The sequence below is a fragment of the Neoarius graeffei genome, chromosome 14 (genome assembly GCF_027579695.1).
Source record: "Neoarius graeffei isolate fNeoGra1 chromosome 14, fNeoGra1.pri, whole genome shotgun sequence".
Lineage (NCBI taxonomy): Eukaryota > Metazoa > Chordata > Actinopteri > Siluriformes > Ariidae > Neoarius > Neoarius graeffei.
In genome coordinates, this window is record NC_083582.1 from 15,012,806 (window position 1) to 15,084,894 (window position 72,089).

Below are 72,089 nucleotides of genomic sequence, written 5' to 3' on the forward strand. Positions count from 1 at the left end.
GTATGATAACTGATGAACATTTTATTAAACTTGACTTTGTTGTGCCTGCAGGATGTCATGTAGATACACCCCTTATTTTGTACTAAATTATCAATTAGCATAATAGTAATACACAGACAAAAGTTTGAAACTGTCACACAATATCCCATTGATTTATTCAATTATTTGCTTTTTTCATCACTAACGTAACATGGAAACATGTTTCTTTAAAAGAAAGTTTCTTATTACAGTGAAGATGTCATTACTTATATCACATCTGAACAAGTTGCAGATTTACACACTGCAAAATGTAATCATTCTCACAACTTAAAGTTAAATTATATTTTGATTACAATTCAAATGTGTTTGTAAAATTGATTTACATATAAACTACTTCATGAAGAATTAAAGCCCCTCCTTCACAGATGAGTGAAAATATTGAATAAATTTCCTCTTTTTGATTGCTTGGGTTAAAAATGCCAAGTTATGATGACAACTGATTATTCACTTAAATATGAATAATACGATACATTTTGGGTATTTGATATGGCGAAATAGGACTATTTGCAAAATGACAGTGAAATATAAGCAGTTAAAAATGACCCTTTCAATAACGCATACCGTCAAAACGATCCATTTTCTCATCCTGATCAATTACATACAAAGAACTACTGAGATATAGAATAAATGTGATTTTTCCTTGATATGAAATTTCAATCAATTTCGCCTATAGTCTGTGAAAGAAGGGCTTTAAATACAAGGAGGCATAGACAGCCGACCACTTCCGTGTTATGAACGAAAGATAAAATCGTTAATTCCACAGTTGGTCACAATATCAATTCTTCTCAACTAACCTTGTGATTATCATAATTTCTGTGAGGAACTGAAACAGTTAGCGACATATTTAAAAAAAAATTATTCTCATTTACTCTTTATGGTTACAAGTTCACTATCGTAATAAGGAAGCACGATCTCAGACAGCTGACCACTTCGTTATGAACGCGAGATAAAATCATTAATTCCGTTATTTCTCACAAATCACATCAACTTTTCTCAGTTCTGTCCGTTATTATCGCTTCTGAAAAGAAATGAAATGGTCGGCCACCTTATTGTAATAGAATAATTCTTGTTCCCATTTTATGGTTTAAAAGCTTACTATCGTAATAAACGATTACATGTGGCCGTTTCCGTATTACGAAAGTGTGAAAATTTTAAATTCTCCAATTCCTCATAAATATCAATTCTTCACAGCTAGGCCTGATGGTCATCAAAATATTAATGTCAAATAAAAGTTATTCAATATGACATGCCTAGAACTAAGCTGATAATGTGGCCCATTATGACCAAATGTTCAAATCAGTCATCATGGCAAAATGACTGGCCGTAGATTCTATCAAAATTTTGATCTAAATTGACCATGGTTGCAAAATATTGGCCAAAAATACGCAAACACTACGAAATATGAAAGTAAGATGTAAAAGAAAAACAAACATTCTATTGCCTTATGCTGCAAGACTAAAACAAAATAAAACTAAAAACTCACCTTTTCAGTGATAACGTCTGAACAGATCACTTGTGTAACAGAAAGACTGCAAATGGAAGCACGATCAACTTCTAACTGCTGGAGTGGAAAATTCCATTCTACACATGCAATTTGTTAACGTGTGTCCTTCCCCGCACACAAATAACAGGCTACAGTAAAAAATAGACTACAACTCATTTTATAGCTCAGAAATTCATACAGGGCGGCACGGTAGTGTAGTGGTTAGTGCTGCTGCCTCACAGCAAGAAGGTCCGGGTTTGAGCCCTGTGGCCAGCGAGGGCCTTTCTGTGCGGAGTTTGCATGTTCTCCCCATGGGTTTCCTCCGGGTGCTCCGGTTTCCCTCACAGTCCAAAGACATGCAGGTTAGGTTAACTGGCGACTCTAAATTGACCGTAGGTGTGAATGTGAGTATGAATGGTTGTCTGTGTCCATGTGTCAGCCCTGTGATGACCTGGCGACTTGTCCAGGGTGTACCCCGCCTTTCGCCTGTAGTCAGCTGGGATAGGCTCCAGCTTGCTTGCAACCCTGTACAACAGGATAAAGCGGCTAGAGATGAGATGAAAAATTCATACAAGACCAGCTACCGTTGTCACATATTCTGTAAGAAACATTTTCAGCTACTTTCAGCTTTCATTTTAAAAAACAAAATCGCAGATTTATAACTAAATTTTTTATATGGCGTAGTGATTAAGTTACTACTTTTGGTGAGTTAGTGACCTTGACCCGAGGCTTTGCTTTTAGATCAAAACACATGATCATATTGGTTTTGGGTATGCGGAAAATGGAGTTACAATGGTGATCAAATATTTTGCATGATGTTTTATTATGGTTATGATTATCCTGTGAGCGCACCAATCCTTAGGTGTATAAAGTTACAACTTAAAATACAATTAGTGATAACTGTAGACTTTTCAGTGGACTACAACCTTTTTAAGGGAATGCGATGTAGTCAACCATTTATCATGTCCCAGATCAAGCCGCCATTTTTCCATAAATTGGCAGAATTTTTGCCAAATTCTGAATAGAGTATTCACATCAAATATTTAGTTTTATCTGTATTATTTCTTTCATCATTTTATTTCAAATTAAAACCAACATCACCATTCAAAACCATATAGTTTATTGACTGAGTATATTTAGTGGGGTACCCCCACAGTACCCAGTTTCTGAGACAGACCCATATACTGTTCACCCTGAGAACATATTTACAAGAAAAAAAAAAGTCTAAAGACAAGGTTTTGACAAAGCGTCATATGTCGTCATTATGGGATATACACGGGGTCATCATATGTCGTCATTAAGGGGTAGAGTTAAAACACCCCTCCCTCTGTCTCTTTCACTCACACAGGAATTTAAATACCTTCTCCACCATCATGAGCGACACCAGAGGGTCCACCTTGTTGGGGAGGATCTTGTGCAGCGTGTAGCTGTCATTTCGCAGCGCTACCCGGCAGTTCGGGGTCACCTGCAACAACAGTTCATATTTTTATAGACCACAACAACACGGACCAACCACAGAGCAACTTGATCAAATGGTAACACTCACGTCATTAATGTCTATGTTTTTGTCCACATCCACCACAAATTTCCCCTCAGGGTGAACCTACAGACACATGAGGAAAGAATTTCACAACAGGAATGGTTCAATTACAAATTGTACCCAGATTTGAGACTATTAATCAGTGGTCCAAAACATTTCACTGGCACCGTATCTCATTAGCTCAGTGAACTATGGCATTAAACTCACCTTCACCAAGACTTTCTTCTTGTCCATGGCTCGAACCACCTCACCCACGTAAGAGCCCTGTTCCTGCAGCAGCTGCAGCTCCTCACGAAGTAGGCGCACTGCACAAAGACGTAAAAACATCGCATCAACCAGGAACTAGCTGGGTGATGCGGGGTACTACACGTATGATTTTATTCAATATCCACCAAGACTTATCAAATTTATACTCAACAGAAGAGTATGAATGACATGAAGAGCACTACATGTTCAGTATGACAAACTCCACCCCAAGCAGTTCCTAGAACCCAGTGTGTCCAGCACAGTTTAATCAAACATGGCGGCCTGAGTAAAGTAATCAGATGAGCAATGGTGTTAAAGACAGTCATGATTATGGATTCTACCTTTAGCATTAAGCTCGTTCCTCTGGGCCTGCAGACGCCGAAGGTTCTGGCTCTTCTCGTTTACAGTCAGCTACATTAAAAAAAAATCCCAACATGATTTCAAGATTCATAATTTAAGTACACTTAAACTTTCTTGTTCTAATCATAGTCTGAATATTTTCCTGGATGCTGCAGTAGACTTCTAGTAAAAGAGAAAGAATAAGGCATAAGATACAACATAAGACTATGGTTTAAAGAAAATGCAGATCATGCAACAGCTTTTAGTTGCACTGGATAAAGGAGATGGCATGTGACCATTTTAACATTGCATATTGAAGCTGAATGAATTAATCTTTTGATTCAGATAAATCAATCGGCATTTATCTGCCTTGGAAACACGAGATGATCCTGAATCAATTCCTTTGACAATGAAGGGTCTGTTTAATGAACATCACTTAATATGAAAAACTAACGAGAGCAGCTATAATTCAAACAAAGACAGTGGTAGTGATGGGAGCTCCGGCTCTTTTCAGTGAGTCAGATCATTTGGCTCGGCTCACAAATGCGAATCGAGTTTTTCAAACATTCAGGCGAAAGGAAAAGATTTTGATTCAATTACACTCCAACAGTAAGGGAATTGACAACATTCACAAAGGAAGGGCTCTTATGTTTCGAGTCGACTCATAAGGTTCAGAGAAAGGATCCGAGAGAAAAAAAAAAAAAAAAAAGAGTCGACGACTCGTTCGAGAATGACATGCCGCTCCTCTTACCTGTAACTCCTCGATTTTGGACAGGTAATACTGCCGGAGACCTGAACCTCCTTTACTGTCCTCCAACTCCATCTGAGAGAAACACAGAGCAAGATAGCAGAAATCACATCAACAACTCATTCTGCATTTTACCCAGCGTGAAAATCCCTTAAGCTCTAGCTAGCTAGCTAACATAGCTAGATAAAAGAGCGCAAATATTAAAGCTAACAATGACAGTGCAGCTATATTTATGAAAAATACTGTAGCAAAGTACGCACATTATTTGTTTCGTTCTCAAACAATTAAATTAGGAATTAAAGCAACAAACCTAAAGCCAACACCTATGACTAGCATTTTTCTTACGTTAGCAAGCTAACCATTCTATCCTTCCTACCCGTATTATAACAAGTCCCGCTACATGGGCTAGGATTGACCACTTAGGTCATGCACTGGCCAATCAGAGATAGTTATCTGGAAAAACTATCCAATCCTAGTAGAGAAGGCGGGATATGTCAGAATACAAGTGAGGAAAGAACCACTTTCAGCGAGCAATAACAATGAGACAGCAAACTGAACTCTATTTACAGAAAATGATATTAAAAAACACGACTTTTCTCTTTTGACTACACAACACCGAATATCCATCGAAATGTCTTTTGGGTAAATATAACAAAAATACCACATACATCATTACAACGAAACTACGACTTGTTTCATTCGGAGGAGTCAGAACTTACATGATCAACTCCGTCGAGCGCCATCTTGAAAACGTATGATAATTTCCGCTGGATTCTTACGTAGTTCCTGTCTTTGTCGTTATTGTTGTATAGACTTTTCCTTTTCTTCTTAAAAATATATATAAAACCATTAATTACATTAGCAATAATATGTAAATAAAAAAGTTACAAGCGTTCCATTAATCATTAACGAATTAATTAATACTTTTAAAACGTATTTTTTTAATTAAAATAAAGTAGAATTTCTGAAAATTAAATATATCGACATGAAAGAATATAAAATATTTTAAATTTAACTTTATAGTTTGTCACTTTCAGGAAAACATTACAATTTTTTTTTTTTTTACTCATCCTGTACTAGTCTTGTGTTTGTCTAATTAAATGCTCTCTATAACATATGTCCCGCCCACAGGGGCGTGTTTTGATCAACAGTAGCAACTCCTTAGCAATAAACCTTGTTCATCAGTGTGTTTCTGGCTGTCGCTTTGCTACTGTTAGGTATGTTTAGATTCAGAGAGGTGTGTGTTGCATCTACAACTGTTGTGTAAATTATTCATGCACTTTGACATGACATCACGCCAAGTTCCTACTTCAAAAGAAAATACATCACCATACAGAATCAACTCGTTAATTATAATAGAATACTATTGAAATCACAACTGAATGCTTAAACACACTCACCGGTCACTTTAATAGGAACTTGTTCTTGATTCTAAGATTCCTGTTCTTGGCTGGCAGGAGTGGAACCCAATGTGGTCTAATGCTGTTGCATGCTGAGATGCTTTTCTGCTCACCATGGTTATAAAAAGTGATTATATGAGTTACTATCTCCTTCCTGGCAGCTCAAACCAATCTGGCCATTTTCCTCCATCCTCTTATCAACAAGGTGTTTGTTTCCACCCACAGAACTGTTGCTCACTTCATGTTTTTTTGTTTTCTGCACCATTCTGTGTAAACTCTAGAGACTGTTGTGTGTGAAAAGCCCAGGAGATCAGCAGTTTCTGAAGTACTCAAACCAGTCCATCTGGCACCAACACCCATGCCACGGTGAAAGTCACACAGATCACAATTTTTCCCATTCTGATGTTTGAAGTGAACATTGACTGAAGCTCTCGATTTGTAGCTACATGATTTTATACAATGGGCTGCTGTCAAGGGATTGGCTGATTAGATAACTGCATAAAACACCAGGTAGAGGGGTGTTCCTAATAAAGTGGCCAGTGAGTGTATATTGTTAAGTGATCACAATCCTGACTAGTAGTGAATTTTAACACTTAAAAAAATAAATAAATAAACAGCAGTGCTGAGGAATGACACAAGCTCGTAACATCAGGAAAGCGTAAGTCAACACCAAGATTTATGAGTTACACCGGATCAGCTAGACTGGTACCAAAATCCAGAATTGTGACACCCAAAGGCATTTTTGAGACAAAGTCGGCAAACAGTCTTATTTTGTCAATTTGGGTGTGCCGAATTCAAATCTGCAATATGCCGAGCTCTATCTGACCTCTGTTGACCTCTAGAGGTCATTGAACTTTGGGCCTGTAAACGTCTCAGCTGAACCCAGTTTCTCAGCTTTCTAAGGAATGAAATGTACTAAAATGATTAATGAAGTTAGCAAATGGCCTTGTTTGTTAAATGTTTGGGTGCTGAATTCATTTTTCATTTGTAAAACGACATATGACCTCTGATAACCTCAAGGTCATTAAACTTGGCCTATAGGCCTATGCATTTAACGGCATTTTTAAACTGACTTTACTCCCCCAAAAAGAATATGAACAGACAAAAAACAAATAGAAAGGAACAAATACAACATTAAATGCCAGTCCATGTATGTGACTTACTTTTCACAATGAGAATGCCTAGGCGATCACCTTACATAACATTGCATTACATTTAGCGGTTATTGTTTATACAAAGTGACTGAAAAAAGAACAGATTCAGCAGCATACAAAATGTGGGGGCATACAGGGTATACAGGTTAATCAGGGTTAGTATATATGAGAGTTTTTTTCTTTGTTGTTTGTTTTTTGTTTTGAACGGGGTAAAACCTTTACAAAAAACAAACAACAAAGAAAAAAACTCTCATATATACTAACCCTGATTAACCTGTATACCCTGTATGCCCCCACATTTTGTATGCTGCTGAATCTGTCCTTTTTTCAGTAGCTTTGTATAAACAATAACCGCTAACTATAATGCAATGTTATGTAAGGTGATCGCCTAGGCATTCTCATTGTGAAAAGTAAGTCACATGTACATGGACTGGCATTTAATGTTGTATTTGTTCCTTTCTATTTGTTTTTTGTCTGTTCATATTCTTTTTGGGGGAGTAAAGTCAGTTTAAAAATACCGTTAAATGCATAGGCCTATTGAGGTTTTTCACCTGACGTCACAGGGTCACGTGACGCCCCAGTGTCCGCCATTTTGAAGGTCAAGTTACATACTAACGCTGCAGACAGAGAGGGAGAACCAGCTTAAAAAAAAAAACGTGTTACAGACACCGGATCCAGTGTAAATAGCTGCCGGAGCGTGCTCTGACTTGCTCCCCCTCAAATTAAGCAGCGCGCTCCGGCTTGCTCCCGGAGTGCTCCGTCCGAGGTTCCGGAGCGCGCTCCGGCTTGCTCCCCCTCAAATTAAGCAGCGCGCTCCGGCTTACTCCCCCTCAAATTAAGCAGCGCGCTCCGGCTTGCTCCCGGAGTGCTCCGGCCGAGGTTCTGGAGCGCGCTCCGGCTTGCTCCCCCTCAAATTAAGCAGCGCGCTCCGGCTTACTCCCCCTCAAATTAAGCAGCGCGCTCCGGCTTGCTCCCGGAGTGCTCCGGCCGAGGTTCTGGAGCGCGCTCCAGCTTGCTCCCCCTCAAATTAAGCAGCGCGCTCCGGCTTGCTCCCCCTGAAATTAAGCAGCGCGCTCCGGCTTGCTCCCGGAGTGCTCCAGCCGAGGTTCCGGAGCGCGCTCCGGCTTGCTCCCCCTCAAATTAAGCAGCGCGCTCCGGCAGCTATTTACACTGGATCCGGTGTAAATAGCTGCCGGATCATAATTACAGTAAACTAGTAAATACAGTAAAGGAAAAACTTGAGACTGAAAGGTTTTAACAGTCATCCAAATGACTGAACGTAAACATTGCTACAGTAACATACTAGCTATGTTGTTGACATTAGCTAGTGCTAACAGCTAGCTGCTAGTACACTGCTACAACACAGACACCGACCCTAATAATACAGTTCTTGGTCATTGCCTGGTAACAGCAAATTTATAACGGGCCATGTCTCAACAGACTAAGAAGTTATTTCAATGACATTTAATAACATTTTGTTTATCCTGAGGACCGAAAGTAAATGAAAATGTGAACAAACCTTAGCTGTAATAAGATGGCGACCACCGGCTCCAGGGACGACCCACTGATGTAGGCATGTTACCCAGCCTGACACAAAATATTTGTAGGCATACAAACTCTTATACGCTTTCAGATCAATACCTGTGTATTTGATACTATTGATCACAACATACTGCTATATCGACTTGAACACTGGGTTGGATTGACTGGTAAAGTTATCAATTGGTTAAATTCATACTTAAAAGATAGAAGCTTCTCTGTTACCCTGGGAAATTGTTTCTCAACGTCAATGTCCTTGACCTGTGGTGTCCCCCAGGGGTCGATTCTTGGACCATTACTTTTCAACCTTTATATGCTCCCACTTGGGCAAATTATCAATAAAAATTCAATTTTGTATCACTGCTATGCAGATGACACCCAAATTTATTTTGCTCTATCACCTAATGATTATGCCCCCCTTGAATGTCTCTACCAGTGTATCAATCAAATCAATAGCTGGATGTCACAAAATTTTCTTCAGCTGAACACAGATAAAACAGAAGTAATTCTATTTGGAAAAAAAGATGAAATACTCAAGATTACCACTATTCTTGACACAAAATGGATGAAAACTAAAGAAATGGTTAAAAATCTTGGTGTTTTCATTGACAGTGAGCTAAACTTTGACAGTCACATGAAAGCAATCACTAAAACGGCATTTATCACCTAAAAAACATTTCCAAACTAAGAGGACTTATGTCAAAAAATGATCTGGAAAAACTAATACATTCCTTCATCTCTAGTAGGGTTGATTACTGCAATGGCCTTTTCACAGGCCTGCCAAAAAAGACCATCAAACGACTTCAGCTGGTTCAAAATGCAGCGGCTAGGGTTCTCACACGAACAAAAAGAACAGAGCACATTACTCCAATTCTAAGGTCCCTTCACTTGCTTCCAGTAAGCTACAGAATTGACTTTAAAGTATTGCTGCTGGTATACAAATCTCTAAATGGTACAGGGCCCAATTACCTCTCTGATATGTTGCAGCGGCCTAACCCAATCAGATCTACCAGATCAAAACAGAAAAATTTACTATTAAAACCAGTTGTTAAAACAAAGTATGGTGAAGCAGCTTTTAGCTACTATGCAGTACAGCTATGGAACCAACTGCCAGAGGACATTAAAAATGCTCCTGCTGTTGGCAGTTTTAAATCTAGGTTAAAGACCAAGCTGTTTTCAGATGCTTTCTGTTAAATAATTAATATTGTCTTCTTTTTTTATAATCTTTACTTTCTCTGCATGTTTTAAATTTACTTTAATTTTAACTTTATTCTGTTTTATTACAGTCAATGAAAATGTCCAGATGACATTTATGAAAATAATTTTATTCATAAGCTATGAAATCATGTACTAGAAGCTTACAGATCAATATACTGACATTTAACTCGAGATGAATAAACAAAAAATCACAATTGTTGTGAGCTTTGATAATGTACAGTCCGAACAAAATGGATACCCTGTAATTGGAAAGTTGCAGCTTCAGTACCGAGTATTGTCCCCACCAACAGCAATACAAGCCGTCAGTCTGCGACGCATACTGCGTATCAAACGGCGAATCCTGTCTTGTGGAATGGCCTGCCACTCCTCTTGAAGATCCTGGATCAGTTGACCTCTGTTCATGGGACGAGGAACACAGTTCTGGATCTGAACACCAAGGTGATCCCATAAATGCTCAATGGGATTGAGATCAGGTGAATACACAGGCCATGGCAGGGTTTGGACATTCAATCGACGCCCAACTTCTGAAAAACTTAGGCCGGCTTGCACCATGCCGAGGGCCCGCCCTCTGTCATCTTGATTTAATCGTGGCATCTTGGACATAAGGAATACAAAAGTCGGCTTTTTCATGGCCTTAATAAAGGCTATCCAACCCATCCTTTCAACCGTGTACAAATTTTTGTTTTTCTCCAAAACAGCACTTTGAGCTGATTCCTAAAGACCACTCCCTGAAGACTATTGAAAAATGTTTGGATTGAGGAGAACTCATTAATGACTTCTGTGCACGCTATTCAATTTAAACATCTCAAAACAAACATTTCCCCAACTCCGTATTGCATAATATGTTGAATTATTGACCTGGACTTTTTCATTGACTGCCAGTGTAATTTTATTTCTCTATTGTTTACTGTTTTTGTTTTTACTTCTGTAAAGCACATTGAACTGCCATTGTGTATGAAATGTGCTATATAAATAAACTTGCCTTGCCTGTATGGCGATGGGTTTTTAACGACATAGGTATACAGATCATGTGGGCCGAAGTCAGGTAAAGACGAGGGCTTCGTGTACTTCCGTACGTCAGTGAACAATCCTGGTGGAAGTAGGTAAACGTCGTTCTCTAAGCCTGCTAACCTCAATTTTTGCAAATACCTCTCCCTCTGCTCGCCCTGTAAATGCCCTACGTCGCTGGATAGTGAAGGTGTTTTCTGCATCTCGCTCCTTTTTCTTTTATGTTTTTCGTTTGTTGCCTTCCTCGCATTCAAACTGATTCGAGCCGTGACGTCCAAAATGGCAGCATCACATGACTTGGTCACGTGGGTGAAAAACCTCAATAGGCCAAGTTTAATGACCTTGAGGTTATCAGAGGTCATATGTCATTTTATAAATGAAAAATGAATTCAGCACCCAAACATTTAACAAACAAGGCCATTTGCTAACTTCATTAATCATTTTAGTACATTTCATTCCTTAGAAAGCTGAGAAACTGGGTTCAGCTGAGACGTTTACAGGCCCAAAGTTCAATGACCTCTAGAGGTCAACAGAGGTCAGATAGAGCTCGGCATATTGCAGATTTGAATTCGGCACACCCAAATTGACAAAATAAGACTGTTTGCCGACTTTGTCTCAAAAATGCCTTTAACTCCTTAAATAAGCACTTTTTTGAATTTTGGTACCAGTCTAAGCTGGTTTGGCCAGACAGCAGCATCTCCAATCAGGATGATCCATGTAGTGGAGGGAGTGTGTAGGTGTGGGGGAGCACTTTCTCTCCTGTTTGTTACAGTATTGCAGGAATCCCACTGGCCAGATATGATCCTGTCATTTCAAAATGATCCACAAATAACAAAAGGAAGAACACTGATGCCTTTGTTAAGGCGTTTTATTGTAAAAAGAAAAAAAGCTTTTAAAAAAAGTATAAAAAGTACAGATCACAAATCAAAAACTACAAAATAGAACATGCTCTTTAACATTTAAAAATCAAACTTTCATTCAACAGATTATTTAAAAAAAAGTACATAAAAAATGGCACATTTAATACAGGAAGTTGTACTAACTGTAATAAAGTCACAGGCCAGGGTTTAAAAATACTTGTTAAAAAAATAATAATAATGGTGGTTTTGAACTTGTATGGTTCATCCAGGGCAAAATTCAAAATTTATACACATTTTTCCACACAGCTCAAATGTCAGCGATCAACCAGAATCAGCCTGCTTTAGAAGTTACATACAGGTACTAAGATTTCTCATGAGAACAAAATAAAGAGACACTGGACTGCCCACAACCAATAAACAGCAGTCCGTCATGGCCACAAGAGACAAACTACAAGTGTACATGGTGTTCACAGGATGTGTGTGGTTTATGTGACTAATTTATTTATTCTGGAAATCAGTACCAACTAAATTCATGACAAAATATAGCAGGGAGTTACAAATATAAACTGCAGGAAGTAGCACTTTGAGTAAACATGGTTGGCTGTTAATAAAGTCAGTCAAAGTTCCACTTCCTGCAGCTTTCACAAGGTGTATTTCTATGTATTGTTGTTCTCGTCAGGTTTTGGTGCTTTTATTACTCATTTGTTATTCACTCACTTACTGAACATGTAAAGCTTTTTGCCCCAAAGCTTAATTTCCCTCTACTTATTTGTGAAATACTTCAATCTTTCAGAAACAGTGGACACAAATCTCTGAACCTGTAGCTGTCTTTTTTTTTTTGTTTTTTTGGAAATTTGTGAACAAAATTACAAATCATGCCACTTGAATACATCAAGTTACACACAAAAACAAACAAACAAAACATCCACAGCATTTTGGCATGATGATAAATGACTGACAATAAAAGGTGCGCGTTCAAAGTAAATGTAGAAATTTGACTTTAGCCCAAACAATCCCTTTAAGTGTCCATGTTATATAAATCATATCTCCTCCTGAGTCGATCTGACCGCGGAACTTCTATACTTTTATATACAGAATGTAAGAAGCTGAAACCAGAGCAAAAGCACAAACTAAAACACAGTATGGCTTTAATATCGCTGAAGCGCTGTTGTCGGGTTTGTTAACAAGGCAACAAGTTGTTAAACTCAGACCTGCACAGAAGTGCAAGAAATGTAAACAATGTTAAATTATTTGAGTCCTTGAATTAGTTAATCATTTCTATGCTTTGGTTCATAAGAATTAGAATAGAGCCGGGGGGGGGTGTCTGCGCTACGGATGGACGTCTTTAAAGCGTTATCTTTTATGATACCGTGCTGTGCATAAGTTTTCACCCTCTTTCCCCCCTTGTAACTTTTCCACATTATGTAATACTGAAATGTACTTAATTGGCATGTCATGGATTTACACAAAATAGTCCATAATGTTAGTGTGTGTTTTACCAATTTATTTACAAAAAAAAAAAGGTGATTGCAAAAATTGCTCTAAAATCCCTAAATTAGTCCTGGTGAAACCATTAGATCAGTGGAGTTGATTTGTGTGCAATTAAGACATCCCAAGATCTCCATACACACACACACACACACACACCTGGAGGAATCCAGCGTTTTTCCACATAAACACCAAGGAGTTGTCAAAACAGCGCCAGGACAAAGTTCTGGAAAAGTATCAAGGGTGTGGTTTTAAAAATATTACACAAGATCCCAAAACTTCAAAAAACTTTTTGTGAGGAAATGCAGCACTGCTCATCACCCCGAGAACACCATTTTCCATTGTGAAGCATGGTGGTGGGACCATTATGTTGTGGGGATGCTTTTCATGAGCAGGAACGGAGAAACTGGTCATGGCTGAAGGCAAGAGGATGGATCCAAATAAAGGCAACAATTTTTATTGTAGAATATTATGCAAACTATTCTGACTTTCCCCCCTTTTCAATACTATATTTTGTGTATTTAAGGTCCATTTCATTTCCAGATATTAACATAATGTGGAAAAGTTCATTGGAGGGGAGGCACTGCATTTCCTATCACCATCTACAGTATTACTGTAAGATGCACACTTTATTAAATGAGTGAAAATTAACCAAAATTAGGGAACAATTGTATTTGAACTGGACACAACAAGCAATATATACTCAAAGTAGCTGATTTCCTGACTCTCGTTGAGTACCACATTAAAACTAAAGATTGTGCATAAGGGACAGAAAACAAACAAACAAACCTTAAAAAGTCTTCTCCAGGCTTCCATACCGTTCTCTTTACCCAATCACTGATCATGTTTCAAGTCTCAATCTACCTAGTGCTCTTAAGCAAAAATGGGAACATGCAGTTATCTCCGACGCAGAAATCCGGCTAAAGTAATCCAGCTCTCTGGTCGGAATAATCAGGATTAGTAAACCTGGTACGTCATCTGATCTTGGACGTGTTAAGCAACGTCCAGGGAAGAGGAATCAGACTTCCTCTTTACATTTAAGGCTATGTAACATCAGTGAGAAATGGTTTACACTCCTACCTGCTGTTTATAAAATAGACGTTTGTGTTCTCTCACTGTTATGTCTGGCACAGTGATGCTAAACACACACACACACACACACACACACACACACACTGTAAACATGACATTTTGGGTCAAGTCTCCTAATCAGAGACACCTGCATAAAACTCCATCTTCCATTTTGGCAAAAATAAGAAACAAGGCATTTATGGCTTAAAAGCGTGTTTAAAAAAAAAAAAAGGCAGCCTCCCCAACCAACACGCACTCCAAATTTATACCAAAAGAAAGGCAATTACACACTAGGATGTGAAAAATAAGGGGGGGGGAGCTTTAATTCATGAAAATATTCCAATAGTGAGAAATCCATGACCTGAGGAAATCTCACGTCAAACTTTAATTAAAAAAAAAAAAAATGCATAATATGACTCGCAGCACATATTCAATGTGGTGTCTTCAGATACAGACCTCGAAATCGAAGCCTCCATCCAAAATGTTTCCTCTGGGGTTTAGGTGAGGCGGATCCCGAGTACCTGCTCCAGCTCCTGTCTCCTCTGCTGGACCTGAGAACCACCGAAGAGAAGAAATTTGTTTGTTTATTTATTTATGGAAAGAGTCTCCAGTGTGAGCACTTTGTTACAAATCACACAAAGCTGTAACTCTTTCGAAATGGGAATGTCTTCAGGACAGACGAGTTTACACTTTGCGGTTTCTCACACCACACTTTTGTTGATTTAAAAAGTTTCTAATTAAAATGTTTAAAGGAACTGCTTATAATTTTTTTTACACCCTCTGCTGCCTAAAAGGTGAACTGCAATAAAGACATTCACAACCCTGCACTTACTCGGTGCATGATTTGCCTTTTAAGGAAAGGCCTGGAAAAATCAAAACACACCCTTGAAAGTACTGCATTCAACAGCACAGTGAATTGTGAAGCACAGGATTTCTGGGTTATCTCTGAAATAATACAATTATTACAGATCCAGGGACCCTTTTAAACTTTACAGACTGCACCTTTAATTTTAGATTTGAGCTACATTAGTTTACAATCATAAAAAGTCGGACTTATTTTAACACCAGAGATATCCATTCATATTAAAGTTTAAGGTCAAGTTAGCAGCTGTGGCTACATCAGGAAGAGATCACCACTGTCAGAACACGTACCTTGGAGAATATGTAGCGACCCACGGCCTCTTGGATCCAGGGTGCCTGGTAGAACTCACTCTTCCTCTCCTCCTCTGGGTTCCCGGCGGTGTCTGTCATCAGCTGAATAAAACACACACACACACCCTAAAGCAGTGCCAAGTCAGACCAAATGACTTTTTAATGAAAACCAGTCCCAATTTCACGAGCTCAGTGGCTGAATAACTGAGCTCTTGGCTTGACATTTCACATTTTCAAAACCATCTCTATAACACCACGGTTACAGCCCAACACTATGGGACTAATTATCGCCATAGCGACAATATTACAAACTAATCCTATGGATAAGTCATATTTGTTGTCTGAAATTTGTTTCTTTGCTTTTGCACTGAAGGCTAATTTTTCTTCACCATCAGCTTTCTGTTACAATACGTTCTTGGAGGCAGGGTTTAGGTCAATCAATCACAATAAATCTAAATAAATGTCAACATTAATTTTTTAATGATTCTTCAAACTATTCCTTAAAAATATTTCCCAGTCATTGATGTGCAATATCCAAAAAGTATAAAGGGTACAAAACGCGTACATCTCTTTACAAACACATACAAGGTGCAAGGAAATCCATAGTAAAATCGCGAATGCACACCTGCACATAGTCACAAAAACGCATGCAACACAGGTCCCAATGTTCACAGCAGCACATCATGCAGCATACTGTTTAGTCCCAATCCTGTGAGTTCTCATCACATTATGAGTGTGGAAATTACCTTACTTTTACCAGTAAACACAGTCAAGAGTTCTACTGTTGATATTTTTTTTTTTTAATGATTTGTCTTCACCAAGTGTTTAAGTGATCTCTGATCACACTCAGTCAGGATTTTTCCCCAAATACATTTCTTCTCTGAAGTTGACGGTTCATCACTATCCTTCAGGGTTTTTCATAATGATGTGTTGGCCAGTTTTTAAACTCAATTCCAGTACTCTCATTAGTTGTTTTCTTTGCTTGATACAGGCCAATAATTTGACCTTCTGAAACACAGTAATATCTTTTCCACGAACACATATCAGGATACGTCTTCCGACATGTTTGTTTAAGAAAGGAAAAGCTGCTCACTGATTCAGTTAGTTAAAAGAACTGTTGCCAGCTGAAACAATCACTGCAGTAATTATCCAATCAAAAGCTCAAGTATTTGCTTATTTATAGCCAAATGGCAATTTTTTGGGGGGCCAGACAGTGTATTATTTATTATATTAATAGTATAATATTTACCAATATACAATACCAGTATCTCATTCATCTCATTATCTCTAGCCGCTTTATCCTTCTACAGGGTCGCAGGCAAGCTGGAGCCTATCCCAGCTGACTACGGGCGAAAGGCGGGGTACACCCTGGACAAGTCGCCAGGTCATCACAGGGCTGACACAGACACAGACAACCATTCACACTCACATTCACACCTACGGTCAATTTAGAGTCACCAGTTAACCTAACCTGCATGTCTTTGGACTGTAGGGGAAACCGGAGCACCCGGAGGAAACCCACGCGGACACGGGGAGAACATGCAAACTCCACACAGAAAGGCCCTCGCCGGACCCGGGGTTCGAACCCAGGACCTTCTTGCTGTGAGGCGACAGCGCTAACCACTACACCACCGTGCCGCCCCAATACCAGTATATTCCTTAAATAAAAAAAGTTTAGTACATTTAGTAATTTATTCCAATACCATCCAACATGGCCTGGAGTGTGTTATTCCACTTGTAAGTAGAGTTGGGTACTATGCGATCGGTATCTCTCAGACTGAATTGTAAAGCAGATTTCAGTGCCACTTCAATGCACTCTGGTAAAGCTGGCTTTTTACTCAACATTCTCTCCACTCAGCGAAAGTTTTTATTCACACTATATTATACTCCATTCTTTCTAATAAAGAACAACCTAATTTAATAGAACTTTAGCAATTTTAATAAAATACATGTGCTCCGAAACAGATGTTACAGGCAACATAAGCATCACTACACCTCACATACCATCACTAGTTAACATTACACTTGCTCTGATGGCAGCAGATGCCTACTGTTTGCTAGTAGCTACCATAAATATGCTGTGGGTGGTAAAAAAAGAGCAACTGGACCTGTGTTTCAACCTGAGATGTCGACAATCCAACATTATCCCCACTAGCCTACACCTGTATTCAACCGTCAAAGGACACAGGGCTGAAATAATCCTCCAGAAAGTCCAGAAGCAGCTTCTCAACGAGAGAGTGAGACAAGTACATTTCACCATCGATGCTCTCCAGAACAGGACTGAACTGATGTTTGAAGAGTCGACAGTACTTCTTCCCAGTGAAGTTTTGGAACGAGTCTCTGAGTTCGCTGAGAAGGCACATATTTCACAACATACCAAAAGCAAAAACGACAGATGCGCAAATTTCAAACATTGCTGTCTAAAACCACCTCCTCCAGCAAGACAGAAGTGCTGACTTGGAGGAAGAAAGCTGACCAGGCTACACAACCAGACATAGATGAGAAATGGGTGAAAAACTTATCCAACAGGGTACTCACCCAGCCAGAGAAAGATGTTTTATCCAAGGGACTTAACTTTGCAGTTTCACCAGAGCAGATACCAGTGCTAGACCTCATCACAGTCACAGAGTCAGCCATCAGAAACAACAATCTGACCAACACAGAGGCAGAACAACTTAGACTGAAGATATCAGCTGCTCTGTCCAGTGCGAAAGCACCCCCCTCCAACCTCACCAGCCAAGAAAGGAGGGCTCTTACATTGCTTCAAAGAGACTGGAACATCGCCATCCTTCCTGCTGACAAAGGGAGATGCACAGTAGTGCTAAACACAGCGGACTAGCACTCCAGGATGACCGGTCTCCTCAGCGACACAACCACCTATGAAACCTTGAGGCAGGACCCCACCAGTTGTTACAAAAAGAAAAGTTGTTAGCTGCCTGCAACAACTAGAAAAGGACCAAGCCATCAACCGATCTCTGTACTACAGATTATACCCTGGGGAAGCCATTCCGCTCATATACAGACTCCCCAAGATTCACAAGGAAGGAGCTCCACTCAGACCTATCATCAGCAGTATAAACTCTGTCACCTATAACATTGCCAAACACCTAGCCACCATCCTGGCTCCTCTTGTTGGGAATACGCCACAGCACGTCAAAAACTCCCAAGATATAGCTACTAAAGTTGCAGACCTCAAACTAGACTCAGATGAAACCATGGTTTCCTACGATGTCACTTGTCTTTTCACCTGCATTCCCACCACAGAAGCAGTCAAATCTGTTAGAAAACGACTTCTTCAAGACAGCACCTTACTGGATAGAACAAACCTCACCACGGACCAGATTTGCACCCTGCTTGACCTCTGCCTGACTACCACTTATTTCCAGTTTAATGAAAGTTTCTACAGACAGAAGCATGGATGCACCATGGGCTCACCGGTGTCCCCTATTGTGGCCAATCTTTACATGGAGGAAGTGGAACATAAAGCTTTGACCACTTTTTCAGGAGTTACTCCCAGCCACTGGTTCAGATACAGTGGGGCAAAAAAGTATTTAGTCAGCCACCAATTGTGCAAGTTCTCCCACTTAAAAAGATGAGAGAGGCCTGTAATTTTCATCATAGGTACACTTCAACTATGAGAGAGAATGGGGGAAAAGAATCCAGGAAATCACATTGTAGGATTTTTAATGAATTAATTGGTAAATTCCTCGGTAAAATAAGTATTTGGTCACCTACAAGCAAGCAAGATTTCTGGCTCTCACAGACCTGTAACTTCTTTAAGAGGCTCCTCTGTCCTCCACTCGTTACCTGTATTAATGGCACCTGTTTGAACTCGTTATCAGTATAAAAGACACCTGTCCACAACCTCAGTCACACTCCAAACTCCACTATGGCCAAGACCAAAGAGCTGTCAAAGGACACCAGAAACAAAATTGTAGACTGCACCAGGCTGGGAAGACTGAATCTGCAATCGGTAAGCAGCTTGGTGTGAAGAAATCAACTGTGGGAGCAATTATTAGAAAATGGAAGACATACAAGACCACTGATAATCTCCCTCGATCTGGGGCTCCACGCAAGATCTCACCCTGTGAGGTCAAAATGATCACAAGAACGGTGAGCAAAAATCCCAGAACCACACAGGGGGACCTAGTGAATGGCCTGCAGAGAGCTGGGACCAAAGTAACAAAAGGCTACCATCAGTAACACACTACGCCGCCAGGGACTCAAATCCTGCAGTGCCAGACATGTCCCCCTGCTTAAGCCAGTACATGTCCAGGCCCGTCTGAAGTTTGCTAGAGAGCATTTGGATGATCCAGAAGAGGATTGGGAGAATGTCATATGGTCAGATGAAACCAAAATAGAACTTTTTGGTAAAAAGTCAACTTGTCATGTTTGGAGGAGAAAGAATGCTGAGTTGCATCCGAAGAACACCATACCTACTGTGAAGCATGGGGGTGGAAACCATGCTTTGGGACTGTTTTTCTGCAAAGGGACCAGGACGACTAATCCGTGTAAAGGAAAGAATGAATGGAACCATGTATCATGAGATTTTGAGCGAAAACCACCTTCCATCAGCAAGGGCATTGAAGATGAAACGTGGCTGGGTCTTTCAGCATGACAATGATCCCAAACACACCGCCCGGGCAACGAAGGAGTGGCTTCGTAAGAAGCATTTCAAGGTCCTGGAGTGGCCTAGCCAGTCTCCAGATCTCAACCTCAGAAAATCTTTGGAGGGAGTTGAAAGTCCGTGTTGCCCAGTGACAGCCCCAAAACATCATTGCTCTAGAGGAGATCTGCAGGGAGGAATGGGCCAAAATACCAGCAACAGTGTGTGAAAACCTTATGAAGACTTACAGAAAACATTTGACCTCTGTCATTGCCAACAAACGGTATATAACAAAGTATTGAGATGAACTTTTGTTATTGACCAAATACTTATTTTCCACCATAATTTGCAAATAAATTCTTTAAAAATCAGACAGTGAGATTTTCTGGATTTTTTTTTTCTCATTCTGTCTCTCATAGTTGAGGTATACCTATGATGAAAATTACAGGCCTCTCATCTTTTTAAGTGGGAGAACTTGCACAATTGGTGACTGACTAAATACTTTTTTGCCCCACTGTATGTGGATGACACCTGGGTTAAAATCAAAACCCATGAGGTGGAAGCCTTCTCTAAGCACATCAATGCAGTGGATATCAACATCAATTTCACTCGGGAGGACGCCAGTGGGAATAAGCTAGCCTTCTTGGATTGTGATGTACACATTAGACAAGACAGAAGCCTTAGCATCGAGGTCTACCAGAAACCCACCCACACACAGACCAGTACCTACTCTTCAACTCTCACTACCCACTGGAACACAAATTTGGGGTCATTAGGACCTTGCAAAACAGGGCTCAGAACATTCCTACAACGGTAGAGGGAAAAGAGAAGGAGCAGAATCACATCAAGAAAGCACTTCAGAACTGCAGGTATCCCAACTGGTCTTTCTTCAAGAGCAGAAAAAGGAACATAATGGACAAGGAGGATAACAGGAACAAATGCAAGAACATTGTCATTCCCTACATTTCTTGTCTATCTGAGAAACTCAGAAGGATCTTCTACAAACACATCATTCCGGTACATTTCAGACCCAGTAACACCCTGAAGCAGAAACTGATCCACCCTAAGGACAGAATAGCCAGACACAAACAGGACAATGTAGTGTATGCAATTCAGTGCAGTGAGGAATGCACAGACTCATATTGGCGAAACAAAACAACCGCTTCACAGGCGCATGGCTCAACACAGGAGAGCCAGTTACTCAGGCCAGGACTCTGCTGTCTATCTTCATCTTAACAACAAAGGACACTCATTTCAGGATTGCAACATGCGCATTTTAGCCAGAGAGGATTGTTGGTATGAGTGAGGAGTTAAAGAAGCCATTTTTGTCAACCTGGAACGGCCATCACTGAACAGAGATGGGGGTCTAAGACATAATTTATCAGCCACCTACAATGCAGTCCTTGGTACACTTCCCAGACAACTGAGGCTACATCCACACGACAACGGCAATGAGATGTTATTTAAAAAATATCGCGTCCAAATAGGCAACGATCAGTAAAATATCAGGTCCATATGGCAACGCAACGCTTGCTGAAAACAATGCAATACACATGCCACACCTCTAGGGGCACTGTAAGACGGTCCCTTTGGAGACACCAGAACAATAGAAGTAAGGACACATGTGCATAAACTTATGCGCGAGACTTCATATTAGCCACAAAGTCAGGAAAATCTGTTCGTAAAATTACGTTATAATGACCAAATACAAAGAAAAGTATTTTTCCAGTCTCACCTGTGAAAGGTAATCCCATGTGATCTCGTTTGGATGGTAAACCTGTTGGTACAGTTAAACGCAGCACATGAATGAGGCATCTTTATTCTCCGCTTTGACCTATCCAATATGGCGGCGAGGATGATGTATGATTCTACGCGGAAGGCGGCGTCTTTAGGCCGAATCCCATTTCACCCCTTGGACCAACCCCTTGGCCCTTCCCCTCCATTTTGCGCGTTCACGTGAAGGGGTAGGGGTATCCCAATCCCAGTTAACGCGGAGGGGTAGGGGAAGGGGGAGGGCTTCTGTACCCCTCCAAACGGAGATTTTCCTGGAGCAGACTCCGAACGAAGGGGTTTGAGTGATTTCCCACAATGCCATGCGGATTTCAGCGAGATTTCATGCGGATTTCATAAAGATGGCGGTTCCCGCGGCAAAAGATTGTCATAAATGTATTTTCTCCATTATTTACGTGTTTTAAGTTGTTATCCAGAGGAAACACGCCGCTTGATTCGCTTTCGAGCTGAGAATGAGCAGCGATTTCTGAAATCCAAGCTGCTGCTAAAAAGCTTTGGGAGTGAGTATTGTTTTCGGTTGCTTTACTGCGTACGTTTTGTTCTGTTATTCTCGCTTTTATTGTTTACATGAGTGTTCTGACACCTCATTCTGTCGGATGTGGTGCACGAAGCGCCAAAGATCTCCCATTCAGTGGTGTTAGTTAACAAATCACACCCTGCCAGCAGAGATTTCTGGCTCTGACTGTAGCGGCTGGTCGCAGCCAATGACGCATTTGGTTGCGTTTTGCTAACGTAAACGCTGACGGAGGTACGCGATGACGTATGCGATCGTTGAAGGGCTATCCCAATACGTAAGGGTTGAATTTCAAGCCCTATCCCTTGTAGCTCAGTTTCAAGGGGAAGGGCCAAGGGGAAGGCGGAGGGGAAGGGGTAGAAATTAGAATTGGGATTGGGCCTTAATGGTCCGGAATAAATTGAATGCTACACGTTGATGGATTAATTTGTTGTTCTACGCCCTTTTTGAGGAATGTATTGTAGGACTTAAACCAACATCTGAAGAGGTGAGATCGCTCCTTTTTTTCCCTATTTTTGCTGGCGGGATTGACTCTGCCCTAAGGGCTATTTTCTCTCTCTCTCTTTGCACCATTACACAATAAATATTCACAGTGAAAATATTTTGTAAGCGCATTTCATGAACCAAGTTATAGGATTTGTTGACAACTCGCATCGAGTTCGTTACACTTCTACCCGGCGTGAAGCACTGACAGTCATGTGGTTGTGACGTCATCGTAAACAAATCCGTTCTACTCATCCAGACGACTTCGCAATGGCAACATTGCCAGATCTTTCCACTCTGGAACCCGTTCTCAAAAAGATTGTGTTTTGGGCACCCAAAACGCCGGTGCCGTGTGGACGCCAGGCCTAAACGATAAGCAATTGTATCAGAGTCACCTGAATCCGTTGCCGTGTGGACAGGGCCTGAATGCACACCGAAACCCAGCTGTTTTCAGTGACTCTCAGGAGGACAGAGAGGACCAGCAATCCATTGATCACCCTAACAACTCTCGAGGCTGTTCACACCCAGCCCCCAGTGACCCACACCAACAGGATGGCTCAACGACACCTTAGGATTGCTTTTCATCCATGAGAGGATAAATACCTGATACTCCTTATTAGTCAGACAGAACCGAAGAAGCCTTTCGGATGAGAGGTGAAACGTCTTCAAGAATCTTCAAGCAAGTCCAGTTGCTCTCTTTTACCACCCACAGTTTACTATGACTGAGAATCTTCACAGACATACCATAAATATGGTTAAAATGTCTACATATTAGGTATGCAACGATTCACCCAATTCACAGTTTGGTTCTTTCACGATCTTGGGTTCACTATGTGATTTACCCATGATTATTAAAAAAAAAAAACACTAAGGAAATTCATTTATTTAATCACACACAAAAAAAGCAGCTTCATTTTTTAACAATTATTTACAAACGTTTGTAAAGGCTGGAGTAAAATATCCTATTAACTAAAATATTAATTTCATTAACAATAGTTTAAAAAGTTAATAACAAACAGACCTTTTCTTAATAACCATTTATGAACATTTGTGAAGGTTGTAGTCAGGTTTAAACACAACAAGCACCTCCATTTGTTTCCCTTTTCTTTGCCTGTAAAAAGAGAGCTTTTATTTCTTGTTCAATCACACAACAGCTCCTTCACATTTACAGCTTTTTTTGGTGCATTTTTGCAGCATTACAGCTGCGTTACTTCCGCCTGTAGTGACGTTAAGCGCATCCTCTCTATTGTATGTTATTGCACCCTCTGCTGTTTAAACACCACAAATTACAGCTTGGAAAAAACAGATTACACAGCCCAATACTATTCCTACTATCAAGTGGTTTATTTGTTATTTCCACAAAATTTTGAATCATCATAAATTCGTACTGCGATTTATCATCGCACAATACATCATTACATGCCTAGTATCGGAAAAAAAAAAAACCAGTACCAAACCCTACTCCTACCACAGAGATCTGCCAACGATTACAACAACTGTGGGTACCTTGAGGTCTCGGCTCTGAGACTTGAGCCAGTCCTGAATGAAGTCCTGAGGGTTGTTGCTGAAGCTCAGCATGAAGTCCCGCTGTGTCTTCAGCTGGTTTATTGACTCAATGGTTTCATGGATCTGATGAGCAACAAGAACGAATAATAAAAACAAACCTTCTTCGTGAGGAAACCGGGGTCCGATGCAACAGGATAAGCCAAGCTACCATATGGTGACTTGATCACATGATCATTAATGACTGGTTAAAAAACACACACCTTCATTTCCAGGGCTGCGATTTCCTGCTGGTTGGTGGTGGAGGACAAGAAGCTGCTCATCTGGCTCTTCAGCGGATCATCTACTTCTACGTCGATGTCAAAACATGCCATCTTCTTCTGGTCATTCGGGTCCACACTGTGCACAAGAAACAGTTTTTTGTTTTGTTATGACTCTTTGAAAACGTGAGGTGTAGGATTCGAGGTAAAAGCAGTATACATACACACCTGATGACGTGGTTGATGACAATAGGGTCTGGGTGCTGCAGTAGTCCTGCCAGCTTCATGGGGATCTCTGAGAATCTCATTCTGGAGCAGGCGAAGATCTGAAGTGAGACACTTGTGTTAGTCATTTGCTAACCAGTAGTTCTTGGTTACTTGTTACACTACATGTACCTGTCTGAAGTAGCGGTTGCAGTTGATGTATTCTTTCTCATGGCAGTCCTGCAGCTTGTTGTTCTTGATGTAGAGCCAGAGCGCCTGCATGATGCTGGCTCGGGTCTGAGTGTGAACACCCAGAAGACGCGCTAACCGCGGGTCCAGTTTGTACTGTGGTGGCTTTGAGAGGGAAACACAGAGGGAGGAACTGGCATCAACGCGTTACATCAGTACGATAACTGCCCTTATATGTATCAAGTACAGTGTGCCATGACCGTGGTCAAGCACTAGCTTCTCAACTAGATACCGGATGATCACAGCATATGTAATAAATTAAATTTGGATTTGTAAAAGCATTGGCACCATGTACGTGTTACCTGGTGGTCTAGCATGAGCAGCAGCGTGCATTTCACACTCACGTCTCCGGGCCGCTTCACCTGAAAACCATCCGTCTCCTGAGTGGTGGGCATCCTGTGCCACTGACAACCCAAACAGGAACACGTTTAAACAACACACTTCCCTGGTGAGTTTCCTATTATCTCCTAATATTTATTCATTTTTGTTTATTAGGGTCTTGCCCTCTCTGAACTGCCTTATACCTCCACCAGGTGGTTGTCTGGACCATACAGCTCCTTATCCAGCTCAATGACCAGGCTTTTAAAGAAGGAAGAAAACTTTCTCTTCTGTTTCCCGGGCTACGGATAAAGAGAGAGAGAGAGAAAACAGAAATGCAGTTCCTCTATTTTTTTTCCCTTCAGGTGGCTTGTGGCCGTGTGATTTCATGCCCACGTGTTTCACACCAAGTTTCAATTCTTTACTTTTTAACCCCTGTGAAGGCCTTCAAGCCAGGGCGTTGTCATCATGGGAAATTACCACAGAACATCTGGTTCTGAGAGTTGGCTGAGGGTACGGTGAGAGATGAACAGTTCCAAGATGTCACGAGCCGTTGTTTGACATTTCACTGCTATATTTGGATCATGATGCTCCGTGGTGACTCGGCTCTTTCAAACAACGAGCAACACCCGTTTTGAAACAGTCAGTCATTCTCCCTGAAAGTTACCTCACCTTTTATCATTCTTCAAAAGATTATCTAAAATGGTTTTGGTCAAGCAGAAAAAAAAAAAGTTAAAAAAAAAAAAAAGCATAACCATGCTTCGTTTGTAGCAAAGTATAAGCTAGCTAGCACTAGCTTATCAACTAGCAAATCTCACTGGTGTTAGATAGACTTTTACCTGGTTGCAATATGTTAAAATTGGATACATTTAAACAGGGTGTACAACTTGGAACCAACAACCACAACACTTTCACCATTCAAGTTGATAAAATCATGAAAATACTGACATTAGGTAACAGGGATATGTATACTGTACATAAGCTAGCTAATAACATAGGATAATGATTTAGAAAGCGGTCACAAAGGACGGAACGAAGGAAGGAAGGAAGGAAGGAAGGAGATGGTGACTGAAAACGAGGACAACAGTACCCAAAACATCAACATTTAACTCAGATGTAATGTTAAATTACTAAGAAAACACTCAGAACAACCAAAACTACACAGTAATTACTTTTAGCATCAACTATTGGCTGAAGATAGGCCCAACAATTTAGAAAGCTAGTACACAACAATAGAAACACAGTTACTGTGAAAACGAGACAGAAGTATCCAGAACATTAAGATTTACCTCAGATAGGATGTTAAATTTCTAATAACACACTCAAGACTAAAATTACACTAAACTTCTAATTAGCGTTCATGCCAAGTGTAACAGTACAGGTTTATATTAACATGCTCATTTGAATACCTTATTGTTTCTATAGGAACGGCTCTGTAACTTACATCCTCCAGGAGTTTGCCCTCCACTCTGAGCTCCCATGATGCCACTTTCTCGGACTCCTCCCCCTCAGGTTTGGCAGGTGTACAGGTGTTTGAGATGTAGATCCTCAGCTTACGCTTTTGCTTCAGGGACAAAAACAAGACAAAAATGAGACACAGCTCACTCACTGTTCAAACAAATGTTCAAGCTGTCATGTTCATCAAAGTATTGTGTCGTAGAAATGTCTGTGTGTCATTCATATTGCCTTTAAAAAAAACTCAAAATCACATCGGGCAGCACTGTCGCCTCACTGCAGGAAGGTTCTGGGTTTGAGCGCAGCAGTCGACGGGGGCCTTTCTGTGTGGCGTTTACATGTTCTCCCCGTGTCTGTGTGAGTTTCCTCCAGGTGCTCCAGTTTCCCCCCACAGTCCAAAGACGTGCGGTTAGGTTAACATGGGGCGGCCTTGGGCTGACGTGCCCTTGAGCAAGGTACCCAACCCCCAACTGCTCTCTGGGCGCTGCGACATAGCTGCCCACTACAAATATTTTAAGTTCGTTTCTTAGACAAGGATATTTTTTAAGCTTGTTACCTCGTTAACAGTTTCGGCGAGAATCTCCCGCCTTCTTCAGAAACAGTCACCAGATGTCGAGTGGTGACGTGCCTTATCAGCTGATGTTGCGTTACGGAGGCGTGAACGTCCCGCCCAATTTGACAGGTAGTTCACACCTCCTGCTGTCAGGTCGCTCCTCCAGGACGGCACTCCAGGTGTGCGACAGTGCATACGCTCCCTCGTCCCGGTTCATCGTCCTCTGCGCCCGCTTACGTATCTCCACTGCCTCTAAAATCCAACGCTGGAATCTATTTTCTTCAGCGCGAATGACTCTGGCCTCTTCCCAATTCATTATGTGATTTTGCCGTTTGCAGTGGTCTGAAATGGCTGATTTTAGGTTTTCTTGGTTTGCTTTTTCTTTTTCGGATCTTGTGAGTCTTTTTGTTGTTTCTTTTTCACATTCTATTTGGTGTTCTTTCCTTCGAGTATGGAAGCATCTGCCCGTTTCACCAATATAGACTTTATTACATGAACGGCAAGGGATTTCATAGATGACGTTGCATTTATTGTCCAGTTGTATTTTGTCTTTGGGGTGAACTAGCAGCTGTCGGAGGTTCTTGTATGGTTTGACCGGGGTGTTGATGTGGTATTTCCTCATGGATCGTTGGATGCGTTCTGTGACTCCTTTTATGTATGGTAGTGTGACAAAGCCCCAGTTTGTTTTTTCGGTGTTTTTTCTTGTTTGTTTATTTTCTTTTATTTGTGTCTGTAATTTCCCTTTCCGAATTGCCCACGGTGGATATTGGCAGTTTTTTAATGCCTGTTGGATGTGTTGTTCCTCCTCCTGTCTGTCTTTCTCCTCCGTGATGCTCTGTGCTCGGTCGTATAGTGTTCTGATTACTGACATTTTGTGTGCGATGGGATGTTCAGATGTCCAGAGAAGATATTGGTCGGTGTGTGTAGGTTTTCTGTATGTTGTAATTCTAATGTTCCCTTCTTCTGTGTGGTGTATTTTTAAGTCCAAAAAAGCTATTGTCTTGTCCGTTTCCTCTTCGTGTGTGAATTTTATGTTGCCTGTCTTGTCTATGGAGTTTAAATGATCCGTGAGTTGTTGTGTGTGTCCTGTTTTGGTTATTTCGAGAATGTCATCAACATATCTTTTCCAGAAGATAGGTTTGCAGTCATCCGGTGCTGTTTCTATGGCTCGGGTTTCCAGATCCTCCATAAAAAAAAAAAAAGTTACATAGAGTGGCAGATAGCGGGTCCCCCATTGCAAATCCCTCTTTTTGTCTATAGATTATGCCTCTAAATTGGAAAAATGTGGAAGTGGAAATGAAATGTAATAGTTTTGTTATGTCCTGTGCCGTAAGTTTTGTGCGTTTTTTCAGGGTTCTGTCTGCTTTTAACCGGTTTTCTACTATGTTGAGTGTGTTTGTGACCGGTGTTTTTGTAAAGAGGGATATGATGTCATGCGATACAAACATTTCATCCTTTTTTATCTTGATTTCCTTTAATTCTTTCACCAGTTGTTTTGAGTTTTTGCAGTGGTATTCCGTAAGTCCGAGGAGTGGTTTGATTATGTCTGCCAGCGTCTTGGAAAGGTTGTAGGTAACTGATCCTATACTGTCTACTATGGGTCTTAGTGGGGCTCCGGGTTTATGAATTTTCGGTGTGCCGTATATCCGGGGGGTGATGTTTGTTTATCGATTTTGTTGTCATCCAGTAACGGTTTGAGTAATAGCTTTAGTCTTCTTTTCCTCCGTCGGGTCTTTAATACTTCATATGTGTTTGGGTCCGTGAGCATTTCATTCATTTGTTTTTCATATTGATTAGTGTCCAGGATAACCGTGGTCCTCCCTTTATCAGCCGGTAATATTGTTATTTTCTTGTTCTTTGTAAGTGTTCTGATGGCTTCCATTTCCTGTTTGGTTATGTTTCTGGGTGGCGGTTTAGCTGAGGTGAGGATGCCTGCTATTTCGTTCCTTAATGCGGCTTTCTGTCCTTGGTCCTGTATCATATTGCACGCTAGTTCCGTGGCTAATACGAATGCTTCATGCGGGATTTTATTTGGTGTGATGGCATAGTTTAGTCCCCGTGAGAGTATAGTGCGTTCTGCTGTTGTTAGTGTGTGTTTAGACAGGTTGCAAATCCATTTTTCGTTTATTTGCTTGTCCTTGCATTTATTTTGTTTCTTATTGATAAGTTTGTTCAGTTTTTTAATATGGCGTGTTTTTGTTTTTGAAAACTCTTGTTCTTGTATTGCATTCAGATGTTCTTCCATATTTTTTTCCATTTCACTGCTGAATTTGAACCGGCGTTTGAATTCTTGTTTTCTTTGTGCTATTTCTGTTTAAATTGTTGATTTTGTTAGTCGTGCATCTAATTCTTTCTCTTACCAGAGTCATTCGCGATCTTTCGATGGTCCTTTCCGCGTTTCTTGTTGGTATCGGATTTTTTATGTAGAGGCTTGCTGGAATGACGCCTTCGTCTCGGCAGCGGAGATTGAAGCGGAGATGGTTTCTTTGTCGTGCCAATTTTTTTCCTAGCTTTTCCAGGTAGCGTACCTCTTTGGCACAATCTTCTCCATAACTTATTTTTAATACGTAGTGGATGTTCATTATGTCTAGCTATTACAAATATTTTAAGTTCGTTTCTTAGACAAGGATATTTTTTAAGCTTGTTACCTCGTTATCTCGACATCTGGTGACTGTTTCTGAAGAAGGCGGGAGATTCTCGCCGAAACTGTTAACGAGGTAACAAGCTTAACGTCACCACTCGACATCTGGTGACTGTTTCTGAAGAAGGCGGGAGATTCTCGCCGAAACTGTTAACGAGGTAACAAGCTTAAAAAATATCCTTGTCTAAGAAACGAACTTAAAATATTTGTAATAGCTAGACATAATGAACATCCACTACGTATAGCTGCCCACTGCTCTGGGAATGTGTGTATGCTCATGTGTCTGTGCATGCATGTGTTCACTGCTTCAGATGGGTTAAATGCAGAAAGGAATTTCACAAGTGTGTGATAAAGTTGTTCATTTCATGTCGACAAAAATTATTTTTAAGATTTCACAATTTTAAAGACTCAAAACTTATTCAAAAAAAAAACACACACACACAAAGACAGTGCTCCTTCATGTTACCGTTATAGGCTTCTTGATGGCCTCCTGGATTTCCATGCGCTTGCGAGCAATGGTCTGGTCCAGCTTCCTCTCAAACGCCAGAAGGTCCATGTAGGCCTGAGACTCAGGAACCAGATCCCGGATCTGCGTTATACATCACACCGAAAACACTTAAACACAAGCTGATGAACACAAACACAATACAGGCCGTAGCTAAAATCTCACCCTCTGGGGTAGAACTTTGTCAGCCATTTTGCGTCGTTTCAGACTAAAACCACAAGATAAAAGTATCATATCATGTGATAGTTGAGATACGATAAACAATATATAATGAATAAAGGCATGACAGTATGGTGTGACAAAGCAGTCACTGTTGCCAGTCCAAGGTTGATTATTCTCTATAACAGCACATCCCAAAGTGGTTTATTTCTTTTATACAACGCCTTACTTTTTAATCTGTTACAGAAACTTGGAGAAACAACAGGTACTGAAGGTACATTATATAGGAGAACTCTACTACAAGCATGAGGAGTATTGATCAACCTGCTGCTGGTACTCACCCTCTCCGAGGTCCCATCAACCCCCCCACCTGTTGCTGCTGCAGGAGTCTCTTTCGCGCCGGGTCCATCGCGGTTTGGGGCATGCTGGGCCGAACGGTCATGGTGCCACCATACGACGGCCCAGGCATCGGAGAACCCATGGAACCCATCCCGCCCATGGGCATGTTACGGCCAGGAGGGATGCCAGGACGCTGTGCATACACACAAAACACATACACAATGAGCATGTGTAAAAAGGATATACCTGAAGATATAGTTCTAGTGTCCTGAGTGTCTCAAACTCACACCGGATGTGTCTCATCTGCATTTCCACACCAGCTATCAGCAACACCAGCATTCAATTATCAGTTACAAGGAAGTGGATACACTTTTACAGCTTTTTGGAGTGAGACTGTTGGGGGGGGGAGAACCCCCTGACATTTACTGACAACCACACCCCCTCATAATTCCCTCAGTTTCCTGTATAAATATCCAGACAGTGGATCTGTGAACAGAACCATTTCTATTAGAAGATATATAGGCTACTATAAAAGACTGAGAGAAGGAATGGCCGTAGTCAGTGATAACAAAATGGCGTGTGCACTATGGTGTCCTTGTTATCCCATGCAAAGACAGAATTTCCAGTGCCTGAACTTTCTGGGCTAGTTTCAGGTCTTTCGGTGACTGACAACATGGGGGACTTGGTGCTAAAAATATTCTGTGTCAGTTGCATTGAACCAATTTGGATTTTACACAATGGACATAGCAGCACAGAGAATGGTTGTATGCACAATATGCAAAGGCAGGTCTGCCTAGCACTTCAAGGAAATACAACAAACCTGTTTAACTACAAAGAAATCACCACAAAGAGTGTGCTGAAAGTCAGAGAACACAGGGAGCATATGTGAACCATGTCACAGCCAGAAATTATAATATTAAAAATGTTGAAAACACACTGTTGCTGGATCATTTTAATTGGCCAGGGATATAACATCTTAAAAACTGACATGAACAGTAATTCATATTAGTTTTTAACCACTACACTGGGTGGCATGGTGGTATAGTGGCTAGCACTGTTGCCTCACAGCAAGAAGGTTCAAGCCCAGTGGCTGACAGGAGCCTTTCTGTGTGCAGTTTGCGTGTTCTCCCTGTGTTTGCGTGGGTTTCGTCCGGGTGCTCCAGTTTCCCCCACAGTCCAAAGACATGCAGTTAGGTTAACATTGGGCAGCCATGGCCTGAAGTGCCCCCACTGCTCTCCAGGTTCCCCATAGCTGCCCACTGCTCTGGGTATGTATGTATGTATGCATGTGTGTATGTGCACGCATGTGTGTGTTCACTGCTTCAGATGGGTTAAATGCGGAGGAGACAATTCACTGTGGTTAAGTGTACATGTGATAAATAAAGGCTTCTTGTCTTCTTAATTGTGATCATATACTTTAGAGCAGCCACGGCCTAAAGGATAGAGAAGCAGATCCTGGACCAAAAGGCTGCTGGTTTGATTCCCTGGAAAAGCAGGAAAACGTGTGGGGAGTGACCAAACAGCACTTTTCATGGCTACATCTACATCCATCCTGCACCCTGGAACACAGTGTGTGCGTTCACTGTTTCAGATGGGTTAAATGTAGAGAAAGAATTTCACTGTGCCCTAATGTACATGTGACAAATGTTCTTATTTATTTATAAATAAATAAATGTGTGTGTTTTTTTTTTTTTTTTTGGGGGGGGGGGGATCACCCATGAAACTGAATTGAAATGGAAGGTGCTTATGTCAGGTGTGAATTTGTCTGAACAATAATAAACTGAACGGATTTTTTTTTTTTAAATCTACATCAATAGACAAAAGCACATTGTGGGCACGTGCTGATTATTTCTGCTTGATGCTAATTGGTAGCAATTAAATATTTTTATTTGTTAGCGGTGTAGAATTAAACATGCCTGAATCAGGCTGGTCCACTATATTTGAAGTTAAAAGCCTGGATAAATATGAATATTTGGTCTAAATGACTTCTTTAAAGGGCTGATGACACGAACATGACTCTATGCAATTTCTTAAACTATACAACATGGCAAACATGTTAGATTTCTGTTATAATTACGTGAAAAGAAGCTGTTGTTACGCGAATATCCAACTTTTAATTGCACAGCGCAAGAAAACTGGGTCCGTGGCTCGCGGCCATGTTGTGACGTCAGCGGAAGAACACGCTGCGGTTCACTGGCTGTTCTACTCTGGTTCTACTCAATGGAAATGGCGCATGAAAACGCCGGTGAACTCTCTAGTGCTAGCTCTTCCTCTTCTGGGAGTCTAGAATTGTGTTGATCTCTTCCGAATAGAATCTATGATAGCCTACCCTCTTTACCCTTTGCCTCTCGTTGCTAGGCGGCAGTTACATGAAAGCCGCAAGCTTTCACAAGCAAATACATGACTGATATCACGCCGACTTTATGATTACATTTATGATTATCATGTAGAATCTATAGCTCTACGTACCTTTATCTTATGTCATTTCACAACACGTTCTGACAGGAGGACTGTCTTTGGATCCGGCATAGCTACTAGTAGACCCCCTCCGGAATACTGGCAGTGTTGCCAGATTGGGAGGTTTCCCGCCCAGTTGGGCGGTTTCAAGTGCATTTTGAACATATTTTGGGCTGTAAAACTTCAGCAGTATCTGGCAACAGATACTGCTGAAACCTCCCAACAGGGCGGGAAACCTCCCAATCTGGCAACACTGTGTAGGCACTGCTGATGGTAGTAACACACGTTTGTGCTGAACTGAACACCCAAGAGATTCTTTTAAGCTGGGAAGAGTGTCAAAACAATCCAAACCGAAGTGTACAGAGCACAGGACGGATGTTGGTGAGGGCTCCCACTTGTCACGAGTGCGCCTGACTTGCTTCACCCACTTCGCATGCAGCTCGGGATCTCTGGGAAACTTGAATAAACTTACCCCATCCTTGTGGGTTTTGGAGCAAAAGCCGGCAACACAACGCGAAGGCATAATAATTATAATGTATAATAATGTCTAATAAAAATACTAATAATGATAAACTGAACACCTGCCGCAACAACAACAAACTGGTAAGTTAGGAGGTTCTTTCACTGACGTCATATAGCTCCTCCTCCGTCTCCTGGGTGCTGCAGCCCCGTCAAATTTGCCCAGATAGCCGCGTTTTTTTATCATAACTTGTAAAATAGGCGCCTTCGTGAATTAATATATGGATCATCGGGAATTACTTTTTGTGTTATAAAACATCGCCAAAGATGTCAAAAACGTGTCATCAGCACTTTAAGGCGAATTCAAATCCAGTGAGTCTCCAGTGTTGAGCCTTTTTTTTTCGCCCAGACCACGTGACCCAACGGTTATGACACTATGCCAAAAAAAAAAAATTTACACACGAGCACAAGCACGAAGTTTAATTTTACTCATAAAACAACGTAAAATTAATTCCTTATATCGTCTGACATATTAATAAAAAATAAACACACTTCCTGTAATTTGTGCCCCATAGTCGATCAAAGCACTGTTCACCAATGTGCCACATTACAAGGCCGTATTCCAAAAGGCTTCTTTTATGGCCTTATAGGGGACTACGAAGGCTACAGAAAGCATCAATTCACAGCCTATGTAGCGCGCTTGTGTAGGGAACACGGACTCGCTTTGGGATTCGGCCTTAAATCACCTTAAACACGGAAGTTGCAACGAACACTTACAGAGAAGTGTGAGAAAAGTCTGGGGTTTTTTTTTTACACCGACACGACAGTTGGAAAATCACCAGTACGGATTAAAAGTTGTGAAATATGTTACTGTTTAATAACTTTTGCTTGTGTATTGTTTAGTTAACTATTGTGTAGCGTTATCGATTTAGTTTAGTAGTAACTAAGGAAGTTATTTACTTCCTCAACAAAAGCACTACATTGAAAAACTAAACGGAGAATGGCGTTAACGACAAAGATTCATCCCCAAAGTAAAAACTTTAGGGTAATAAACCAATAACAGAGGCGTTTACCGGGTACTGGTTAGCCGGGTTGGACATTGCTCGGTAGGCCGGATTCATCGCTGCCATCCGCGGGTGTCCAGGAGAGTTCATCCCGGGATTCATCACCGGGGTAGCAGGGAACGCCGCTCTGGACGCCATTTTCACAGAAATTTAAAACTTTAAAAAAAAAATCGCCCCAGTGTTAAATTTTCCCCCCAAAATATGTAATTTTCTGATTTCGAGAGCACTCAGCAGTCTCTGAGTGTCATCTCTTCTTTCCATGAAGTGTCTCGATAAGCCGCCTCCCCCTCACTTTCTGTCGCAATGGTTGGTTCGTTAAAACCATTTTCAGAGTTTCAACCAATGGTGGCGCACTGCACTATTGAGAGCGCGAGCGAGGGTGGGCGCGGCTAATTAATCCTCAACTGATTTAAGGATTAATTTAAATAACTCGAGTCAAGTTTTAACGAAACAATACCTTACCGATATACAACATGCCCTCAGTAGCTAAGGGCCATGCTTTGCTCAAGGGCACGTCAGCTATTCCCACTGATCCACAGAATCGAACCGTGAAAGCTGCTTCTCTAACCATTACGCCATAAACTGTGCATGAAGTATAAGAATATGCTGTATACGTTTTCTTTTAAATAATGCGTGGTTATTGTGACCCAAACAGTGCTCCCATTTTCTCATCTCATTATCTCTAGCCGCTTTATTCTGTTCTACAGGGTCGCAGGCAAGCTGGAGCCTATCCCAGCTGACTACGGGCGAAAGGCGGGGCACACCCTGGACAAGTCGCCAGGTTATCACAGGGCTGACACATAGACACAGACAACCATTCACATTCACACCTACGGTCATTAGAGTCACCAGGCTCGAACCCGGACCTTCTTGCTGTGAGGCGACAGCGCTAACCACTACACCACCGTGCCGCCCTGCTCCCATTTTATTAGAGCTAAAAATTATGCAATGATGTGAAGATTATGAGACACTCAAAACACATTATGGCCTTCATATTGGAACTTCATATTGGATAATAAAAACACTCAATATTCAAAAACACTTAATTTTCCGTTTTGTACATAATACTGAGCAACAAGTTTACAACAAGCTGCTGGCTAAAGAGTGTAAGACACATTTTTATATTTTTAAAGGGATATACTATTGTTAATTAGTCTATTATTAATACTTTAACAGTTAAAAATGCACATAGAATTAGCCATAAAATAAATTATTGATCACAAAATGACGCATTAATATTTATGATGTCTCTAAAATTGGGGCTGAATGGCACTATTGCTTTCTTTATGAACTCTGGATGTATTCTGGTCAATATACAGGAGCAGTTAAAAAAAAAACATCCTTACATAATTCCCCTGAGATTAGGGGAACATAATCAGAACCATCACATGTTGGCGAAAGGTTCATTAGACATCCAAGTAATATAAATTTTACAGAAAGTAAAATTCTCTGAATCATAATGCACAGTGAATTACAGTACTGTTTTACAGTAATCACAGTGGAGAGTTCAGTGTTTATAAATCACATAAAGAGAACACTCTGCATTCACCACATCTAATGAGAGGTCTGGGATTCTGCAGCACACTGCATCAGATCAATATCAGGAGGTGTTCTTGAAAGAAGTCACATTTTAATTATTATAAATGAAGTTAATGTTTTGGAATGGCCAAGTCAGAGTCCTGACCTTAATCCGATCTAAATGTTGTGGAAGGACCTGAAGCAAGCAGTTCATGTGAGGAAACCCACCAACATCCCAGAGTTGAAGCTGTTCTGTACGGAGGAATGGGCTAAAATTCCTCCAAGCCAGCATGCAGGACTGATCAACAGTTATCGGAAATGTTTAGTTGCAGTTATTGCTGCACAAGGGGGTCACACCAGATACTGAAAGCAAAGGTTCACATGCTTTTGCCACTCGCAGATATGTAATATTGGATCATTTTCCTCAGTAAATAAATGACCAAGTATAATATTTTTTGGCACGGTGGTGTAGTGGTTAGTGCTGTTGCCTCACAGTAAGAAGGTCTGGGTTTGAGCCCTGTGGCCGGTGAGGGCCTTTCTGTGTGGAGTTTGCATGTTGTCTGTGTGGGTTTGTGCCAGTTTCCCTGAAAGACATGCAGGTTAGGTTAACTGGTGACTCTAAAGTGAATGGTTGTCTATGTGATGACTTGGCCAGAGTGTACCCTGCCTGTAGTCAGCTGGGATAGGCTGCAGCTTGCCTGCAACGCTGTAGAACAGGATAAAGCGGCTAGATAATGAGATGATCACAGAATAACTTTCGATCATATTTTAACAAGTGTGAACAGGAACTAACTTGTCTCTCTTTAATGGTTGTAAGCCATTAAAGGGTCTTGTGTCCCTCATTAATAAATTAAACATTGCAATTTTTGGCAATAACACGCCAGACCATGCTGTTATATGAAAATTGGAACTTTGGGGCACAGCATGCAGCTTGCACATCATGCCGCATCAATCCCACCTTATTTTCATATAAAAGCAGGGATTGTTAGTTTCTATTCTGATAAAACTCTATTCTGATTTATTCTAGTCACATGGTGTCATTCAATATGCAAATGAATATTCAGTAAATATACAAATTAATTAGTGATGTCACCTGATGAATTATAGTGACTTTTTTTGTGCATGCCTGGGTGCGTACATGCGTCTGCTCCTTTCTCCGGAAAAAAGTTACCAATCCAAGGCTGCATCTGAACATATGGATTCTCAGGATGTACTAACAATGGTTAAGTACCTACTACCTGACCGTAACTATGAGTATGCGAGCAAATACACAATTTGGACGTACCCATCCACTGATCCAGATGTTCACAGATGACTGAAGCTCTTGATTTGTATCTGCATGATTTTATGCATTGTGCTGCTATCAAGGGATTGGCTGAATAGATAACTGCATAAAACAGCAGGTGGATGGATGGGTGTTACTAATAAAGTGGCCAGTGAGTGTATAGCCATCCATCCATTATCTATAGCTGCTTATCCTGTACAGGGTCACAGGCAAATTGGAGCCTATTCCAGCTGACTATGGGCAAGAGGCAGGGTACACCCTGGATAAGTCACCAGGTCATCGCAGGGCTGACACATAGACACAAATAACCATTCACACCTACAATCAATTTAGAGCTACCACAAACCTGTATGTCTTTAGACTGTGGGGGAAACTGGAGCACCCAGAGGAAACCCACACAGACACTGGGAGAACATGCAAACTCCACACAGAAAGGCCCCCATCGGCCACTGGGCTCAAACCCAGAGCCTTCTTGCTGTGAGGCAAAAGTGCTAACCACTTGCACTACCATGCCACCTATTAACTCATAGTATAAAAATATACTCAAGTTCTTTTTGCATAGAACTACATCATAAAAAATAACGGGTGGCAAAAACTGAATCCATACCTCTATTCTGAGAAGCTATGACCTACAGTAACTCATACTCACTGTGTCATGGTGTATTTCCCATGATCGGAGTTTAACATTTTTCAGAAAATAATGAATAAATATGTGTTTGCTTGGGAAAAACCCTTCAGATGATGAAATTTTGTCTTGTACTATTTTACCCTTTCTCTTTACTCCACTGATCTCTGTTCACACTAACATTGGTAGGGAAATAATTGATCCCTTCGGTTCTGTTAACTACATTTCTTGTTTTGAAGGGTTTTTATTAAAGTCATTTAAACATTTTAAAACTTTGTATGCTGTCATCTGAACAAAGCATGAAACGCTCTTCCCTGTTTTGATGATGATGATGATGATAATGTGACGGAGCAGGAGCATTGTGGATATTTTGACAGCCGTTTTTTTTTCCAAACTGAACTGACAAAGCTAATGATAATGAGGTGAATAATTAGGCAAAGGAAAATCTTCTTAAAGACAGACCCAAACAGTAGGCCGTACTATAACCTTAATGCAGAAATGCTTATGACAGGCCCACCTCTCTTGGGATCACCACCTTACTTGTGGTGGGGCGGTTTGCATGTCCCAGTGACCCCTAGAGCTATGTCAGCTGGAGCTTCATGCTCCTGTTAGGGCCACCCATGCCGAACAGGTCGAAGGGTAGGGGCCAGATGAAGAGTGATCCCCCATTTTCCCCCCTTGGGAGATTGGTCTAGGGCTAACAACCCTATATTGTAAAAAGTAGATGTTACAAAATCATTGAGGAGTAACTTTTAACAACCGGGCCTGGGCAAGGTAGGGTCTTCAACACGAAGGTTTATGATGTGACACAGTGAAAGCCAGATGGAAACCGTGGGGCCGAATGTACTACTGACACCCAGGAAGACCATCAGAATAGTGAATTGGAATGTCAGAATGATATATGAAACAGGAAAAGCGGTGCAGATAGCTAAGGAGATGAGGAATTACAATATATCTGTACTGGGTTTGAGTGAAACAAGATGGAACCAGGCTGGGCGGTTAGTGTTATCAACAGGAGAATTGGTCTTGTTTTCTGGCCATGATGAAGATGGTTCCCCTCATACAGAGGGTGTGGCAGTGATGTTGTCAAAGGAAGCTCCCAGAGCTCTTATTAGTTGGGAACCAGTCAGCTCTAGAATTGTGATGGCTAAGTTTTCAACGAAGCAAAAGAACGTCAAGGTTAATATTATACAACCCCGATTCCAAAAAAGTTGGGACAAAGTACAAATTGTAAATAAAAACGGAATGCAATAATTTACAAATCTCAAAAACTGATATTGTATTCACAATAGAACATAGACAACATATCAAATGTCGAAAGTGAGACATTTTGAAATTTCATGCCAAATATTGGCTCATTTGAAATTTCATGACAGCAACACATCTCAAAAAAGTTGGGACAGGGGCAATAAGAGGCTGGAAAAGTTAAAGGTACAAAAAAGGAACAGCTGGAGGACCAAATTGCAACTCATTAGGTCAATTGGCAATAGGTCATTAACATGACTGGGTATAAAAAGAGCATCTTGGAGTGGCAGCGGCTCTCAGAAGTAAAGATGGGAAGAGGATCATCAATCCCCCTAATTCTGCGCCGACAAATAGTGGAGCAATATCAGAAAGGAGTTCGACAGTGTAAAATTGCAAAGAGTTTGAACATATCATCGTCTACAGTGCATAATATCATCAAAAGATTCAGAGAATCTGGAAGAATCTCTGTGCATAAGGGTCAAGGCCGGAAAAACATACTGGGTGCCCGTGATCTTCGGGCCCTTAGACGGCACTGCATCACATACAGGCATGCTTCTGTATTGGAAATCACAAAATGGGCTCAGGAATATTTCCAGAGAACATTATCTGTGAACACAATTCACCGTGCCATCCGCCGTTGCCAGCTAAAACTCTATAGTTCAAAGAAGAAGCCGTATTTAAGTATGATCCAGAAGCGCAGACGTCTTCTCTGGGCCAAGGCTCATTTAAAATGGACTGTGGCAAAGTGGAAAACTGTTCTGTGGTCAGACGAATCAAAATTTGAAATTCTTTATGGAAATCAGGGACACCGTGTCACTCGGACTAAAGAGGAGAAGGACGACCCAAGTTGTTATCAGCGCTCAGTTCAGAAGCCTGCATCTCTGATGGTATGGGGTTGCATTAGTGCGTGTGGCATGGGCAGCTTACACATCTGGAAAGACACCATCAATGCTGAAAGGTATATCCAGGTTCTAGAGCAACATATGCTCCCATCCAGACGACGTCTCTTTCAGGGAAGACCTTGCATTTTCCAACATGACAATGCCAAACCACATACTGCATCAATTACAGCATCATGGCTGCGTAGAAGGGTCCGGGTACTGAACTGGCCAGCCTGCAGTCCAGATCTTTCACCCATAGAAAACATTTGGCGCATCATAAAACGGAAGATACGACAAAAAAAAGACCCAAGACAGTTGAGCAACTAAAATCCTACATTAGACAAGAATGGGTTAACATTCCTATCCCTAAACTTGAGCAACTTGTCTCCTCAGTCCCCAGACGTTTACAGACTGTTGTAAAGAGAAAAGGGGATGTCTCACAGTGGTAAACATGGCCTTGTCCCAACTTTTTTGAGATGTGTTGTTGTCATGAAATTTAAAATCACCTAATTTTTCTCTTTAAATGATACATTTTCTCAGTTTAAACATTTGATGTGTCATCTATGTTCTATTCTGAATAAAATATGGAATTTTGAAACTTCCACATCATTGCATTCCGTTTTTATTTACAATTTGTACTTTGTCCCAACTTTTTTGGAATCAGGGTTGTACAGTGCTATGCTCCTACAAACAAGTTCCAAGTTTCAAAGTGTTTATTGTCATATGCACAGTAAGGAACATGTCCTCTTGCACAATGAAATTCTTAGTTTGCCATCCACCATGAATGCCAATTACGATGTTGATGAAAATAAGAAGGAGGAGTTCTATTCCATACTACAGGATCTCCTGAACAAGGAATGATCTAAGGACATTACCATCATTATGGGGGACTTCAATGCTAAGATCGGATCTGATAACATTAGTTATGAAGAGGTCATGGGAAAGCATGGTCTTGGGGAAATGAATGAAAACAGAGAGCTGTTTGCTGACCTGTGTGCACTAAACCAACTTGTCATCAGAGGTAGTATTTTTCCACACAAGGGCATATATAAAGCTACTTGGGTATCTCCTGATCATCTAACAGAGAACCAAATAGATCACTTTTGTATCAGCAAGAAATTCAGGAGAACATTGCAAGACATGCAGGTTAAGAGGGGTGCAGACATAGCATCGGACCACCACCTTGTCCTGGCAACATTGAAATTGTGCCTAAAATGTCATAGCCGACCTGCTGGATCTAGGACATGATACAATGTAGACCTGCTCAAAGAGGCAAAGATGAAAGACCAGTTCCAGATAAGCATGTCAAATAGGGATCAAGTGTTGCAAGATCTTTATGAAGCAGAAGGTGTTACAGATATCGAAACTGAGTGGAGTAGAGCAAAGAAGGTTTGGATTGATGCATGTGAGGAGACTATTGGTAGGAAAAAGCGACCTACAAGGACTGGATGTCACTAGCTATTTTAGAGAAGATTGAGGACAGGAAAAAACGTAAAGCCGATTTGAACAACTACTGGATGAGAGCTTTGAAGGCTAGGGCCCAGAAGCAGTATGGAATGGCTCACATGGAAGTATGAAAAAGTGTTTGACGAGATAAAAGGGTGTACATGGAGAACATGGCGAAGGCAGCAGAAGAAGTAGCAGCCAGGAGGAACATGTAAGATCTTGAAAGCTACATGAGGAGGCTGGCAGGAAAATATCATCGTGCAGACAAGCCAGTCAAGGACAAGCGAGGCAAAACCTTAACCACAGCAGAGGAGCAACTCAAGTGTTGGGCGGAGCACTTTGGAGAACTACTAAATTGACCTTCTCCGGAGAACCCACCAGATATTCCACCGTCTGACACAACCCTCCCCTTGAACTGTGATAAACCCAGTAAAGATGAGATCCAGAGGGCTATTCAAGCCTTGACGAATGGAAAAGCCGCAGGGCCTGATGGGGTTCCTGCCGAAGCTATGAAGGCTGATCTAGCAACATCCATATATATCCTTCACAGGCTCTTTGCTAGGATATGGGAGGAGGAGAGCATCCCAAAAGATTGTCGGGAGGGGATTATTGTAAAAGTTCCTAAGAAGTGTGAAGGAAATTTAGTGAATGAACATTCCTATTCTCTGTGTTTCTGTGTGTTGAGCTCAAGCGGCCTAGTGTACTGAGAAAAGTTGCTTTGCCCACATGCTGGAATCACCTTTCTGTGCCCTTGGCTGGTGATAAGCAGGGTGTCTGGGTTCTCCCTAACCACACATCCGCCTGCACATCCTAGAGCACACCAGGTGCACGCTTTAGCAAAGTTTCATAGAAAGTCTCGGGCCAATCACATGAAGACGCGAGCAGTAAGCGAATGCCTTTAGAGTATAATAGATAACAGCCACTAAGACACAACTCAGAGTGCGTACTCTTGGCATCACCTGAAGTGGTGTCTTCTTCTTCTTCTTTTTCCTTTCCCGTTTTATATCTCTGTTTTATATGATCTCCTATAATAAATAACTGAAAAGACAACTGCTAAGCGTTCTGAAGTGTTTATTAGAAGTTTCCATTACAATTTGGCGTCCCTGGGTGGGCCCTATGCATCTGATCCTTGGACGACGGGACACTCCCAAGGCCACGGTGCGGAGCTGAGAACTGAGAGACCAGACCGTCAGGGCTCACCGAACCAGTAAATGATAACTTTGCATTCTTGTGTAAAGAAATTAGTGGAAACAGTATTTAAAGACTGATATAAGAGACGGACAGAAATGTGTTCTAGTCAAGGAGGACTGCTAAGCTGTGGTACCATCAATATGTTTGCAGAAATGGATAAAACGCAATTTTGAGACAATAAACCGCGAGTAGTTTATTGAGTCGTGTAAGAGAAATATCCACCTAAGTGATGACTGGGCAATGGCTCACTGTGAAGTAGCTGAGCCGTCCAGCTCAGCCTTCACTGCAGGGTGGTCACCAAACTGAAGAAAAGGAAGCACAACGGGAACGTACGGTGCAAATGCGGCGGAGCAGATTTATTTGCAGTACTCTACAGTGCAATAACAAAAAAAACTTTTCAAAAAAAAACAAAAAAAAAAATCAACACAATGGTTGTCAAATAAAACTACCTATAACTCTACAATAAGCACAAAAAACCAGCTTTCAACAGACAGTCTCCAACACCAATCTTTCTCCTAAGCTCCCACACCCAGACTGAGAAAACTGCTGTTTTTATACACTGCCTAATTGACAAATTACCTAATTAACTGAACAAGTGGTTGAAACCATTCTGACAAAACAAAAAGGTGAGACAACAAAATTATACTACTCTGAATCCCTGTTAAAATACATGCATGTACATTCTACATTACTATTAAGAAAAATATATTCTTGGTATAAAACATACATCACATCAAATCATCATTATGGCATCCCAAATGCACATTTAACCCATAATCATTTTACTTTCATCCCTACGGTCATAAATGTCTCTGATTGGCTATTTGGGAAATAAAACATCCCAATTCCCACAGCTCGTGTTTTCCAGGGGAAAGAAAGTTTGTGCACCAGGAAGTGTGAGTGTTTGTGTTTGTGTATGCAATGTGTTAAACGGAATGGAATGGGAGTATGGAGCAATCTCGGCGGGTACCTCACCGAGCGCTGTGCTGATTAGTCCATTGGGTGAGTACTAAAAGTTCTTGAAATGTTTAGTGCTGCAAAGAACTCCAAATGCGGTTGCCGGCTCCGCGATTGAGAGTCCAATATTTGTGTGTGCGTGTGTGTGTGTGCAGGTGTCCGTGTTAATGCCTGCCAGATAACATTAGCAGACTAAATTGTAACGCAAAAGTCTGACACGTTTGTGGAAAGGCAGGGCTGCCTTTTCACATTTCCCCCTTCCTCTGGAGACTCGCCACTGGGGTGGCGAGACAAGTAATCCGCCACTGTGTTCTGCTTGCCCGCCCGATAGCAGACCTGGAAACTGTAGGGCTGCAAAGCCAAAAACCATCGGGTGATACGGGCATTTGTGTCCTTCATCTGCCCAAGCCACTTCAAGGCCCGGTGGTCAGTCTCTAAAACAAATTGTCTACCTAAAAGGTAGTAACGGAAAGCGTCAAGGGCCCATTTAACAGCAAGGCACTCTAGCTCAACAGCTGAGTACCTGGTCTCTCTGGGAAAGAGTTTGCGGCTGATATAAGCCACAGGGCGCTGCTGATCTCCTTCCCCTTGAAGCAGAACTGCCCCCAGACCGACCCCCGAAGCATCAGTCTGGACAGTCATCGGCTGCTTGAAGTCCGGACTCTGCAGCACTGGCCCACTGCAGAGAGCCTCCTTCAGGTCTCTGAAGGCCTTGTCATGCTGCTCCTCCCATCTGACTCGGACAGAGCCAGCCTTTCTGGTGAGATCTGTGAGGGGTGCAGCTCTGGTGGCAAAGTTAGGGACAAACCTCCGGTACCACCCCGCAAGCCCCAAGAAGGATCGAACCCCCTTCTTGGTCTCTGGTCGCAAGCAGTCCCGGATAGCCTCGATCTTGTCCTGCTGAGGCTTGATCACCCCACGTCCAACAATGTGTCCCAGGTAGCGTACCTCCTGCTGAACAAACGCACACTTGTTGGGCTGAATGGTCAGCCCCGCCTCGTGAATGCGACGCAACACTTCAGCCAAGTGCTGCACATGCTCTGCCCAACTGCTGCTGTAGACTATAATGTCATCCAGATAGGCCCCCGCGAAGCTGGCGGTGCCATCCAGCACACGGTCCATCAGACGCTGGAAGGTAGCAGGCGCCCCCTGTAGGCCAAAGGGCATCACGGTAAACTGAAACAGGCCCTGAGGTGTCCTAAAGGCCGTATACGGTCTCGCCTCTTTAGCCAGCGGCACCTGCCAGTAGCCCTTGCTCAGGTCCAGCGTGGTGATGTAGTGGGCACCCCCCAGACGCTCGATAAGGTCCTCCAGTCTGGGCATGGGGTAGGCGTCGAAGTGTGACTGAGCGTTCACCTGCCGAAAGTCAATGCAGAAGCGCATGGTGCCATCTTTCTTTGGCACCAGAACCACCAGACTGCTCCAGGCACTCTCCGAACGCTCAATCACCCCCAGTCTCTGCATCACCTGCAGCTCCTCCTGGAGAGCAGGTAACAAGCGCTCTGGGACTCTATACATCCGTTGCCTGGCGGGTGTAGAATCCTTAAGACGGATGGAGTGCTCGGCCACTGATGTGTACCCCGGTCGGTCACTGAACAGGCCTTCAGGGACAATGGCCCATAGTTCTTGCTGCTGCTGAGGAGTTAGGTGAGCAAGATCCAATGTCCCAGCTGGTTGGTCTATGGGGAAGAACTGTTCTGGGGTGTCCTCTTCTTCCTTCACAGCCTGCACCAACAGCTGTGGACTGAGTGGCGTCTCCCGTTCGTGCCACTCTTTGAGGAGGTTGACGTGGAACGCCTGCCGCCGTTTCCTTCTCTCTGGCATTTCCAGCTCGTACGTGGTTGGTCCCAACTGCCTGGTGATGCAGTAGGGTCCCTGCCACTTAGCCAGCAACTTGTTTTCCTCAGTGGGCAGGAGAAGAAGGACTTTCTGGCCTGGCTGAAAAGTTCTTCGACGTGCACTCCGGTCGTACCAGGTGATCTGAGTCTCCTGGGCACGCTGGAGGTTGTCGCGCACCAGGCTGGCCATCTCCTCCATCTTCTCCCTCATGGCCATGACATAGGAGATCACACTGGAGGTGGTGGACTTGGGTGACTCCCAGACATCCTTCAGCAGGTCAAGAGGTCCACGCACCTGCCGGCCATACAGGAGCTCGAATGGCGAAAACCCCGTGGATGCCTGAGGGACTTCCCGATAGGCAAACATCAGGTACGGCAGCCAGCGGTCCCAGTCTTTTCCATTGGCCGAGACAAACTTCCTCAGCATGCCTTTCAACGTCTGGTTGTACCTCTCCACGAGGCCATCAGTCTGAGGATGGTAAGGAGTGGTCCTGATCCCTCTAATACCCAATAGCCCATAAACTTGTTTTAACGTGTTTGACAGGAAGGCGGTTCCCTGATCAGTAAGTATTTCTTGGGGAATCCCTACCCTCGAAAACAACTGTAATAGTGCAAGGGCAATGGATCTAGCAGTGACTTTACGTAGGGGGAATGCTTCAGGATAGCGGGTGGCATAATCACAAATGACCAAAATGTACTGGTAGCCTGACTGTGTGCGTTGCAAGGGTCCTACAATGTCCATACCTATTCTGGTAAATGGGACCTCTATCAATGGAAGTGGCTGAAGTGAATATGGCTTGACTGTGTGTTTGCTGCATAGCTGGCAGGTGGAGCATGTTTTGCAGTGTTTCTGTACATCAGTATACAACCCCGGCCAGTAAAATCTGTCAGAGATTCTTTCTAGAGTCTTTACACTTCCCAAATGAGCAGACCAAGGAATATCATGGCCCAAACACAAAATCTTCTGCCTCAGACAATGGGGTATCACCAGCTGCTCTACACTGCCACCCTCAGGCTGATGATACAACAAGCCATCACGCACAAAGTAAAACTCTCCCAGCAAAGACTTCTTCTGGCCTGTGCTCACACCATCAACCTCCACCACTTTGCTGAAAAGCTCTTTCAGGGTGTCATCCTTTTCCTGCAACTCTTTCAAGTTCTCAGGCACTTTCCATACATCCTCCCCTGCCTCAGGAACGGCCTCTAGCTCTCCAGCAGACAGGACTTTAACTGTACCAACCAATTTGTCATATCTACGCTGTCGGCGTGTCTTCCGGGTTCTTACTTTTACAGGGGACGGAATAATTTCTCCACTGAATGGCATTTCACTTAAGTCCTTAGCGGCTAACTCCTCAGCCTGAGTCTTTTTAGCCTGTGCCCTGGTAGCAACGCAACTCACTGGTAGAGTAGCCTGCACCAGGTCTGGCAGAATCCACACATCCTGACCTAAGACCACAGGATGATTTAGACTTTTAACCACACCAGCTTCTAAGTGGAACATTTGGTCTTGCACTTTTAAGGACACTAGTGCTATGGGGTACTCGTGCTCATCACCATTCACACATACCACTCTCAATTTTCTGCCCGTCATGGCATCAGGCTGCTGAACCAGGTAGGGTCGCACCAGGGTGTGAGTGCTGCCTGTGTCCAGGAGAGCCATCGCCGATTTATCATTTACCGTGACCTCCATTACTGGCAATCTGCTGGCATGCATGGTCTCAGTCATAGGTCTAGGCCCAGAAACTGTACTAGCCCCTTTCACTTTCTTCACCGGACAAACTCTCGCCCAATGACCAGGTTTACCACAAAAATGACAAACAGTATGTATGTTAGCAGGTATGTTGGTAGATATGTCAAAAGGTTTAGACTGAGGATGGTGTTGTGGTGAGTACTGTCTGTGGGATGGACCCCTACTCTGAATACTACTCCCCAGACCAGAACCAACTCCACTCCCATTTCCCCCAGACTTACCCTTCTGAGGTGCTCTGCTGCTGCCATGGAACCGGAAGTCCTTTGGTCCTCGGCGGGCTGCCAGGAAGGCATCCACCAGGTCTGCTGCCTTCAGGCCGGTGTTGGGGTTGTGCTCTTTGACCCACACCCTCAACTCTGGAGCAAGAGAACGTAAAAACTGCTCCAAGATGAGGATCTCACCAATCTCCTCAACGGTGCGCTCAGCTGGCCGTATCCATTTTTGGTACAGGTCCTTCAGACGGTTGTAAAACTCTTTTGGAGTCTCACCAGGTTGAACGTCCGGCTCCCTGAATCGTGACCGGTAACTCTCAGTGCTGATTTCGTACTTGGCCAAGATGGCCTCCTTGACCTTGTAGTAATCCGCTGCCTCGTACGGGTCCATAGCGACATAGGCAGCCCGAGCCTTGCCAGTCAAGTATGGCACAAGGAATGTGGCCCACTCAGCTGGAGGCCACCTGTAGGCTGTAGCTAGACGTTCAAAGGTGGTCATATACTGCTCCACATCATCACCGTCCTCTAGCCTAGGCACTGCTACTCGAGTCCATGTCGCTGGTGCTGGGGCTGCTGGATCGGAACACAGGGATGGTGGAAAGACTAGAGGAGCTGCCGGAGGCCTCACCGGCATCCCAGGGGGTGCTGATGGTGCTGCGGGTGGTGCTGCTGATGGAGCTGGATACACTGGTGCTGGTGATACTGCTGTCGCTGCTGCAGGTGGTACAGGAGGTGGTGACCAGGATGGCATCACGGGAGATGGTACTGCTGTCGCTGCTGCAGGAACTGGTGCTGGCCTGGCCCCTTCTCCCCAGTGCTGCTGTCCTCCGCTGCCACTCCTGCGGTCGGCCTCCAACTCGTCACAGACGTTGTTCAGCTGGATTTGAATGCTGCGCCACCTCTGCTCTTGCTTAAGCATCTCTTGCTCCTGTGTCTGCATGGACTGCTTCAGCAGACTATACAGGGCTGAGAGGTCAAATGCTTCTGGTTGTCTGCCGTCATCAGAGTGTGCTTGTGGCTCTCGTCCTACGGCTCCTTCGGCCTCCTCCTCAGCTGGTAGCTGACCCAGGAGATCACTCTTCATCTTCCTGTATGTCATCTTACTCCGTACCTGTGCCCGTCTTGTTGGCCTCTGTCTCAATGTCAGCGCCACAATCCCACTTCTGACACCAAATGTGAAGTAGCTGAGCCGTCCAGCTCAGCCTTCACTGCAGGGTGGTCACCAAACTGAAGAAAAGGAAGCACAACAGGAACGTACGGTGCAAATGCGGCGGAGCAGATTTATTTGCAGTACTCTACAGTGCAATAACAAAAAAAACTTTTCAAAAATAAACAAAAAAGAAAAAAAATCAACACAATGGTTGTCAAATAAAACTACCTATAACTCTACAATAAGCACAAAAAAACAGCTTTCAACAGACAGTCTCCAACACCAATCTTTCTCCTAAGCTCCCACACCCAGACTGAGAAAACTGCTGTTTTTATACACTGCCTAATTGACAAATTACCTAATTAACTGAACAAGTGGTTGAAACCATTCTGACAAAACAAAAAGGTGAGACAACAAAATTATACTACTCTGAATCCCTGTTAAAATACATGCATGTACATTCTACATTACTATTAAGAAAAATATATTCTTGGTATAAAACATACATCACATCAAATCATCATTATGGCATCCCAAATGCACATTTAACCCATAATCATTTTACTTTCATCCCTACGGTCATAAATGTCTCTGATTGGCTATTTGGGAAATAAAACATCCCAATTCCCACAGCTCGTGTTTTCCAGGGGAAAGAAAGTTTGTGCACCAGGAAGTGTGAGTGTTTGTGTTTGTGTATGCAATGTGTTAAACGGAATGGAATGGGAGTATGGAGCAATCTCGGCGGGTACCTCACCGAGCGCTGTGCTGATTAGTCCATTGGGTGAGTACTAAAAGTTCTTGAAATGTTTAGTGCTGCAAAGAACTCCAAATGCGGTTGCCGGCTCCGCGATTGAGAGTCCAATATTTGTGTGTGCGTGTGTGTGTGTGCAGGTGTCCGTGTTAATGCCTGCCAGATAACATTAGCAGACTAAATTGTAACGCAAAAGTCTGACACGTTTGTGGAAAGGCAGGGCTGCCTTTTCACACTCACCTACTTGAGAGAGTGAAGTAAGGGGGCATGTTTCGACAGATTCACATTCAGCAATTCATAACTGGGAAAGAATTGAATCTTGCTCCCTTTGTTCTGTGTGAACAACTGGCCCGTTGTAGGAATGGGATAGAGAGGTTCAATCATGAAGTCGCCAAGACACACCGGTGTGCATGAAAAATATTGATGAATTAACAGAGTACTGTCCTCCTCCAAATTCTGAAACAGAGAAATAGATCTTGTACACATGCGTGAGTTGTCTTTGAGGTTGTTGTGCTAAATGATACCTACTTTTAGCTTAAGGTAAATGTCAGATAAATTGTTTACTAATAAGAACATACCTCAAGGATTATTGTGTCGCATTTTTGGACATAGTCCAACCTATTCTTCTTGTGATCCTAGTAAAAACTCAGCCATTGTTGTCATAACCTATTGATATAACAGGGTACAATGGGGAACAGAAATGGCAAGTTAGGGAAAGAAAAGAAAAAAGCAAGTAAGTCTGAGGCTACGTGTGCTATAATAAGAATTGGATGTTCCTATGACAGCCCAAACATCCAGTTTATGAAAACCTTGTATGGCAAGGATTGTTTGGCACAGTTTGACATATGGGTAAAGGACTTAGGATTCCCTGAGAAGGGCAGTTTTAGTCCCAGGCAGATAGAACAGTTAGAAGAAAAGTTGAAACGGAAAGAAAAAGAAGAGTCTGCAGATAATGTTAAGTTCTTAGGGGACTGGAGGGCATTTTTGGCATGGAAAGAAGAAACACTTGAGGGTACAAAAGAGAGAAACCACAGGCAGGGCTCTCACCCTCTACTCAGTGTTTGAAATTTCAGATGGACCTTGACCTGGAGTCTGCCCTACCACCCCAACACACACTGCCTCCTCAGCAAGGTAGAGCATCACTCCCATAAGCGCCTCACCCACAGAAAGGGGGAGAAGTCGAGACAAAGCAAAAAAAAAACCCTGAGCCTCTGGAATCTCTCCCAGCCTACCAGCTGCCTCCAGCATCGGCGCCTCCCCTCGCTTCTCCGTCACACACGAGATCCGGTCTTGCATATGGCAATGGAAGAGACACCCTCCTGGACCTGACCACATGCTCACCAGTGGGTCCACAAGGCCATAACTTAAAGTCTGAAGTCCTTCATCTTCCAATGGTGGAAATGGCTGGAGCTGACAGTGTGCTTCTAGTCCACAGACTCTGGATGACAGCTGATATCAAGGAAAGCATGGCTTCTCTTCCCAATGTGAGAGAGGTAGGAGGAAAGAGGTTTGGTAATGGGCTGTTGATATTTTGCAGAGAATTCTGGCCAACCACCCATGAACTTCGCCGCCTACTCATGACCAAGATGGGTATAGATTGGAACAAGGTTTTCAGAAAGTGGCCAGAAGCCGACCAGCGGATGGCAATAGTGAGTATAGAAATACCCTCACTGCTTTCTGTGCTCCTCTAATCGAAGCTTTTCTCTTGAACATAGACATGACTAAGATCAGTATGTGTAAGCAAAAAGATGGTGAAGTGGTGTCAGCATTTCTCACTCATCTCACTGCCGTGCACAAGAAACACAGTGGCCTGACCAGGCCCGTGACCCTGGCTGCAGTGGAGGGCACTCCTGAGCCTCACCAAGATCGAGCAGTATGCTGTGCATGCAGAAAGGCTGCTGAAAGAGAAGGAGAAGACAAAGTCAACAAAAGAGACCAAGACCTACATGCTGCCACTCTCACTCTTCTCCAGACTGCTCAGTCTGGACCTAGAGGAAGAGGTCGAGGTAGGGGCCAAGGCAGGATGACCCAGGGTGACCCGTCCTGGATGAAAGGTGCAACCTGCTACTACTGCAATCAGAAGGGACACTGTGGCAGCGGGGGCGTGGTCAAGCGCCGGTCTGTGACAGGAGGGCGGAGTCAGGGAAGGTAAGTGGCAGAATCACTACACCTGACTGCAATTAATCTGTTTGTGTGTGTCTTCCCAGTGACCGCGCCCTATTTAGGGAGGGAGAGCAGAGAGCAGAGGAGCTCATCCCCCGGACGAGACGCTAGTGTGTGTGTGTCTCTATCTTTTGATAGTAAAATATTGTTAGACTGAAAAGTGTGGCAATAAAGCCTCTGCATAAACCTGATCTCTGTCCTGCCGTCCTCTGTGCTCCACTCACTCCTGTCGAACTGCCACAGACACATTGCTCGAAATTGTCTCCACAGTAGCAAACAGAGGCCCCGTGAGGAGTACAGCAAAGCAGACTGACGGGCGGACTCCGGGAACGGGCCCCGCACAGAGAACAGGGGAGGTAACACACACACACCTGATAATACACATACACATAGACAGGAACATTCACATAACGTTAAACACATTAGTAGCAGCACCTGCATGCAACAGCAAGACTACACAGAAACGTCCGATACACCAGTCCAGATAGATACACCTGAAGTTGCATCAAGTTTGTTAAAATACACAACTACTCCCTTCTCTAAACTCTCTTGTATGCCCCTCACTGTATGTGGGCATGTGTTGATTTTTTTTTTTAGTAGATTCTGGAGCAGAACACTCAGTGATACAACATGGGATACTTCCAGTAGACCCACTGCTCAGCTCAAATTCTATTCAGATGATGGGCATTTCAGGACGACCTGTAACCGAAACTTTCTCAGTCAACCTCCCATGTACAAGCGAGGGAGGAATAGTTACATCCCACTCATTCCTCATCTTACGTACATGTCCAGTAAATTTGTTAGCACGCGATTTAATGTGCAAATTAGGAGTAAATCTCACGTCCAATCCAGATGGACTAACTATTGAAGTAAGTGAAATGTGCAGTGTGCAGTACGGTCTTGGAAGCCCCCTGTATGTGTATGTCTGGCGGCTCTGCTCAGATCAACTCACACAAACTCCCAAACACCTTGTACAGCTCGCACACTTGAACACTTCATCAGTTGACACAGATTATATGAAAGAGGAAGATTTGCATTGCACAGCACATGTTCACCAAGGGCAAGATGTAGAGTTTGAAAAGACTTGGTTTGCAGACCCCCATGCATGTGAAAGATTGACCCTCAAAACTACATATTGGTCTCAACATTATTGCGCTGTGCAGGTCCATCTTACTCGTTGTCCAAACAGCTGCATCCATGTTCATCGCAGTGTTCTCAAGCATGTTATGCATGGGTGCAAGTATAAAATTTTCAAAAACCTGAAAAGTCTGACAAAGTCAGACGTGCATGGCACAGCCATGCAGGGAGGGTTACAAAGGGGGGTGAGCCCCCCCTTAGGGCTTGAAAAAAGATTTGAATTACAAGTTAAAATGGTTGTCTCTCATGCAATCTCATGCAAACATTTATAATATTAATAGTTATATGATTTGCTTATTCACATCAAATGTTTAATACATTTCATCAATTCATCTGAAATAACAATATTTCAAGTACAAGGCTTGATATTTCAAAACATCTAGCAACTACTAATTTAAATGTTGAAACAACCATTTTTAATATGCTTTTGCTGTGATACCTTTTTTACAATATATACACTGGAATAGCTGTGTTGATTTGGTCGAACAACATGCTATGTGCGTGAAACATGATATCACACATGTATAACACCGTGAAACAATGGGCTAGTCAGGACCGCTCGTTGGTGAGTGGCATATAAATTGAATGAGGTCTGTGGCGAAGACAAGATGAAAAGATTTGTCTCGTGCAGAGACTGTACCGCGGTAACCCGGTAATACGCTGAGTGAGACAGTGAGAGGGCCACCCCTATACCCCCCCGAAAATCTCAACGGATGTACACGATTTGGAAAAATGACTTTTTCAGAACCGAAAAAAACGGAGCTTCCGGCACATGCCGGAAAACTTGCACCCATGGTTATGCGCGGCCTCGTGTCAGAGGACTCTGAGGTCGGCTGCTGCCAGCATGATTTCTTTGACATCATTAATTCCATACCCCATGTCTCATTAGCAAAGCCACGAGCCGCCCACTGGAAAGACGTGGGGAAATGGGTCAAGAAGTGCGCAGCCAATGGCAATCAATGGTCCCAAACAGAGGACCCTAGTGTGTTGTTTTGCCAAAAGCTTGGGGTCTACAAACAAAGTCATGCTATGTGTGTGTATGTTGAGCACAGTGTAATATTAGCCACTGATGACCAGGGTCCTAGGGACCCCAGCCATAGTGGCCTGTTTGTCTCTGTTTCCACAGCCATAACTCCAGCAGAGGTGCACCCCAAATTGGCGGGAGTTCCAAATTCCATCTGGGCGAAGGGTAAACATGATGTAGGCCTAATAAAGAATGCTGAACCAGTGGTGATCACCCCCAAATCAGATTTCAGGCCTAAACAGACCCAGTACCCATTCAAACCAGAAGCAATCACAGGTATAAGACCGGTCTTTGATTCGTTGCTGAAGGCAGGTGTAATTGTCCCTTGCCAGGACTCTCCAGTGTGCACTCCTATTTTCCCAGTTAAGAAGGCAAGAAAACCGTCCCAGCCCAATGAGTGGAGGTTTGTCCAAGATCTGCAAGCAGTCAATGCTGCGGTTGCTCCGCGTACGCCTGACATCCCTAATCCATACACCATTTTGGGCCAGGTACCCGCTGACAGTATGTGTTCCTATTGCAGAGTATTCATTCCGAATTATTCCATCCTGGAAAGCCCAGTGAGAGATCTCATGCACGGTTCGTCCCTCACCGCTTTGTCACCTGTCGCATGGACACCAGAGGCTGAAGAAGCATTCCTGGCCCTAAAGAGTACTCTGCAGACCCACTCTGGGATTGCCTGACCCCAATAAACCATTTGTTCAAACTGTAGATGAAAAGAAGGGTTTCATGACCTCTGTTCTTTTGCAGAAGCACGGGGATAGATTAAGACCTGTAGCCTACTTCTCATCACGTCTTCATCTGCTTATCCAGGGCCGGGTCACGGAGGCAGCAGTCTGAGCAGTCTGAGCGCCTTATTGTGGTGGAGGGGTTTGTGTGCTTGAATGATCCTAGGAGCTATGTTGTTGGGGGCATTACGCCCCTGTTAGGGTCTCCCAAGGCAGACAGGTCCTAGGTGAAAGGCCAGACCAAGAGCAGTTCACCAAAACCCTTATGGATAATAAAAGATCAAGGACCGTGACGTCGCCTGGTATGGCGCAGCCGGGGCCCCACCCTGGAGCCAGGTCCGGGGTTGGGGCTCGTATGTGAGCGCTTGGTGGCCAGGCCTTTGCCCACTGGGCCCGGCCAGGCTCAGCCCGAAGCGGTGACATGGGCCCGACCTCCTGTGGGTTCATCACCCACAGAGGTAGCCGTAGGGGGCCGGTGCAGTGTGGATTGGGTGGCAGTCGAAGGATTGCAGCCTACTTCTCCAGCAAATTGGACCCAGTGGTGGCTGGACTTCCTATTTGCCTGCGTGCAGTTGCTGTGGCTGAAAAGGCGGTAACTTCTTCCAGAAATATTGTGGGATATTCTAACCTCACTCTTTTGGTCCCACATGCTGTCTCCCTGCTTCTGCTGGAGAAAAAGACGTCACATTTGTCAACACAGAGATGGTTAAAGTATAACATTGTCATATTTGATATGCCTAACATCATTGTGAAACATTGTACTGTTCTGAATCCTGCCTCTCTTCTCCCTACAGAGGACGATGGAGAGCCACATGACTGTGTCGCTCTCACTAATGATTTTTGTTCCCCCAGGGCAGACTTAAAGAGCGACCCTTTGGAAAATCCAGACATGGTCCTCTATTTGGATGGTTCAGCCTCCAGAGACGGGAAAGAACAAAGTAGGTTTTGCCGTAGTCTCAGATCACAAGGTCCTCAAGGCATCATGTCTGTCCTCAAACCTGTTGGCGCAGGCCGCAGAGCTCTTTGCCCTTATCGAGGCATGCAAATTGGCTGCAGGGCAATCTGTCAATATTTTTATAGACAGCAGGTACACATTTGGCATTGTGCATGATTTTGGCACCATTTGGAAACACAGAAATTTTCTCACTAGTACAGGATCTCCCATTGCACATCATAAACTGGTCTCTGAGTTGTTGGATGCTATTCTACTCCCTAGAGCCATTGCTGTGTGTAAGTGTGCTGCCCATACTAACAATACTGATCTTGTGTCTCAAGGAAATGCCAGGGCGGACGCGGCAGTTAAGTGTGCAGCCTCAGCTTCCAGTTCACCCTCTAACCTTGCTTTTTCTCAGGTTTCTACCCCCTGTTTACAGCTAGCGGACCTTTAGGCTGCTGGGCCATAGAAGGTTCACGCTGCACGCTACACGTTCACGTGAAGAACCGGACCCTGGGCCATTAAACTTCATGCTTGGATGTTCACGTGTTGCGTCTGTTCTACTTTGACCGAGTAACCAACAATATGGACTCTTCGGATGACGACGATTGCCTCATTCTGCTTTTACTGAGACGGAGGAAGAGAAAAAGGAACAGAATTTGGAGCCGAGAACACTTCCTTCTGAGAGAAACCCGTGGTGAATTTCACCGAACATTCTATAATCTGCTTGACAATCCCGATGAAGAACTATTTTTCAATTATACCATTCAATTATATTTTTTCTGAAGTTTTCCCTGAAAGCATAGCGTTATCTCCCTAGACCCGTTCTGATTGGCTGGCGCGGCGGTGACCGCATGCATTGACTGGAATTTCCGTCTTCACGCCTAGAAAAAAGTGTGCATGTTCATTTCTCGCTTCACGCGTGAAGTGTGCAGCGTGCAGCGTGCAACATGAACGCCGTTCTATGGCCCAGAGCAAGTCATGCTACGTTTGTCCACTTTTCTTTACACGCGTGTAGCGTGTAGTGTGCAGCATGCAGCGTGCAGCGTGAACCTTCTATGGCCCAGCTGCCTTAGAGCACTGCCACCCAGGACGAGAGATGAGTCTGGAAACAGGCCGGCTGTATCTTTGCAAACTCGGTCTGGGTTTGTCCCTCGGGCTGTCCCTGTCTACCAAAATCCCTTTCTATGCATAATTGGCCCATGGGCTCACCCATGTGTCAAAAGGGGGGATGGTAGCAGAATTAACAAAGAGATGGTTCACAAAAGGGTTTTCAAATTATGCTGCGAAATTTTGAAAGCAATGCTTGATATGTGCACAACATAATGCAGGTCAAGGTATCAAACTAACTCAAGCAGCACACCCAATACCAGACAAACCGTTTGATCATCTCCAAATGGACTTCATTGAACTGACACCTAGTGAGGGAAAAGGTACTGCCTGGTAATAGTTGGCATGTTTTCAAAATGGGTTGAAGTATTCCCCACAGCTAAACAAAACTCAGAGACAGTAGTCAAAGCACTCCTGAGAGACATAATTCCTAGGTGGGGTATACCTAGCAAAATCTCAAGTGACAATGGAACACCCTTTTTTAATGCAGCCCTAAAGAAAATAGGAGCATTCCTAGAGATAGACCTGAAACAACATTGTGCCTACCATCCTGCCAGTGCAGGAGCAGTGGAGAGGAAAAATGGGTCCCTTAAAAATAAACTAAGCAAATCTTGTGCAGAAACAGGGCTAGGATGGACAAAGGTCCTCCCTGTAGTACTCACACAAATGAGGATGCAAACTAGGCCATTTGAAATTCTGTTTGGACGAGTACCCAACACGGGGATAGGGCCAGCCCAAGGAACGCTGCCGGACACCACACTGTGTGATGATGCAATGTCAAATTACTGTGCAACGCTGTCCTCTGCTTTGAAATCTATCCACAAACAGGTAAAAAAAGTGCTTCCCAAGCCTGCTGAGGGACCTCTGCACGATCTACAACCAGGGGATTGGATAGTGGTGAAGGACTTCCGACAAACCAAGTGGAACAAGCCACGGTGGAATGGCCCATTCCAGGTCCTGCTCACGACCCCAACGGCAGTGAAGGTCACAGGCAGAGTGACGTGGATCCATGCTAGCCACTGCAGGAGGGTTCCTGAACCAGCTGAGCAGGAGGAAAAGGAAGTGACCCAGATGCTGACTAAAGCGTGTGAGGAAGAAAGGCATCACTGCATGGAACAGTGCGAGTATCACATCAATCACACATGCACCCTCAATAGGGAAGAGTATTTCAGTGTCTAGGCGATAGATAAGTCTTAGGTTTTCGAGTTTCCTCCAAGTCCCAGTGAGGTGGGACGAGGGCTGATAGGGCGTGCTCGCTCTCTGAGCACCAATACATGCCAAGAAGGGCAAGGGTTAACTCGGAGACCTAGTTAACATAACATGAAGGGGGTAAATCGTTATAAGCTAGGTCCAGTTGTGGGCCTGAGCATCCTGACCCTGCTGGGGCTCACATGAGGATTCGTGTGGTGGTCGATACAGGGAACCCAGGCTGACACAGAGTCGAAGACAGTTGGTTCAGTGGATGGAAGACTCTGATTCCATCCACCATACCGGTCCTGGGCTTAGTGATTGTGATGCTATGTTTGCTCCCTGTTTTCTGTCAATGTTGTATGTTTGTGTTTCAGAGGCAGCTGACAAATATTGTTTACCAGATGGTGAAAATAGACCCAGACGACTTGCCTAACTGGCCTCCAAACCCACATGAAGACTATAACCCACCATTTGATGACATCAGCTCAGCTGATATGAAATTAGTCCTAGCTTAAAACACTCTTATTTGTGGTTGTTTTCTGTTCTATTGTTTCCTGATCTGTGTATATAGCTTGCTAGCATTAACTTAAGACGTCTATGTCTTACAAAACAGCCTTAGGATTATTCCTGTACACTCAATGACGTGTTAAGTCGAATCTCTCCGGGAACTCTTACCACTGAAATTGTGTACATTTCTTTCTTTTAGCAATTATTATCTTGTAGGATAAAAAGGGGGTAAATGTGAAGGAAATTTAGTGAATGAACATTCCTATTCTCTGTGTTTCCGTGTGTTGAGCTCAAGTGGCCTAGTGTACTGAGAAAAGTTGTTTTGCCCACATGCTGGAATTGCCTTTCTGTGCCCTTGGCTGGTGATAAGCAGGGTGTCTGGGTTCTCCCTAACCACGCATCCACCTGCACATCCTAGAGCATGCCAGGTGCATGCTTTAACAAAGCTTCATAATAAGTCTTGAGCCAATCACGTTAAGACGCGAGCAGTAAGCGAATGCCTTTAGAGTATAATAGATAACAGCCACTAAGACACAACTCAGAGTGCGTACTCTCGGCATCACCTGAAGTGGTGTCTTCTTCTTCTTCTTCTTCTTCCTTTCCTGTTTTATATCTCTGTTTTACTGATCTACTATAATAAATAACTGAAAAGACAACTGCTAAGCATTCTGAAGCGTTTATTAGAAGTTTCCATTACAGAAGGGTGATCTGGGAGAATGTAACAATCACAGGGGAATCATGCTACTATCTGTATCAGGGAAGGTCCTTAACAAGATACTTTTGGAGAGAATGAAGGCAGCAGTTGATGCCCTGCTACGAGACCAGCAAGCAGGTTTTCGGCAAGATCAATCTTGCATAGATCAAATATGTACACTCCAAGTCATCATAGAACAATCATTGGAATGGAATTCTTCACTTTACGTCAACTTTATGGACTACGAGAAGGCCTTTGATAGTGTGGACCATGAGACACTATGGAAATTACTTCGCTCTTATGGAATTCCAGAGAAATTTGTGGCCTTAATTAAAGCCAGCTACGAGGGAATGTCTTGCCGTGTTGCAAATAAGGGTCAGTTATCGGAACCTTTTGAAGTTAGAACTGGAGTACAGCAAGGATGCTTGCTATCACCTTTCCTTTTCCTATTATCCATTGATTGGATAATGAGATCGGTAACCAAGGAGGGCAACAATGGGATCAAATGGATGCCATGGGAGCAGCTAGACGACCTTAATTATGCAGACAATCTAGCCCTGCTTTCACATCACCATCGCCAGATAACTACGAAGTTAGCAGAAACATCAGCCAAGGTCGGTCTGAGGATCAACAAGGGGAAGATGAAGTTGCCTAGGATAAACACCACAAGCGAGGTACCTGTCGTAGTTGAAGGGCAAAAACTGGAGGATGTAGAGGATTTTACATATCTTGGGAGTATTGTGAACAGTCTCAGAGGTCCTGACAAGGACATCATTACAAGGATAAGGAAGCCCAGAGCAGTGTATCTTATGTTGAACAGCTGGGCATCGAAAGAGCTCACAATAAAAACTAAGCTTCACATATTTACATCTAGTGTGAAGTCAGTCCTGCTCTATGGCGCAGAAACATGGAGAATGACCCAGAAGACACAGAACAAAATCCAGACCTTTGTCAATAGTTGCCTCAGATTAATTTTTGGGATCTGCTGGAAGGATAAAGTCACCAATGTGGATCTATGGAAGCTTGCTGGGGAGTCGCCAGTGGCACTGCATTTAAAGAGGAAGAAATGGGGGTGGATAGGTTATACTCTGCGGAAGCCTGCAAACAACATCACACGGCAGGCTCTCACTTGGAACCCACAGGAGAAAAGGAGAAGAGCCCGCCCAAGTAATAGTTAGAGGAGGGATTTAGAAAGCGAGTTCCAGCGGTTGGGACTAAGCTGGACTGAACTTGTAAAGAGGACCCAGAACTGTATAAGCTGGAGGAAACTTGTCGATGGCCTATGCGCTGCAGGGGTCGACAGCCTAAGTAAGTAAGTAAGCTTATGACAGGCACATGGAGCCTGGTGCTGACTTTTACAATTGATTAAACTGATTTTATAAAATGCAATGCAAAGTTACTTTGTTAATTGGAAAGAAGAGTTTATGGAACAGTTTGTACAGTTTGGGTCACTATAACAGGAACTGTTTTCAGTTTAGGAAAAAAAAACCAAAACAAAACCCCAAAAACAAGTCATTTGGGAGCTGAAGGAGTCGACTCCTTAAGGGGAGCTGAATCAAATGATCAGAAGAACCTGAATTCCTGTCACAAAATAATCAAGTGTAGTTAGAATGAAATGTTGAGTTAAAAAGTAGTTTTTTAAAGCATAAAACTTCTTTATAGCCTACTACAATAAACAAACAAACAAAGAACTAAAAAGTATATCTATATTTATGAATGTAGTGTGGGAAATAAGGCCGGACCGGCGGACATTGATTGGTAATTTTCACATTTGTCTGTCTGTATTTCAAAAGCATTGGACTGGATGGCCGATAAAAAAAAATTCAAATGTGTCTGTATTTCAAAAGCATTAAACCGGATGGCCAATGAAAAATTGTAAGGATATGCGTCTATTCAACTACTTATTTTTCTTCCAAATGTTACACTGGGCGAATACATTATGTCATGACACGACCTGTGATTGGCTGATCGTGGACACTCTTGTTGAATGACAAGTCGCCTCTCATCAGCAAGTAGGAGTGCATTCTGGCATGACACCATGCAACGCTGTTATCAGCCACTAAAGTTAAAAGAAAATAGACTACTACAGGTTTTGGACCCTGACAGTGTTTTTTCCATCGTATTTTAACCCTCTGGGGTCGAGAGCTTCTCTATTGAAGCCCGACAGGTTTAGAACGAGTGGGTCATGTATTTAGATAAATATCTTCACAAGTTTTTATCATACAAGCATGATAAACATATTGACAGAAACTTTATACTTTACATTTTCCTATGTACCCACTGCCAAATAATATATTTTTAAAATTACCTAAATTAGATGAAACATAAAACATGTTACTTTACTCAGTCACACTGGTGTCAGAGCGCTGAGGGCCCACTTAGGCATTCTTAAAACACTATTCCCATGGTAAGGGCCTGATATTCACTTTCACTCTTTCAGTTTCAATTGGTTTCTCTTTCGCAGTGTTTTCTTCTATTTTCTAAGTTCTAGTCCAGCAGATTTTAGTCTGAATGCCAAATATTACCATGTCTAGATTTGAGTCGGGCGGCACGGTGGTGTAGTGGTTAGCTTGCCTGCGACCCTGTAGAAGGATAAAGCGGCTAGAGATAATGAGATGAGATTTGAGTCATTTTAAAAGTAATTTTGTTACAAAGTTACTTGGAATCTTGTACTGAAAATTTTAACTATGTGAGAACAGTTCATTCATCTCATCTCATTATCTCTAGCCGTTTTATCCTGTTCTACAGGGTCGCAGGCAAGCTGTGAGAACAGTTGTATTGATAATTACTAAATTTCTTATATACTTCTTATAAACATAGTATAAATAGTTATTGTTAACATAATGTTGCATGAGTGTTATTATAGTACCTATATATGAGTACCAGTAAATTGTAACCAACTGGAACATCCTTGCCCCCATACTTTTTTCTAGACATGGAACTGATGTATGTGTACTACTGTTTTCTTGGGTATAACTTTAAGGATGGGCGGCACGGTGGTGTAGTGGTTAGCGCTGTCGCCTCACAGCAAGAAGGTCCTGGGTTCGAGCCCCGGGGCCGGCGAGGGCCTTTCTGTGTGGAGTTTGCATGTTCTCCCCGTGTCTGCGTGGGTTTCCTCCGGGTACTCCGGTTTCCCCCACAGTCCAAAGACATGCAGGTTAGGTTAACTGGTGACTCTAAATTGACCGTAGGTGTGAATGGTTGTCTGTGTCTATGTGTCAGCCCTGTGATGACCTGGCGACTTGTCCAGGGTGTACCCCGCCTTTCGCCCGTAGTCAGCTGGGATAGGCTCCAGCTTGCCTGCGACCCTGTAGAAGGATAAAGCGGCTAGAGATAATGAGATGAGATGAGAACTTTAAGGATATTTTTCTTGAATCTTCTGACATTTTCTTGTAAATTATATTCAATTTGTAGTGCAATCTTCCAACGGCGTCGATGGGGATGCCTCCGCCCAGTAGACTACACGCCTTATTGAGTTGTGATTTGGGGATGGACATTTGACCTCAGAGTAATCTTGACCTGGTGAAATTACTTGTATCAGCCTTGGAGACATTGTGTTCACAAGGTTTTCGGACAGACATTTGACCTCACAGTGACCTTGACCTTAGACCTTTTGATCTCAAAATCTAATCAGTTTATCTTTGTCCCAAAATCCACAAATGGTGAAAGTTTGGTGAAATTCCTTTCATTCGCCTTGGAGATATTGTGTTCACAAGGTTTTTGGACAGACATGTGACCTCACAGTGACCTTGATCTTAGACCTTTTGATCTCAAAATCTAATCAGTTCATGTTTGTCACAAAGCGCACGAATGGTGAAAGTTTGGTGAAATTCCTTTCATTAGCCTTTGAGATATTGCGTTCACAAAGTTTCAGGACGGACGCACGCGGACAGACATTTGACCTCACAGTGACCTTGACCTTAGCCCTTTTGATCTCAAAATCTAATCAGTTTATCTTTGTCCCCAAATGCACAAATGGTGAAAGTTTGGTGAAATTCCTTTCACCTGCCTTGGCGATATTGTGTTCACAAGGTTTGTGGACAGACATTTGACCTCACAGTGACCTTGACCTTAGACCTTTTGATCTCAAAATCTAATCAGTTCATGTTTGTCCCAAAGCGCACAAATGGTGAAAGTTTGCTGAAATTCCTTTCATTAGCCTTTGAGATATCGCGTTCACAAGTTTTCGGGACGGACGCACGCACGGACGGACAACCCGAAAACATAATGCCTCCTGCACCTTACGGTGGCAGAGGCATAAAAACGTGCATGGAAATAACTGAGAAGCCATTTCCAGGCATCTAAAGCCCTTCAGCTGCCGGGGCCCTAAGGCAGGTCCCGGACCCCCAGCCGCATTGCTCTTGGCCTTTAGCCCATCATTCAGACAGGCTTAAATTTGGATGGACTGACATTTCAGACTTTTCTGTTCTGTGACAGTCTACTTAAAATTCCTTATTTCCCACACTGTAAATGTATTAGCTCAGTGTAACCAGACAGCTAATGAAAGTTAAATTTAGCATTTTTATTATTCAAAAATGAAGTGTTTTCATTGTGAGCACAATGAATAAAACACCACTCCTATACCCTTACATAGCCAATATCTGTTGTCATGGTTACACTGGATCAGGCACATTGGTTTTGAACGGTGATTAAGTTTTTGACCGGATCTACTTCATCTGCTCCAACCCAAATTGTACTACACTTCCCAGAAAAAGAACAGCGTACCTCAAGATGTTTCAGTTCATGTTCATACCAAATGGCCATAAGACACAAACACAGCATACTGAGTCATGTTTGTTTATTACATGTGACATGCCTGCAAGTATGTGGCTCATGGCCAGTGTAGCAGCATTTTCCCCAACAAGTCAAATATATGTACAGTTACAACATAGCCAAGACACAGAATTCCTTTACACTGTACACAGATGGGGGGGAGGAACTGGAGGAAAATGAGAATTTGCTTTCATTCATTCTCTAAAGAGCAATATGTATGTGTTTCAAGTTGCCAGACAGTCCTTAATAGTTTGGTTTCTGGTATAATAACATGATCATAATTACTCATAGTCCAAGCTCAATGTATTGTTCAGTCTTTCTGAATCTTGGTTCTGGTGAAAAACGTGATTAAATCCCAAAATAAGTGAAATAAGCAGCATCAAGGTTGATTTTGATCACTCTTTGTTCTCTCAGCCATTCGAAAATCGTTCCAGGAGTAGAAGTAGTACATAAGCAACCCTTCACTCAGCTACTTCTGCCTGCTGGTGTCCTTAACTCTTCCTGCTGATCGGTTACATCATGCTGCTGAGGGTTGCAGCTACATGATCAACACAGACATCGATTTATTGTGCAAATACTCCAGGAAAAAAAAAAACCAACATGACAGAACAGTTGTGTAAACTGAATGAAGAATCGACGCTGATTAGTTCCTCATTCCATCGTTATGGTGAGGCATCGTGGGTAGCTCTTAAAGACGTTGCTGTGGAAACCTGTCTCCTAGCAACAACTTCATTCCGGGCCCTGCTTAGGATCCAGCGAAGCTGAAGGACGAAGACAGATCTTTGGCTTTTAAAGAAAATCCCAATAAACAATAGATTCAAGTGACTCAGTTATTAAATTGGTAAATGTTAAAAATCAAACACTAAATACGAAGTCTATATAACTACAGGTTTTTTTTTTTGCAATGCTTGATTATTCACTTAATTATACAGAATTAAGTCATCAAAAGGATCATATCACATGTGAAGATGTTTTCACAATGTACAATACAGATATACTTGGACAGAACAGACAACTTAATATTTTTTAAATTGAAATTGTTTCATGAATATTATGGATGTTTAATCCATGCTAGAATTATAATTATGACTTTAGACGTGAAAAAGTGCTTGTATCTTTTTTTGAACTTCTGAATTTTCTGAAAATTTTGATTTGACCCATGTGATGCGTTACAAAAATAACATGCATGCATACACATACATGTATATAAAAGACTATTTACACTCCGAAATACTTTACTGAAGTAAAGTTAAATCCTGATGTCATCATTCGTGCTGGTGAAATGTTCCTTAGAGAAAAACTTGACATCAACAATTGCACCAAGTACAGTGGATATAAAAAGTGTACACACCCCATTAAAATGATCGTTTTTTCTGATGTTTAAAAAAATAAATAAATAAAAGCCACGATTTCAAAACTTTCCCCACCTTTAATGTGACCTATAACCTGTACAATTTGAAAAGCAAATCTGTTAGGGGAAAAACAAAAAATAAAAACTGTACAATAAGCTGGTTGCATAAGTGTGCACACCCTTAAACTAATACTTTGTTGAAGCACCTTTTGATTTAATTACAGCATTCAGCCTTTTTGGGTACACACATGCCATCAATTAAAATGACTAATTAACCCTAAATAACGCTACGTTCACACTGCAAGGCTTAATGCTCAATTCCGATTTTTTTGTGAAATCCGATTTTTTTGTGAGGTCGTTCACATTAACAAATATATGCGACTTGTATGTGATCCTCAGTATGAACGAAAAGCGACCTAAAAGTGTTCCGCATGCGCATTGCAGGATACGACGACGTCACACGCAGTGAGCATGGCCAGTGTTTACGGAAGTAAAACCGCCCGGTTGCGGTATGACTCATGCTTAGTGCGTGTGGCATGGGCAGCTTACACATCTGGAAAGACACCATCAATGCTGAAAGGTATATCCAGGTTCTAGAGCAACATATGCTCCCATCCAGACGACATCTCTTTCAGGGAAGACCTTGCATTTTCCAACATGACAATGCCAAACCACATACTGCATCAATTACAGCATCATGGCTGTGTAGAAGAAGGGTCCGGGTACTGAACTGGCCAGCCTGCAGTCCAGATCTTTCACCCATAGAAAACATTTGGCGCATCATAAAACGGAAGATACGACAAAAAAAAGACCCAAGACAGTTGAGCAACTAAAATCCTACATTAGACAAGAATGGGTTAACATTCCTATCCCTAAACTTGAGCAACTTGTCTCCTCAGTCCCCAGACGTTTACAGACTGTTGTAAAGAGAAAAGGGGATGTCTCACAGTGGTAAACATGGCCTTGTCCCAACTTTTTTGAGATGTGCTGTTGTCATGAAATTTAAAATCACCTAATTTTTCTCTTTAAATGATACATTTTCTCAGTTTAAACATTTGATAGGTCATCTATGTTCTCTTCTGAATAAAATATGGAATTTTGAAACTTCCACATCATTGCATTCCGTTTTTATTTACAATTTGTACTTTGTCCCAACTTTTTTGGAATCGGGGTTGTACAAAAAAAACCTCTCCCAAAAGCATGTGGGAAAATGTGTTATGGTCTGATGAAACCAAGGTTGAACTTTCTGGCCACAATTCCAAAAGGCATGTTTGGCCCAAAAACAACACTGCGCATCACCAAAAGAACACCATACCCATAGTGAAGCATGGCAGCAGCAGCATCACATTTTGGGGCTGTTTTTCTTCAGCTGGAACAGGGGCTTTCGTCAAGGTGGAGGAAATTATGAACAGTTCTAAATACCAGTCAATTTTGGCCCAAAACCTTCAGGTGTCTGCTAGAAAGCTGAAGATGGAGAGGAGTTTCATCTTTCAGCATGACAATGACCCCAAAAAAGTTTTGGAACGGCCCAGCCAGGGCCAAGACCTAAATCCAATTGAAAATCTGTGGGGTGACCTGAAGAGGGCTGCGCACAAGAGATGCCCTTGCAATCTGACAGATTTGGACTGCTTTTGCAAGGAAGAGTGGGCAAATATTGGCAAGTCTAAATGTGTCAGGCTGACAGACTCCTACCCAAAAAGACTGAATGCTGTAATTAAATCAAAAGGTGCTTCAACAAAGTATTAGTTTAAGGGTGTGCACATTTATGCAACCAGCTTATTGTACTTTTTTTTTAATATGTTTTTCCTCCCTAACAGATTTGTTTGTTTTTCAAGGTGGGAAAATTTTTGAAATTATTTATTGTGGTCTCATTTTTTTTTTTTACATCAGAAAAACCTATATCATTTTAACCAGGTGCGTACACTTTATATCCACTGTATTTACAAATTATAAATCTTTGTTGTAATTTATCATGATATATTCTCAGATTCCCCATCCTCAACAGCTACAATTCAGTGGATCTACAGATACTTACTGCTTTTGTGTTTTAGTGATTTGGATCGTCTTGGTGAATTTGGATTCTGTTGAGGTGGAGAAATAATAAAATGCCCCAAACAAACAAACAAGAAAGAAAAAACACAAACAAAACATGACTTACAATAATCCATTTTAATGTCAATTTTACATAAAGAGAAAACTATTAAAAGATGCTAGTGTTCAAAGATGACATCATATAAGTTACGAGAGAAAAAGAAATTTAACAACAAAAAAAGTATATCTAATACTAGAAAAAGCCAAAATCTTGCAAATCTAAAATTCAAGAAATTATGAGCATAACACTGGAAAGAAAAACTTACCAATAAAGCAGGATGTTTCAAAGAACGTAAAAATACCTTATCTGCCTTTCTCTTCTTGGCTGCAATGCGAAATAACAGCTGGTGTTAAATAAAATTCTCTCGTCTCTTCAAACACAACACAAACATCCCCATCCAAACATTTTTAAACTAAATTTCAGAAAGGACCAATTTCATTTCAAGGAAATGTTGATCTTTTTTTTTTTAAATAAACTTTATCCATAGCTAACTAGCAAATACATTCATGAAAAATACAATGCTAGCTAGTCATTAAATACCGTACAGCTAGCTGGCTAAAGCTACACCAAGGGATTGAAAAGATCAGCTTAAAAAATTAAATAGTTCTCTGGAGCTACTATACAGAATCCATTAGCTATACATTACCTACTGTAGATATCTAATCAAACACTAGCATTTGGGTCTTGTTCTTAGCGACGGTGCATTATTTAATCCGTTATTAACCTTTTCTTTATATACAAGCTAGCATCCAGGTTCTTTTATGCTACGCAAATTCAAGATGATCCAATAAACAAGCTAACAGCAGCACACACACCTTTCTTTTCTGCCCCATAGGACCAGTCGTTGTCGTTAACATCATCATTGTCCTCCTGATCGCTCTCAGATTTGTTTGTGTTGTTGCCGCTGGCTATCCTGAGTGATGGAGGAGAGGAAATGTGAATCGATATCAATACCCCTAGACAGCGAGCCATCCTGCTGGCTAGGGGCATCGATATCAATACCCCTAGCCAGCAAGCCATCCTGCTGGCTAGGGGCTATCGCACTCTTTGTTGCCTTACAAGTATGTTTCAGGAGCAGCGGGAAAAGGAAATCAATAGCAGTCTTCAGATTAGATTGAGTAACGCAACGGAGAGGAGAGCCAACAGAATTACATCGGACACGTCAGATTCTGTTTGCTAGTTTTCTGATGATTGAGCATTAAACCCATACCCTGCTGAGAGCATGGCCAAATCATTATCGTGATTTGAAATCACAACTGAACTCACGACGGGCTGAACGTTCTTCTGCTGGGCCACTAAGGAGCCCTGCCACCCCCATGCAACTTGCAATCTGATTGGTCAGGAGCAAAGAAACATGCTTGATGTTACTTGTTAAAAAAGTAACATTTTTACTTTAATTTTTTAAACTGGAAGTTAAAAAAATAAGTTTTATTTTATATTATATATATTTTCTATACACACACATCAAAGCACCCACATTCCACACACTTTGCGCCTCACTTCCTGTAAAACGTCTACTTAGGCGCGAGGGGGGAAAAACGCCAAATTTATGTAACTTGATACAGTAGTTCTGATCACAGGTTGGTAAATAAATTTCAGACTAAACTAACCAGTCTGCCAAAAATGACTAGGAAAAATAAAAACATTTAATTAAAATGCCATATACTACATATTGCTTTTTTCATTCTGGAAACATATTCTACTAAATAGCAAAAAGATAATAAATAAAACTAAATGTTACAAAACAAAAATGATTTAACTTCTGAAATTCAATAACCAACACTAATTTTGTTCCATGTAATTTTTAGATGTGTGTGATCAGATAACTTTGATATAAATTAAATAAATAAAAATACAGAATCAAATATTTGATCTCTTGCCAATAAACCTACATCAATTTACAGTTACATGCTTCTTTGATCTGGTGTCTGAGATTGAGCACAATGTAACTCAAACTAATCTTGGAGTTCAATAAATTAAATTAACAAATTAATAAATTTTTTTGTTGAAGAAATCAGATGTCTCTCTCTTCAGGCACTCAGGTGATGTAGCTAATGTTATTCCCCAAACTAATCTAGCAATTCTAGCAACAATAAAGAAAAAAGATTTAAAAAAAAGTCCAAAAAACCACTCATTCTGTCACATAACTACATCCTGTTGTGTGTCGAGGTACCTGCGGTTGGCGATGCGGCTGCTGTTGCGACCCATGCCCAGGCACTTCTCCAGGTGAGGGGCAAAGCGTGAGGCGGCGATGCTCCGGCTGCAGTTAGGACACACACACTCCTTATTCTTCCACTGGTTATACACCTGGCCAAAGATGTCCACTCCGGGCTGGTCCACAATTTCTGTCACACAAGAAAAATCACTTGCTAATACGGAACAATGATATAACTTTAGGAGGAGGTTGTTACAGTTGCAACATTTTACAACGTGCCCACAAAATCACCAATGGTGTATAATATCATCATCATCAACAACAACAACCAGTGTTCTCAGAGCTGCCAACATCACTAACAAGAAAAAAAAAATCCCAGCAGGCACAGTAAAGGCATAAAGGCAACAGTGTGGCATGAATGCTAGTTAACTATCAGGTTTGTGAATTCAGAGGTCGCTGTTCACATAGATAAAAGCCAGGCATACCTCTTAACCCTGCATTGACACTAGCAGGAAATTCAACACTTGCAGGGGGCGTGGCCTCTCCTAGCATTTCTCAATCACTGGGTCACAGCCCATTAGTGGGTCGTGAAGCGCCATCTAGTGGGCTGCAATCCACCCCCCAAGTTGAAACTAATTTTTTTAGTAGGGTACAATTCTTGGGTTGCATCAAACATCACATCTGCAAGACATGATGGTCAACTAAGCTCACTATTCACAGAGTATTACCATCACTGGGGCACCTTGACAGTCATTAAAATGCCCTACACTTGTGTCGTTTTGGGCTGTTTGAATCACACAAACCGTGAAACTGAAGTTTCTTCTGGGTTCCCCATGAAGTGATAAAGTGTGAAAGAGCTAAGGATTTTACCAAAAGATGATGTGAAAGGTGGCTCTTGAACTTTTCAATGTGATCAAAGGGAATGGAATCGAAGAACTGCAGTGGTCACTTCATGAAAGGTTTGTAAATTCCTCTGATTTATCTTGTTTGGATTTGCAAATAACTTCACCATTTTCCATTATTTCGTGATGTTTTGAAGTTCAGGAGACGCTCAAGTCTGCAGATGTATTTTTGTTCACTGTTTGATCGTGGTTGCCATATTGTAAAGTAACGTGTATATAGTACATGTAATACCCAGGAATTTAAAGGCGTTTCGGTAGATCTTTGTGAACAGTTCACCTGGAAGAGAAGAGCATGGAGGCTTGAGAATCGAGTGGCTATGGTTTGTTTACACCCAATACTGAACTTGTCGCGTTCTAGCAACCATCGCAAAGATGTGTACAAAAAGCTCAGAAATGCCTACCTACCCTAGCATAAATGATGCAGGATTTATCTTGTGTCCTGATCCCCAGATCTTTAACCCAGTCACATATAAAAAGTTTCACTTCTCCATGTTCTTTCATGTTTGTCCATGTAGAACTATGTCTGCAGCACCAGGTAGTTTGAGATGCTGGGAAAACTCAACAGATGGATAATTTTCCAACTCATAGGAAAAATCCTTCTTTAACACAAGGATCTATCCCACTGAGTGGTTTCCATATCCACTTTGAGTGTACTTCTTGGTTTTAATAACTTGCTTGTTTGCTGTACACAAACATGGCAATAAGTTCTTGTGTTAACTGACCAGACTCCACTTTTGGATCATTAATCCCTTTTGACTGAGGATGCCCTGCATGCATGGTTTTATGTTGGCTTCTGGCACATCCATACAGTTTTAAATACAATAATTAAAAACAGTTTGTTTTTATTGCATTTACTTAATTCCTGGGAGCCCATCTGTAACAGGGAGTGATGTTGCATTCCCTTAATACACTTTACAATAGATTATTAGATTCTAAGAGAATAGAGGTGTCAAAATAATTGGGTCTCTTTTTTAAAATGGGCTCCAACTTGTTACAAGTATGAATAGGTGGGCCTTAAAGTAGAAAAGATTGAGAACCCCTGGCTAAGCCAACGGTTTTTTTTTTCCAGTTCTTCTAGTAGCTGAAATGTACAACCCAGAGCTAACCATTTAACCACATTTTATGTTATGTGCTACCCTTCATACTAGCTTCATTCTCAGATTAGCGAAACAATCACTACATTCACTTGTACTACTTCCTCCCAAACTTTGATTTTCTTCATGATGTCTCTATACACATTTAACGAGAGGTCGTATATGACAGGACCCGGTGAAACCACATTGTGCTTTTTTTTTTTGGAGAGTCAAACATTAAATGGGAACTAACCGAAGGTAGGAACTAAAGTTGCAAGTGGGGAACTGAAGAAACATCGGACCACATGTGCTATAGGATTAAAGGCATAGTTTTCAGCCGTTTCCCTTATCAGCAGAGAAATGGGTAAAAAAAAAAAAAAATCATAAATGCTACAGCTAAATCTTTGGGTTCTTGAATAATAAGAACCTATTGAGAACCATTTTGTACTAGTTTTCACTCTATAATCGCTCTCTTTCTCATGCATGACTTATAATTAGTCCAAAATTACTCAAGTATTTCACCCTCTTCACGATTCCTTGCATCACTTTTATGGATTTGTTCAT

General features: G+C 42.3%; 3 protein-coding genes across 8 annotated transcripts in view; all 3 read right to left on the reverse strand.

The window, feature by feature from the left end:
* The window catches only part of psmc5 (proteasome 26S subunit, ATPase 5), a 13,598-nt gene extending 8,445 nt beyond the window's left edge, over positions 1–5,153 (reverse strand). Inside the window, exons 1-6 of the mRNA XM_060939341.1 lie at positions 5,115–5,153; positions 4,399–4,470; positions 3,650–3,719; positions 3,270–3,367; positions 3,069–3,125; positions 2,883–2,987 (exon numbers count right to left, since the gene is read on the reverse strand). Coding sequence (XP_060795324.1) covers positions 2,883–2,987; positions 3,069–3,125; positions 3,270–3,367; positions 3,650–3,719; positions 4,399–4,470; positions 5,115–5,138 — 426 coding nt within the window. The 5' untranslated portion in view covers positions 5,139–5,153. The remainder of the gene's footprint in view (positions 1–2,882; positions 2,988–3,068; positions 3,126–3,269; positions 3,368–3,649; positions 3,720–4,398; positions 4,471–5,114) is intronic.
* Positions 5,154–11,608: 6,455 nt separating this feature from the next.
* smarcd2 (SWI/SNF related, matrix associated, actin dependent regulator of chromatin, subfamily d, member 2) lies at positions 11,609–35,130 on the reverse strand. Of its 3 annotated transcripts, XM_060939343.1 has the most exons (14): positions 34,855–35,130; positions 30,868–31,058; positions 30,533–30,575; positions 30,329–30,451; positions 26,658–26,777; positions 25,420–25,515; positions 25,198–25,299; positions 24,839–25,000; positions 24,671–24,768; positions 24,446–24,581; positions 24,186–24,308; positions 15,286–15,387; positions 14,590–14,684; positions 11,609–13,288 (listed from the first exon to the last, which is right to left on the reverse strand). In XM_060939343.1, exons 1-13 carry the CDS (start codon positions 34,981–34,983, stop codon positions 14,631–14,633), a joined length of 1,479 nt encoding a protein of 492 aa, XP_060795326.1. In that variant the 5' UTR covers positions 34,984–35,130; the 3' UTR covers positions 11,609–13,288; positions 14,590–14,630. The 3 variants fall into 3 exon arrangements, with proteins under 3 accessions (XP_060795326.1, XP_060795325.1, XP_060795327.1); XM_060939342.1 differs by lacking the exon at positions 11,609–13,288 and having other exon boundaries at positions 14,432–14,684; XM_060939344.1 differs by lacking the exons at positions 11,609–13,288; positions 34,855–35,130 and adding an exon at positions 31,153–31,328 and having other exon boundaries at positions 14,432–14,684.
* A 28,832-nt stretch (positions 35,131–63,962) lies between these two features.
* Positions 63,963–72,089, reverse strand: part of atxn7l3b (ataxin 7 like 3b) — an 11,481-nt gene continuing 3,354 nt past the window's right edge. The window contains exons 3-7 of one of the 4 annotated variants that reach the window (XM_060939348.1): positions 69,569–69,740; positions 68,211–68,308; positions 67,697–67,719; positions 67,339–67,384; positions 63,963–64,713 (exon numbers count right to left, since the gene is read on the reverse strand). In XM_060939348.1, the coding sequence (XP_060795331.1) occupies positions 64,682–64,713; positions 67,339–67,384; positions 67,697–67,719; positions 68,211–68,308; positions 69,569–69,740 (371 nt within the window). In that variant the 3' untranslated portion in view covers positions 63,963–64,681. Of the gene's footprint in view, positions 64,739–67,338; positions 67,385–67,660; positions 67,720–68,210; positions 68,309–69,568; positions 69,741–72,089 lie in introns of all 4 variants that reach the window. The other 3 variants (XM_060939347.1, XM_060939346.1, XM_060939345.1) reach the window with 3 other exon arrangements.

What these genes read in the sequence shown, in the direction of transcription:
- smarcd2 (XM_060939343.1), bottom strand. Translation starts at nt 34,983, where the DNA reads ATGGCGTCCAGAGCGGCGTTCCCTGCTACCCCGGTGATGAATCCCGGG. An exon ending in ACAAAGTTCTACCCCAGAGG is followed by an intron (nt 30,452 to 30,532) that starts GTGAGATTTTAG and finishes TGTATAACGCAG; the next exon opens with ATCCGGGATCTGGTTCCTGA. An exon ending in CAGACAACCACCTGGTGGAG is followed by an intron (nt 25,300 to 25,419) that starts GTATAAGGCAGT and finishes TTGGGTTGTCAG; the next exon opens with TGGCACAGGATGCCCACCAC.